This window comes from Pteronotus mesoamericanus, unplaced genomic scaffold (assembly GCF_021234165.1).
Source record: "Pteronotus mesoamericanus isolate MK-2021 breed Mesoamerican mustached bat unplaced genomic scaffold, CSHL_Meso_final contig_24, whole genome shotgun sequence".
Taxonomy (NCBI): Eukaryota; Metazoa; Chordata; class Mammalia; order Chiroptera; family Mormoopidae; genus Pteronotus; species Pteronotus mesoamericanus.
Window position 1 is genome coordinate 8,016,667 of NW_026555100.1, and position 72,089 is coordinate 8,088,755.

At 42.5% G+C, this 72,089-nt stretch overlaps 2 protein-coding genes across 5 annotated transcripts; one reads left to right on the forward strand and one right to left on the reverse strand.

Moving 5' to 3' along the window:
* Nucleotides 1-909: 909 nt before the first annotated feature.
* Nucleotides 910-6,189, forward strand: PCBD1 (pterin-4 alpha-carbinolamine dehydratase 1). Of its 2 annotated transcripts, none has more exons than XM_054572413.1 (4): nt 910-972; nt 3,853-3,984; nt 4,503-4,583; nt 5,642-6,189. In XM_054572413.1, the coding sequence occupies exons 1-4, from the start codon at nt 970-972 to the stop codon at nt 5,738-5,740; spliced, it is 315 nt and encodes a 104-aa protein (XP_054428388.1). In that variant the 5' UTR covers nt 910-969; the 3' UTR covers nt 5,741-6,189. The 2 variants fall into 2 exon arrangements, with proteins under 2 accessions (XP_054428388.1, XP_054428390.1); XM_054572415.1 differs by lacking the exon at nt 910-972 and adding an exon at nt 2,862-2,980.
* Nucleotides 6,190-6,901: 712 nt separating this feature from the next.
* On the reverse strand, nt 6,902-56,996 carry SGPL1 (sphingosine-1-phosphate lyase 1). Of its 3 annotated transcripts, none has more exons than XM_054572661.1 (15): nt 56,883-56,996; nt 55,988-56,049; nt 36,726-36,891; nt 31,092-31,159; nt 27,926-28,073; nt 25,339-25,415; nt 23,891-24,019; nt 17,609-17,697; nt 16,105-16,210; nt 14,399-14,497; nt 13,592-13,741; nt 12,352-12,590; nt 11,122-11,268; nt 10,037-10,157; nt 6,902-9,492 (listed from the first exon to the last, which is right to left on the reverse strand). In XM_054572661.1, exons 2-15 carry the CDS (start codon nt 56,012-56,014, stop codon nt 9,352-9,354), a joined length of 1,707 nt encoding a protein of 568 aa, XP_054428636.1. In that variant the 5' UTR covers nt 56,015-56,049; nt 56,883-56,996; the 3' UTR covers nt 6,902-9,351. The 3 variants fall into 3 exon arrangements, with proteins under 3 accessions (XP_054428636.1, XP_054428635.1, XP_054428634.1); XM_054572660.1 differs by having other exon boundaries at nt 56,853-56,921; XM_054572659.1 differs by lacking the exon at nt 56,883-56,996 and having other exon boundaries at nt 55,988-56,232.
* Nucleotides 56,997-72,089: the final 15,093 nt, after the last annotated feature.

The window sequence follows — 72,089 nt, forward strand, 5'->3', positions numbered from 1 at the left end:
TCCAGTAATTTTCTAGGCCTGAAGATAAAGGCTCATAAAACAATTAGAGTCAATCATGCTTTATGAGGTCCAGCCAGCTCTGAGAAGGAGGGCCTGAGAAAGGGGCTTTTGTCCTATTAGAAACTATATGTCGGTGAACCTCAAAAAGTAATTATGCCGCCCTGACTGGTGTAGCTCAGTGGATTAGGCTTCGTCCTACTAACCAAGAGGTCCCCCTATCGATCTGGTCAGCGCCGTGCCTGGGTTGCAGGCGGTCCCGTTGTGGGGGACAACCTTTCAATGTGTCTCTCAGACACCAATGTTTCTCTCCCTCTCTTAAATCCTCCCTTCCCCTCTCTCTAAAAATAAGTAAAATCTTTTTTTTTAAATTATGCTGAGTGCAAGAAACCAGACACAAAAAGAGTACTACTGTATGCTTCCCATTTACATAGAATTCTAGAAAATGCTGTCTAATCTACAGTGACGGGAAGCAGATCGACGGTTGTCTGGGGAGAGAAGAGGAAACATTTAGGGGTGATGGATATGTTCATGATCTTGACCGTGATGATGGTTCCGCGGGAGCATACATATGTCAAAACACATCAAATTGTACACTTTAAAGTGCAACTTATTGTAGATCAATACCTAAATAAAGTGTTTTTAGAAAGAGAGACTCTCCCGCCCAGGTCACACAGCTGGTTAAGTGGCAGAGCAGGGTTTGAACGCAGAGGACTGCCTTCGGAGCCCGCATGCCTGTCCCCTGGGCTCCACATAACAAAGGCACCGAGGAGAACGCTGGAAGGGAGCCGAACCCAATCGGGCCAGTCGCGGCCGGCCGGAGTTAATGATTACGGGGGGCGGCCCCTCCCCGGCCGCACTCTCCGCCCCGGGGCGGCCCCAGCACGGCTCCGCCCCACGGCTGCCGGTGCGCGCCGCGCGGCCCTCCTCGCCGCCACCTGCTGCTCGCCCGCTCCCACGCCGCGCGCAGATATGGTGAGGGGGGTCGCACACCGCCGCGCTTGGGGCAGCCCCGTTGGGAACAGGCGCGCGATAGGGTCCGAGGAGAGGAAAGGGGCCTCTCGGGGCCCTGTCCAAGCCGGCTGCGAGGGCAGGGCTGGGGAGGGTGGGGTGAGAAGGGGACCCGGGTGGGTTCTCCGGAGCCCCTCGCAGGTAGCAAGCGCCTGGTTCGAAGAGTCAGGGCCTCAGCCGCGCTCCCACCCGGTTAGTGCCCCAGAGAAAGCGGAGACCAGGAGGGGGCGGTGGTAGGTCCAGGTAATAGCCAGGCCTGCCCCGAGCTCCCAGGCCTGACCCCCTCAGCGCCACAACAGTTTGGGCGGGGCTCAGTGGCCTCGCTGGGTAAAGGGGCGGTCGGGGGGTGTGGGGGGGACTGGAGCCGGGGGCCTGGGGCCTGGGGCCTGGGTGGGGAAGGAAGCACCGTGAGACCGCAGTTCTCATCCCCATTGTGGCAAAGTTCTGTTCTGTACTGGAGGTGGGGACGGGGACACACCTATGAGTGTGAGGAGGGGACATCGATCGAATCCCTGTGTTCCTCTGCGTGCCTGTTTACTGCCCTTCTGGCTTGCACTTCTGGGCACAGGGGCCGGCTCAGCCCGCTGTGCCCCCTGTGCTTTCCCTGGCCTGGATCCAGCCTCTAGCATCTAGTTTGAGGCCTGCCCGGCCGTGGAGATATGATTGCTCACAATCACCTGTCCTCCAGGCTGAGCTCCCCCCTCGCCCCGCCCCCCACGGTAGGGTCTCGGTCCCTGTGCTTCAGCAGCCCCCGCTCTCCCTGCCCGCTAGAGAGGTGAAGGTGAGTCATGGGGACAGCGAGGAGAGAAGGGTCTAGATCTGAGAAGCTTTACTAAACAGCCCATTTCTGGCCCAAAAGCATTAGGAGCAGTGCGGACTGCGCAGACAGGTGGGTGGGCGTTTTGAAGACTATGGCTTAGAGGGAGGGGAGGTGGTGAGTGTGGCTGACTATGAGGTGCGCTGAGGCCCCCAAGATGCAGAGCGTGGGTCATCAGTAACCCCTGGGCACGCTCCCCCAGAGGCAGAGGCCACGCCAGGCCAGACTTGGGATTTACTAAGTAAACACTGCCCCTTCCTCCTCCCTGTACCCAGATCTCAGAAGGGCTTGTTGGTTCAGCTTCAGGCTGTGAGACCTGGGGGGATGCCGGAGGACTCTAAGGAGAAAGGGAGCCCTCCCAGGAGCTCACTAGTACCCACCCAGTCCTTTCAGAGCCAAGGAACTAAACAGTGAGCTCTGATGCTTTGGGTGACATCTGGTCATCCAGTTGCCTGGATACAGGGAACAGGCTTATCTGCCACTGAGAGAAGGCCAGCTCTGGAATAGAGATGGGGTTGGGCAGTGAGGCAGCTCTCTACTGCCTTCCTTAGCGTTCTGGAGCCTAGGAGAGCAGACAGACCAAGTCAGACGGTCCAGAGAGAGAGCATGTTTTCAGGAGGGAGGAAAAGATTGACTTGTCAGAGTGCTTTTCTCGTTCTACTCCAGCCTGCAAGGTCCATGTACGCCTACTTGCCCCAGGAAGTTTCCTTTTAAAAATGCAGATGACAATCCTTTAATAACTATGGCGTTTACTGTGGTGTCCCTCTTGCTGACGTGAAGTGGACGTTCTTGTCCCCTTTTACCCATCAAGCCAAGGGAGACGAGCGCCCCAGGACCACCTGGCTGCAGAACAGCAGAACTGGGCTCGAACCAGTCCTGCCAACTCCATCCATGGCTTCCGGTCTGCGGGCTGCCTCGTAAACCCTATGTTACCCTCCCCAGAACTGTTTGATTCATTTTTAATTTAGCATTTTATAGTTTCTGGCTTGGGGTAGTTCTATTTCAAAAGCCTAATTCTGGGACCCCCTTAAGCTCCTAGATCTGGATCCTCCCAAGAATAGAATTGATTTTTGCTTCCTTCTCTTACTCTGAGAGCTCCACTCCTGGCCTGGATTGTACCGATTTGGGCTGCCCAGAGGGCAGTTTGCACAATAGGTAAATATAAGGATGGGGCGCTAGGTTTGCCAATCTCTTTTGGCCAAGTTACTTTGACTCTTGACCAAGTTCTGTGGCTCACGCTGCCCAGGCTGACAGAAAAGCAGGTTGATGGAAGGCTTGAGACCCCTTGGCCTGACAGCTGGGAGCCAGTCTGCATTGGAGCGTTGCGGAGGACCCACTGGGACGTGGTGTCAGTGCTTGTCAGCTGCAGTGTGGCTGAGAGTCACCTGGAATGTGTGTTCAGTGCTGGGTCCCTTGCCAGCTCCAGGACGTAGAGGCACAGACCCCTCTGAGAACGATGCCCGTGCCCTCCCTGACTTAGGGGAGTGCAATGGTTATTTCCCCTTTCTGGGCCTGTTTCCTCTTTAATACTCCAGTGAGTACAGACAGTGAGTAACAGTAGAGATGTGGAGGTGTGGCATAAGGTCCATAATTGAAAGAGGGAGGCTGGACGGGGGGCGTGGAGGGGGGGGCGGGAGGGAATGTTCTTTCTGAAAGGTGTGTCGTAGTACATACATATCTGAGCCAGGTTTTGCTTTTCCTCCCTCATTAATGTAAGAGACATGTTCTTTGGAGGGGAGCATTTAGTTCGAGGTGGTTTGCGTGACACCTCAGGATTTCCTGTCCTTTTCAGTGGAATGTAAAATCTAAGAGCCTATCAGTGCATGAGCCAGGGCCCCACCTCCAGGGCAGGGCGCCAGCATCAATACCTGCCAGTCCATTGCCTTAGACCAGCTGTCCTTTGACTGTGTCACCTGTGTCCAGAACAGCCATCGGAGCCTGGCTCAATTCCCACACAGGCCTGGGGCCCTCTCTTTTCTCCCGTACAAAGAATTGCCCTTGGGCCTCTGTTTTTTCCCCTCTCCTAGGCTGGCAAAGCACACAGGCTAAGTGCTGAGGAGAGGGACCAGCTGCTGCCAAACCTGAGGGCTGTGGGATGGAACGAGCTGGAAGGCCGAGATGCCATCTTCAAGCAGTTCCATTTCAAAGACTTCAACAGGGTACGGTCCCAGGGCAGGGCAAAGTGTTCTGAGACTGGGACTGATGGGGTCACCCTTGTTCTCCTCCTCCAAGTCCTGTTAGCCCAGGCTGTCAGACACCACACTAATGCAGCTTACTCGCAAAGTGTCACCCTTGGGGTTCGGAGAGCATAGGCGTGGGGCTTGGGCTCTTCACAGCTGGCATTTTGAGAAACAGTCCTTAGAGGAGGTAGGTCAAGTAGGAAACAGATGTTCATCTAAAGACACTCGCGAGACAAAAGACTGGCTGAGACTAAACACCTCTCTGCTGTTTCCCCCTTGTCGGTGATCGGAATACAAGACTTTCCTTGCCCGGCATTAAGACCGCCTTGAACTCCAGCCCCAACCAGTGACAAGATGCCACGGGGATGAATAAAGCTAGAGGGGTCTCCTTATAGGAAACTTCTCCATCCTTCTGCATTGAGCCCTCACACTGGCTATAAAAAGGTGCCCAGCGGTCTCTCTCAAAACACTAACCTGGGTCTCACTTCACTAAATAGGCTTTTGGCTTCATGACGAGAGTGGCCCTGCAGGCGGAGAAACTGGACCACCATCCCGAATGGTTTAACGTGTACAACAAGGTGAGTGAGGAGTGCCCGTGGTGCCCGCCCGGTTCCAGTCCGAGAACTCAACCTCACGCTGACGGCCCCTTCCTGGGCTCCCCTGTGGGCCCTCCTCCCGCTCCATCCATCTCCTTCCTAAAAGCAACAGAAACACCCCTAGAAAATATTCTCACTACAAATTAGGGAAATGCCAATTAAAACACTGTGTCATAACCTGTGGTTCAAGTAGATATTAAGTAAACATCCAGAAGGCAAAACCCAAGGAAGGAAAGGCTGTGGGAATCACATTCATTGTTAGTAGACCTACATGGCTTAAATCTTTCTGTAGGAATGGAAGAGTGAAGTAATAAAATTGAACTAAGAATAGCCGTGCACAGCAAACAGATCAGATTTTCTGCTGAATGAATTGAAACAGTCATTAAATGCCTGCTATGTGCCAAGAGCTCTCCTGAATTCTTTTTAAAAACACCAAGGCTAGAAGGCATCTGTAAATGGATAGCGTTTAGGAGCTGGTTTTGGGTCTCCTCTTTGGTTTTTAGGTAGTTCTTAGTATTTGAATACTTCATTTTTAACTGACAGCTGAAGTTACCATTGTTTTTGGAGGTGTAAGAAGAGACAGTTCTGCACCGTGGTTATAAAAACATGTTGAGTCAGGAAGGCAGCCCGCAGAAGACTGCACTGACTGGCTACCACAGGCATACCTGAGACATTGTGGGTTCCATTCGAGGCCACCACAATACAGTGGTGTGCATATGAAACTTATGTTTACACTATATTGTGTAATCCATTAAATGTGCAACAGCATTGTCTTTAAAAAAAGAAAAAAAGAAAAACAATGTCTATACCTTAATTAAAAAATACTTCTATTGCTAAAAAAAAAAATGCTATCATCTTAGTGAGTCCTACCCTTGCTGGTAGAGGGTCATACTTTCAATTGTTAAAGTCACAGCGTCTGTGAAGTGCAGTATGAGGGTATCTGGAGCCCTCAGTGTGGCTGAGCCCAACAGCTGGCGACTCTCCTGCTCGCAGGCGAAGGCCGCAGAGTCCGCCAGTGCCGACTCTCTGGTCTGTTGCAGGTGCACATCACCCTGAGCACCCACGAGTGTGCAGGCCTGTCAGAGCGGGACATCAACCTGGCCAGCTTCATCGAACAAGTAGCAGTGTCCATGACCTAGACCCTGCCTTTCCTCTTTGAACTCTTCAGGGAAAGGGGTGACTGAACTGGAAATCCGGAGAGAGGGAACAGGGGAGCCCCAAAATGTTGCTGTAGTCAAATTGCCAAGCCCGCCCTGCTGCCTCCGTCTAGGGATGAGTCCTTGCTGCGGAAAGAAAGGCAGTGTCACTGCCAACACCAGGAACTTACAGCGCGTTTCCCCGCACCCTCGGGGCTCTACTAAATGTACACTACTTTGAATAAGGTCTCCCCATTCTTTAAAACTTCCCGGCAACATGATTTTCTTTCCCACTGTATCTTGCTCCGTTTCTAATTCATTTCCCAAGAAGCTGTGTTAGAAGCTGGGTCTAAAATACACAAAATCTCATCTCAGAAATCAGAACCCTAATGCCAACCCCCTCTTGTGTGATAAAAACACACGATACCTCAAATAAAGCTCGTTTCACTTGGCTTCAGGCTCTAGAATCTTCTTTCTGACAGGTCAATCCAAATTGGAGTCAACAGGCATTTAAAGCACTTACTTTGTACAAGGCACTGGGGGAAAAGGCCCAGCCCAGGCTGCCTTCAAGGAGTTCATCATCATTGAGGGGAATTAAACAGGACTGGGCAGGGTGAATGAAGTTAGCACTAGAGGTAAGGATAAGAAATGAGCTAAGAGAACAGGAATCAGCGATTAACAAGGGTGAATCCAGAGCTCAGTTTGAGTTGTGCCTCAAAGACCTGAATCAGATTCTTGAGGCAGAGAGGGCTGAGGGAGCATGATGGACAAAGATGAGGATGTGCAGGTCACCTGTATGACACATATGGTGAGCCCTACAACTAAAGACAGTCTGGGGCCATGTTATCTTGGTCTGTAACATCAGCTGAGATTTCTAATACCCATGGCCTTTGTGTTTAGAAACGTAGCCAAAGTCTCAAGGCTTGTCTCCTTTTTACTCTTGTGAGGGGCAGTAGCCCCCTGAGTTCCAGACCTCCTTAAAACAGGTACGACCAAGGCTCCTGGTGGGGCCATGAGAGTGCTGGGAATTTGGGCAGGGGTGCTGCTCACCCCTCCTTGGTCCGCCTTCGTGATCTCACACACACCCATTTCACCACGAGGGGGCAATCTCTCGCCAGCAGCTGGTTCAAGCGCTGCCCGCATCCCACCTGGGATGACACGTGTATCTAAGCAAACAAATGAATGCCACCATCCACAACAATTAAGATTTGGGACATTTAATTACTTAATTGCTTTTTAAGAGATTATTGCTGTAATTACAAAGGGAGCGTTGCGATAGGAAGGGGAAGGTTAAAGACAAAAGATTTAAGGAGCCAAGTACCATTTTCCAAGTATAAAACCGGGAATATTAAAAGTGACATGGCAGTATAGTCACATGACTACTGACTTCTAATGCAGAAACAACACAGCACAGTTTTTGCAGAGGCCAGCGTGACATCTGCTAACAGCATGATATCATTAGGACATCCAGCCCGCCTCTGCCAGACTAAGTGTTACTACCTGCAGATACATAGAATGGAAAGCCACAAATGTTTAGTCAAACTAAGGCTCGTAAACATAAATTAAAGTGGCTACAGTAGGTCCCTTTGAAAAATAGCTCTACCCACCCCCCCCAGCAAAGTTGTCGCAGCACAGGGGCAGGTCCTGGGGACACACTGGAAGCAACAAAACAATCTGTAGGGTACATGCTTCTCCATTTTAGCAGCTGATGAACCACAGTGGTGCCTGCTGGGTGGTTCTGGGTCCCTGGACTTCCTCCAACGTAAGGAATGCACTGGAAACCAAGAGACGATTTGTGCACAGCTCTCCTAGGAGGTACCCGCCAGTTCAGTAACTGGAGGGAATGTAACTTCCACGTCCAAAGGCCCTCAGCCCCTCCCTCTATCACACACACATACGCCGACCACTCTCGGAACCCACAACAGAGGAAACACGGAAACACAAACACACCAGCCTGCTGTGACGTGGCCAGTCACAGTTTTGTGTAGGAAGTACAGTGCTAAAGAACATTTCAGACAAACGTGGTAATTAAGGAGCTTAGGAAAAATGGTCATCTTGGCTCTCCTGGCCAGCACACCCAGGGAAGGAGGCGAGAGGATACCAGCCTGAAGAAGCTGAATATTCAGGAGTCCCTGAGAAGGGTAATGGAATAGAGGAGTGTCTCCTGACTTATCCCGAGTGCTCCCCTACCCAAATGACAGCCTCCAAGGCTGATCTCCCACCCCCAGGATCTGGGTGAGGAACAGCGCACCGCTACTCCCTGCTGAGGAAAAAGGCACATATACAATATGTCGTCGTTAGGGTCGGACAGTGGCTCAGCCTAGATCCAGGCCCCAGGCAGGGCAGAAGAAGGTAGCAAGTGGGCACAGGGTTTGGTTCTGTCCCTGCACCACCCTGAGCAACTAGTCTTAAGAAGAAATCCCAGGTCCTAGGCTACAACTGACACCACCCTATTTTCCTATTCCAAAATGTTTGTTTCATCCTAGCCAGAGCTGGGGAATGTCCAGTACCTGAGGCTAAATCGCCATAGTACCTTCGGGAGCTGAATAAAGGGGAAAGAGGACGGAGAACACACTAGTGGAGACAGAAATTCTTCCTTGCCCTGGGGGCTTCTCCCATGCCCTCCTTGCGCCACCTAGGGTAAATCAAGGCAACTTGTGAAGTACTTTGAGCTGTTCCTTCTAGCAAACATACTCTTATACATGATGGCTTATACAGTGGGGGAGGGGAGGATCACCACCAACTTGAGTGACATATATTTGACTTGGGTGCTCATCCTACCCTGATATTCAGAAAAGTACAGAAAAGGGTTTGGTTTCTGATCATGTCTAGCCCAGGAGAGGGCTCAGGTGTGCTCTGAAAACTGCCAGCGCGGAGAGGCAGCACTAAGGCCAGAAAGTCCTGGATTTTCTGGGAAATATATTCCCTGCCTCGTTCAAGAACAAACCGGTGGGAGCATAATTTCCAATAGGAATCCCCAAATATTGAATGGGACTGCACCCCAGAAGATACTATACCACTCTACACCCTGCCTTGGAAGACTGACCCTTCCAATTCTGCATAATATTAACAATGAACTGGTCAATCTGCATCCTGGAAAAATAAAACAAGTTGCCATACAAGTGACTCTAATAGAGACAACTAACCTACTCAAAGCGCCAAGGCTGAAAAAGCCTCTTGCTTAGAGTATACCTAACCAACCCAGGGAAACTTCTGTTACATGAAAGCTCCCTGTTTCTTATCCCCGGTAACAAAGAAAACCTTTTTCTATCTCATAAACTGTAACCCAGCTTCCCTAAGAAATCAGGACAGGACAGAGCTGCCACACAATGATTAAGTGAGGGTGAAAGCTAGAGAGGTTAGAGAAGGAAATGGTTAAAACAATTCCTAGTATAACATTTAAAACAATGGCAAAATAATTACATAATAGAACCCTTCAGGGTCTTCACATTAAAAACCACAAAAGGACGACAGGAGGAGGAACACGAATCCTGAGGATCGAGCTGTCCCGTGGTCCGTCTCGCTGTGCTCTGTGGAGCGAGACCAGATATTGAACCAGTGTGGGGTCTCTTCCACACCCCCAGAACCCTCTGAAGGCCAGAGCCCCTCTGGGCTCAGCGGGGTTTTGGAGAACCATTCATCTGGCTGCCCTGAGTTACAGTGTCTGTGCTGAACAGGTTGTCCAAGAAGACCGAGGAAATTTCTGCAACCTGGTTCCTGTCGACAGCAGTCTGGGCCATGCCATAGATCGCGCCCTACAAATCCAGTCAAAAACTGTCATTAGTGACAAGGGGCCCGGGAACGGTTACGATCCGATCCGCTCCCCCTACCCCCGACCTCGCCTTCAGTGTGCCCTCCTCTCCCCGCCTCCATCCCCGGCCCAGGCTCCAGGCTCTCAGAGAGCGAGCCGGCATGGTGAAATTTTCCCAGGTACTTGCCAGGCTGCCTTTCTGCCCAAAGGAGCTATACTATGGGATTTTCTGGAGAACATTCCAGAGGAAATTAGTAAATTGCCTTTCCTGTGTCAAATTTTTCTTTTCAAATGGACACTACCACCACCTGGCTTTTTATATAGCATTTTTACATTTACAAGGTGTTTTATATATAATACATCTCATTTAAGATGAAAAAACCTGGGAATGGATAAGGCAGAGATCATCAGCTACGATTCAATAAGGATACAGGTTTGTGGATTAAGGGGCAGAGGCAGCAACAGACTTGAGGTCATCAGATTCTTCCAACCCCTTTCCCCCACAACCGCAACTTCCATAGAGAAGAAAAAACTGCAAATGCCCCTACCATTCCTGTGGTCTTTGCTTTAGGATTCTTCATGATCTGAGTGACGGATTCTCGGATGTCCTTTAGGAACTGTATGGCTACTCGCTTCCGAGTGTGTACTAACGTGATGCAGAAATGAATACTATAGGAGAAGAAAGAGACAGAGATGACCCTTGGGAAAATAAGGTTCTAAAATAAAGCAGCCTCAAATACAGAAGTTATTGGTTACTCCTTTACGTTATCTGTGACAAGCACGGCCACCTATGTTGGGAACTGGGGCCCTCGAATACATGGGCTGTCAAGCATGGGCTGGCGTGAGGACTTCTCGGAATGAGCAAGCAGCATCCTGATGGAATGAATACAGCGGGCTGCTCTGACCCACCCCTCCCCTCAAACACTGTCCACTGCTAACCCTTCAGCCATGTGACCACCAACGGGGTATCTGCCTTCATCTTGAATGACAAACCCTCAAGGGGATAGCGCCATAGGCTGGGGTCTTGAAGGATGTCAAGGCTAAGAAGCAGCACTAACTCCACCCAGAGGGAGACTGGTGCACAGAGGGATTGTAAAGAGGAAAAAGCACTGTCCAAACGGGACTGGCTACAGTGCTAACACGTGAAAGGACATGGAGGAGGCTGAAGAGACCCATTCTGTTGAGGTGGAGCGTCTGTTTAAAGGCATCATGGAAGATTCCACTGGAAAGGCATATTAAAGAAGACAGCAGCAGGCCTGAATGATTAGAAGCCCTATGGAAGATTATGAGCTAAATATTACTGAGGTAACAGATCAGTTTATAAGAGCAATCTGATGACTGTGTACAAGATGGACCCAAGAGTATAGAGCCTAGAAAAAGGGTAGGGGTGGGGAATCTTATGACTGACTCCTGATCTCAAGAGGCTGCCACCTCATTCTGTCGGAGTTAAAAAATAATGGTGTTGTTTTGATACTGAATAACTCCAGGTGGCATGACAGAAATCCCAGCTGCTACAGTTGCCACTACAGCGCTGGGCTCTAGCAGCCAGTCTCTATACTTCAGGTCATCTTGCCATCCAAATTCTTCAAAAGTCATGGAGCAAAGGAACGGGAAGAGGCTTCTTTAAGTTTACCTGGACGGGAACTGCAGCTGGTTCAAGTTCCACCCCTTAGCAGTCATCAGGTTAAATAGTCGGTAGATGTCAAAATCATGGGAGCCCAGAGCAATGACTGACACTTGAGGATCCCCAAAAACAAAGATGCCTTTGATATTTTCCAGTCTTAAAACAAAAAAAAAAACCAAAAAGAAAATTCAGCCACATCTAGTCCTCTGGTAATCATCTCTTTATCCAACGTCTCCCTTATAATACAATCTAATCTTTTGGACTTTAGTTTTCTCATCTTGTAAAATAAGGTATCTAGACTGGCAACAGTGATTCCTATCCATTACAAATATTATAAGGCTCAACTCCATCTAGATCCCACGAATCAGAATCACTGGCTCCTAACCCATCTGCCCAACTCCCAAATTGTGATTATCACCCCCAGGGGTATCTAAGGCATTAAAGATATACTTTTTAAAAATTCTGGAAATACAATCCCTCTATCCCCCAATTTTAAAAAGTCATATATAATCCCTAAACCAAGAACTAGTACAGGAGTTCTCAACAGATGAGTAGTATATCAGCACTGTGTGTGGGCCTTTTTCAAATGAGATATGCCCACTGGCTGCTTTCCTTCAGCCTTAAGATTCTGTAAAAGCCTCCCCACCCTGGTGACACACAGAGAGACAGGCAGGTAATATGGGAATAGATACGCTAGACAAGGCACACGTCACTCCTTCTTTCCCATTCCTTATCCCATTCTTTTTCTCTTGTTCTAGTGATTCTCCAAGTGTGATTCCTAGACCAGCAGCATCAGTATCCACTGGGAATGCCCTAAAAATGCAAATCCCCAGACCCCCATTCCAGGTCTACTGAATCAGAATTCTAGGAGCAGGGCCAAGCAATCTGCATTTTAACAAGCCCTCCAGGTGATTAGGATGCATGCTCAAATTTCAGAACTGTCTCGCCTTAACCTTACACTGTCCCTTAGCACTTGGTCAAAGGTGCCAGTTGTTAAGACACCCGTGGAAACAAGATGGCCTATAGATAAAGCCCTGATCTGACACTCTGAGTCACAGCAGAGCAAGACAGCTTACCCTCCCAGGCCAGCACCACACTCCTAAGCTGCTGCCCTAAACCCTTGGTCTCTCAGGAGACAGCAAACGGGCTGGGGCTACACGTGCCTGGCCGGGCAGATGCCTTGAGCCCACTAGCAGACAAAGCAAGAGACAAGGCAGAACCCCAATCTTCCACACATACTCTGACTTGAGGAAGCGAGTAGTTTTGATGATCTGTTTGGTAGCTTCAACATAGCCGCTCTCACCGAAGTGCATCAAGGTGGCCCAGCAGGCTGCACTAATGCCACCGGGCCGTGAGCCCGCGATGGTTGGGGAAGCGTAGATGCCACCCTGCCAGTCCGGATCAACGAAGAACTGATAGCTCCTATACTTCTTCTCACTGTATAACACCACTGAAGAGCCTTTGGGGGCGTAGCCATACTGAGGGGGAAAGAAGTGGACATATGAATACAGTTCCTGTATGGCAGCCCTGGCCTGGAATGCTGATTATGCAAATTCCTCTCACACTCTGTATGATGTTTCTCACTCATGTTAAAAATTCAAACTCAGAATGTTGGGAGTGAGAGGGGACTGAAGGGATGAAGTTGAAATTCTCTATTTTAGGGACGAGAAATCTGAGGCCCAGAAGTAGTATCGTGTTCTGCTATTCAGCTTACTTCCCCTTTCTCGCCAGCACGTGGTTTCCTTATTTAAAACATTATTCTATGGCAGTGTGTCAGGATGAAAGCAACAATAAAGTTCCACTGGGAGCCAGAAAGGATGGAATCCAGTCATTCAGAGCAACTAAACTCACGATCTGACTCCTTTTGCATACTTTTTGCTTAGTACCACACTTTCCTTTTAGGACTATCATGGCGCTCAGAATCTATAAACTACTTAATTGAGCTTTAAGATAAACTGATCAAGATTTCGTCTCAGTCCGTGAAAGGCAGGAGGCACTGACATTTCGAACACGAGAAGCCAAACATTCCTGAGCACATTAAATTCTTCCCTTTTTCCAAAGGACCTTTCCATCAGCAGGCTCCTGTCACTCAGATGGAGGGCCCGGTGGCCAGAGAGCTGCGGCACTTACATACATCCTCTCAGGAATTCCAAATCGACTTCACCTCCACCCTCCACCCAAATAATCTTGAGGCTTCCGGGAACTATTTAGTATGGGCCACTACATTAACATGTCCCAGTGACAGAAATTCTCTCAGCCCTAAGACACAAAGATAACAGGTTACTTTCCTCTATTGCTTGTCACCTCTATCACTGTACCCCAAGACCCGAACAGCTGTCCTGATGAACAGGCAGAGAGCCTGATTTAATTTTACATTTTTTGGGAAAGCTAATGCTTTAGCCAAATTGTTTTTTGTTGACAACAGTCAAAATAATCAACTGTCTCCTCTGATTAACATTTGGTCCCTTCCCCAGCTCACCTTATGGGTATCCGCTGAAATGCTAGTCACACCCTTTACGCGGAAGTCAAATGGCTGCTTCAGTGGGTATCCTGCTTTCTCCATAAAGACGATGAGGAAGCCCCCTAGACATGCGTCTACATGAAGAGGTATTTTGTATTTGACAGCCAGCTAGTTCCAAAAACAAAGACCGTAAGAAAACTTCATTTATAGCTCTGTAACAAAAATCTTTGCAAGACATGGATGGAAAGGTGGTCGGTAACCTCAAGGCCAGTTTTGACATTCCTAATAAAAAAGCTCACCCTTCAACAGTATTTAGACTTCAAAAATACTTCATCTGAAATGTGGTATTTATTTTATATTTAAATATGTATGACCTCAAACTCATTGCAAAATCAGGCAGGAAGTGAGCAGCACTCTGATTCAGGCTGCCTTTGGAGGGGACAAAGGTCCTGCTTTAGAAACTGCCGGGTGGGGAAGGAGGGAGGGAGTGCTATAGAGCAGCACACTGAATACCACCCTCCACTAGGCATGCTCCTAAAAGCAGATTATTTCCTGACCTGAACTGAAATGTTAGTCCTACTTTCGAATATCCAATTTAAACAAAGCCTTCTTCCTTCTATTATCTCTCCCCCACAGCAGAAGCTAGTAACCTTCAGAGGCTCCAAACAGAGCTGTAGGGCTTTCCACAGAGCTGATGAGGGCTATTCATCACCACTGTGCTAAAATCTAAACTCAAAATCGCTTCTATTTGCCAAGTATTGTTATCATGACATTCTATTTTAAAATCTCAGTTTCAGTGCCTTGGAGTACATTTGCCTCACATACCTTGGCCACTTCAGGGACAGGATCCATCACACCATGAGGAAACTGTGGGGTAGAACAGACGAGCATGGCAGTGTTCCTGGAGATGGCTCTCCTCATTGCCTAGGAGTTGAAAGGAAAATGAGCATCCACACCGCAGTGACTCTCCTATCCCACTGCCAGATTAACCTAGGCCCCTAACTCTCAGTTCTTCTACTGCCCCCTCCTTCCCCTCTCCAACCTGGGAGAAGACCGCTGCCCATCACGGTAAGAGGATACAAACAAGGCCCAATGGGTCCACTTGGGGAAAAGGGTCTGAGAGCACTATATAAAACCAGCAAAATCACTCTAAGAGTGACAAGGATATTGAGCCAAGAGGCAAAATAAGTGCCAAATAGCAGTGGCCCTGGCTGGTGTGGCTCAGTGGATTGAGCACCAGCCTGCGACCCAAAGGGTTGCCACTTCCATTCCCAGTCAGGGCATGGAATGCCTGGGTTGCAAGCCAGGTGCCCAGTAGGGGGCGCACAAGAGGCAACTACACACTGATGTTTCTCTCCCTCTCTCTCACTCTGTCCAAAAATAAATAAAAAATAATCTTTTTAAAAAAAAAGCCAACTAGCAGTGAAACCTGGTATAAACCACTTCACCCCCATTTCCTCATCTGTCAACGGCAATACCACTAACGGCCTCTACACCTTCCCTGGGCTGTCATAAGGCTCAATGCAATTCCAATAGCAGTCTGAAAACTGGAAAGTTCTATACAAATGCTAGGCATAAAATTAATTACAAAAGGAATATTATTCAGCCTTAAAAAGAAAGAAATCCTGCCATTACCGACCACATGGATGAACCTGGAGGACATTATGCTAAATTAAATAAGCCAGGACAGAAAGACAAATATTGCATGATCTCACTGATATGTGGAATTTTAAAAGGTTGAACTTGTAGAAGCAGAGAGCAGAACGGTGGTTTCCAGGGGCTGGGAGTGGGGACATAGGAGGATGTTGGTCAAGAGGTACCAAGCTTCAGTTATGCAAGATGAGTTATGGAGATGTAATATATTGCCATGTGACTACTTAACAAGTTTTGTTAACACTGCATTGTATACTTGAATTTTGCTTAGAGATCTAGAGTGTAGTTTTAAGTATTCTAACCATAAGGAAAAAAAGAAAGAAAATGTTAACTATGTGAGGTGTTGTGTATGTTAAAAGCCGATTGTGTTGATTACTTCACAATGTATACTTATATCAAAACATTAAGTTGTACACCTTAAATAGAAACAATTTTTAATTTGTCAATTAACTGTCCATTAATGCCTTCATAAAGGTGAGGGGAGATAATGCTAGTGCTAATACATTACAATAGTTTACTTATGAAAAGAATCATTACTATTATAATGGCAATGGTACTAATTCAGACCAACCAACACCACAGTGAGAGTCTTGGGGCAAGTTAGTCCATGCTTACTTTGCAAACAGAGAAGAGAAAGCAATATGCTAAAAGAAAACCCAGGTCTTTAAAGTTAGGGAGTAGGTTCATCTTCCTATTAGAATTCATGAATCTGTGAAAAGACTGAAGCTGCAATCAATCACCACTGCCAGTGGTAGGCTTTGCACATTCAAAGGCATCCGGAGCTTATCTGCATGTGACTCTGGAAAAAAACCAATCAACGGGTTCACTTCCTGTTTCTAACAGTCCAAGGCAGACAGTGGCCCTTCAGACCTACTCACCCGAACATCCACCTCCATCATTTTGTTCAGTGGAACCCGTACAATCTTCATCCCAAAATAATGAGCAGCTTTGTCAAATGCAGCATGGGCACTTTGGGGGGCCACACTAAACAGGGGAGAAGAGAATAATGAAATTCAGACCAAGATGAGGTTCAAGACAGCACAGTTGGCAGCTAATCTAAACCACCAGGAGTAAACTTCTGATTGTTTTTCCTAAAAAATTTTAAAGCATTTATACTTACGTTTTATGCACAAAAGGAGGTCAAATGATATTCTAGAGAAACTTCTCCCTACCATTTAGGAAATCATTTTGGCAACAGGAAAAACTTGGAAGTAATCTCACATCAAAGGATTCAAAGCCATAAATTAGGTAAAAGAACAGGGGGTTTGGGTCAGATCAACATAGAGTGGAGCCTTCGAGTGGCTGCCCACCCAAAGCCGGGGACATCAGTGGCGAGCAAGCTTCCTGACATGACACCCATTCGAGCAGAAAACATAAGACAACTTGGCACGGATGTTCAAGTGGCAGTCCAGCATTAGATCGTAGGTCCCTTCCATCTTTGAAAGACCGTGATCCAACTAAAATCCCCATTTGCACTATACACATAGAAGCCACATTTCAAATGGTACTGCAAAAAAAAACCAAACTGAGTCATAGAAGCATTTGTTTTCAGACTGCCCTCAACTGCTCCACTCTTACAATTAACCTGTTCCCTTTAAGGGAGAAAAATCTCTATTACTGAGTAACTACCAAGCAATGAAGATTTACGTTTGAAGAAAGATGGCAGCCCGATTTATTCTCTTAGGCAAAGTATGAACCTTAGCATGAGATCATGTGCAACAAAACCCTTAGTCCCTGACACCTGTGGGAAAAAATATTAACCCAAACAATGCAGTGCAAACACACTGTGCAAGGAAAGGATGTAGAGTAAGAAAATGCAACCAAATATCAAAATTATGTCCATGGGATGGCAAGATGGGTAAATCTCAAAAAGATTTAAAATTTTTTCATACCAGAAAACTATCCTCAGGTTGAATTTTCTTAGAGAGAACCCCACCAAGGCAGCCTATTATATTTAACTAAGTTTCACTGAACTTAAATAGAGAGCTTTCCTTAAGCCCCAGATAATTTGTAATGTCAGAGAATTCAAGGGGTAGTCCTGTCACTCTGTCACTTTTAGAAAAAAAGATCTCATTCTTGCTTGGGGTGTATACGAGTATATCATGTGTAAACTGGGAGGCTTTTGGCAGGGGATGATTTTGAAAATTAACTGGCTGATCCACTTAGGATTCTGGTGACTGAAGGGGTAACAGTCAAGGACACAAGACAGGAGGAAAGAGGACTAGAATTCCCAGAGGAAAAGCAGCAGCAAATAAACAGATTGTCACGGTGTTTCATACAGCAGAATTTCAAACAGACAAATCTAAAGGCGGGGGGCGGGGGGCACGGTGCGGGGAGGGGTAGAAGGTGGGGGGGTGGCACAACACAACCACATATACATACATTTCTGGAGTTCTGATCCCATTCTCTAAGGCCATGTCCCGATATGCTTTGCAGGCCATCAGTATGCTTTCTGTCCCGCCAGAGGTCACCTGTAAAAAAGAAGAGATACCATCTGCAGAGGGAAGTTAGGGATAGCGTCAGCATATAATTCTTGCCCTGCTCTTGATGGTGTCTGATACACAAAGAGATAAGGTCTTGCATGCCACAGAAGAGGCACTGCTATGTCTTCCAGAAGGAAAATTTGGCTTTGTTGGCTAAGTCCAAGCTTGGTTCAGAAGAGTAAAAACTACTAAATAAGAATGAGCAGAAGCTCTTCACTGTCTGGACAAATGCACGTCTGTCCAGATCTGTGCACAGTCCATTTCCACATTAATTCCTGCAACCACAGATAGGATAGGGCATTTCACATGATTCAAAGGCATCAGGATTACTGACTTTGATTTAAAGTTTTGATGCCCATTGAAGAACGTCAAATTGTGAAGTTACAATTCTAGTAACCTATGTAATATGTTAGAAGACCAAGAAAAGATACTTAAGCATTCCAAAGTGAATTTGTGGTTTCTGACAAGTTTGAAAGAGAAAAGCAGAAGGTTCTAGTTAGAGTTTATCATACCTGAAATCAAAACAAGAATCCTCATGTTTTTATATGGAAAAAAGGTTTTCCTGAAACTAGGTATAGCAACTTTGATATCAGCAAATTTCTTTACCTAAGTTGAAACAAAAGGATTCCCTTCATTCATCCTATTGTCCTCCGTGGATTACAAACTCATAAAGGTGGGATCAATCTGTTCATGACAATACTCCTAGCACCAAGCCTACTGACTGGCAGACACCTAACAGCCTCTCAATTAACATTTCATAATGCCCGATCTGACTCTCAGTAAATCACGACACAGCCATGTCATACCCATCTGGCTATCTTCTGATAACATCTAAGAATAATAGTTTTAAAACAAACAGAAAAGAAAAGCCACAGCACTGAGCTAGGTGGGTATCTCTTAAGATTCATATAATCTTACAGGGCTTTTTCATTATACAGGTGAGAAAACTGAGCTGCTGAGAGGTTAAAGTGATCTGCCCAATGTCACCCATTAGTATCTGTTGATAGGAAGCAAAACTTTCTATGTTTTCATATTTAGTGTTGCTTAATATGAGATGGAATGAGAGGGTGATGACTGAAATTTCCTAAAATAATATCCACATAATTTTGTCCTGTTCAGGGCAAACACAACATTAGATACAAGAGCTCAGCAGTCAGGAGTTACGTGGAAGAAAGCCATTTTCTGACGCAGGAAGTCTTCATGAAACATGTGACCATCATTCACAAAGTAATGCACTGAACTTAGGAACAGGGCATTTGTTTGTAGGCCTCTGCACTTCAATGCTGGAGAAAACAAAATCGCTTACAGTTGAGACCAGCTCTGTGAATCAGCAGCATGTCCTATGGTCTAACATAAAACCTCAAAGTGTCACATGAGTCGGGAAAGGACGAGCAAAGTCAGGCTCCAGGAAGTCCATCTCTTACCAAGGTCAAATATGACATAAGCAAAAATATTTCCAAAACCCTGGTTTATTCACTTCATGTCCTATTTTCAGTCCAATAATTAATCAAACCAACATGGTTATTTGTTAACCAAACACCAGTATATTTTTTACTGTAAAAGCAGGGATATCTCACTTCTAATTCTTATTTCTGATGCCCAAATTCTGTGTTTAAATATGCTGCTAGTCTCCCATTTCCCTACTGCCCCTTCACCCAAAGGAAAACAAAAATTTAGTTATGAAGTAAGAAGGCAGAAGACTCAATAACTGCTTGTTATGTCAGTCAACTTTTTAAAAGATTTTTATTTATTTATTTCTAGAGACAGGGGAAAGGGGGAGAAAGGGAGGGAGAGACACAGCAATGTGTGAGAGATACATCGATCAGCTGCCTCTAACATGCCCCCAACCGGGGAACTGGCCAGCAACCCAGGCATGTGCCCTAACAAGGAATCAAACCAGCAACCTTTTGGTTCTCAGGCTGACAATCCACTGAGCCACTCCAGCCAGGGCTCAACTTCTTTTAACATTTATAAAAGCTCTTGCTCTAATATATGGTACGTATGTCAGAAAACAAGAGCACAACGTGAACTGTTCGGAAAAATTTCTTTTAGATAATGTTTGGTCCTAATGGCACTTGTATAAGCCAAGACCATTTTCTTGGGCAGCCTAGGTTCTTTTGGTATTTGAAGTCACCTCTCAGCCATTCTGAGGCAAAAAGAAGTTAATAAAAGGGAAGAAAAGTTGAAGGCTGAAGATCAATGAAAAAGAAGAGTTTAATACCTTCAATGGGAATAGTCTAAAAACAGCCCAGCCACTAGGCTTTGTCTTCCTGTCTCCCACCTCTGAACTTTGAACTTTCTTTACCATAAGCAGTTAGCTCATCAAGAGACACAAAGACTTGTACAGAGATAGAGCCAAAGGCTGAGGAGAAACTAAAATAATCCCAGAGATAGTTAGTTATCTTATCAAAGTCTAAGAGTTAGAAGAGACTGGGGATCTTAGACCCTGTCCTCCTGATCCCTGACACATCCACCAAAAAAGATCATAATGGGAGCGACAGGGCTTAGTTGTCCCTACGCAAAAACAAAACACCGACACCCCAGCCTCGGACTTCTGGACTAAGATGGAAGACTAAAACTAATTCACGGATTTTCTCTCTCCCAATACCTGTAAGAATACAGGGAAAAAGTAGTGAAAACATGCAATAACCACCAAACAAGGAAAGATAGATAACTGGATGCAATCAACTTCAAATACTGGCAATGAAAAAAAGAAACAGAAGTTTTCAATCTGTAGCAGATAGCAAAACACAGTTGCTAATCCCTCTCCCAAACCCTGGAAATTATCAGGGTGAGTCAGCAAAATCCTGAGAATTCTCACCAACATCCCCCACGTCTTCAGAGAAGCAAATGGAGGGGGTTCCCTTATCTTCTCTCCTGATCTTCAGATCAGTGAGTAATGGAAGGGGAGGCAAGGGAAAAAACAGGGAGTGATGTTTGGACTGATTCTTTAAAGTGAACACTTCAGGAATACAGAATGGGTTAAAGAAATAAATCAAAGTCCAAAGGGTATTCTTCTCTTCCAGCTAGGCGAAATGAACTCTGGTAGGTAACTTTTCAACAAACTCTCAGAAAATGAGTCCTAGCTATATTCTAATACAGGTGAAACACAGCTTTTTAGCTGAGCCCTGCCCTCAACCAAATACTCTCAGACAACAAATCACCCAGCATGCATCAAAACAGAATGTCTAGAGAGAGCCAAGATGAAAGACAATGGTATGGTAATGATGCAGCATATACAAAGAGAAGAAATACCATGCAAAATAAAAGCCCAACTCTGAAGGTAACCACCTAAGGAACAGAAAGAAGTTTCTCATAGTTGTTTCTCATTATGGGACAAAATATCATAAAAACATGAATTCAAGGAAACAAGAGTTAAAAGGTTGAACACAAACCACAAAATGAGACTGCAGACCTTAAAAACCCAAAGTACCAAACAACATCAATATAGAACTAATAAATATACAGAAACACCAAGAAACAGAATAAACACTGCTGAGAATAAAAAGAATGACTTAGAAGAAAGATTTAAGAAAAGTTTAGTGAACCCAGATAAATCAGACAGAGACTGAAAGATCAATGTCACTCCACACTTGGAGAACTGTGTCCATCTGGCCAGGCAAGTAACAAAAAACGTTCAGAGGAGAATGGCAGGGGCGGTCAGCAATCTGTCTGGAAATCATATTCTCTAATGAACAGCTGAGTAACCTAGGAAAAACACAGGGAAAAGAAGATTCTGAGGTAAAGAGGCTTTCAAGAATACAAAGGTCTCTCACATGGGGGAAAAATAACAATTATGGAACATCTAGTTCCAGCAATTCAGATTCTATACCCTGGGTAACCCTCCCACCTAAAACAACTAAAAAGCTTGATAAAACATTAAAAAAAAATTTTTTTTAATGGCTAACCACTGAGCAGACAAAGAAATATACTGGAACTGCAAACAAAGCAAAATAAAATATCCTACAAGATAAGTGAGTAACAAAGCTGGCTTGAACTCTGAGGGTTGCCACCAACCCCTAAGGACCTAAACTCTCACTCTGCCTCAGGAACAGGAGATAAATTTAGGGCCTGCCCACAGTAAGGAGGCTAATGAGAGATGGCTTGGGGGGGGGGGGGGGCACAAACAAACAAACACAAAAACAGAATTATACCCACAGTCAGAGGGGAACAAGAAATAAATCCCACTGGTACAAAAGAGGACATCAAGAAAAACCGCTTTTCTCAACTGCGTTTTTCAGGTAAAGAAATATAAGGATCTCTAAAGAATGTATAACAAGACAGCTTTTATGTGAGTTTGTGGTCTGAATTCATACCACCTCTGTAGTGCAAAACTGTAAGCTAAGAATTGGACTAGAATTGGTTCCAATGTGGCAGCACTTCCCAGCAACTCCCCAGCAACTCCCCAGCAACTGGCAGAATTACAAACCTTTTCTGGAAGAACTGAACTTCTATCTAGGCCTCAAAGTTAATTCCCAGGAAAATGAGTGGTTTCCAGTTACAAGAAGAAAATCACAACTACAAGGATACAAGATAACATGATTGAAACCAGCAGAAACAGAATGTTAAGGGTCATGAATAATGAAATTGTCAGAAGAGAATATAAAATAATTATGTGCAGTATATTTAAACAAACTATAAGCCAATGGCCAATAAAGAACAACCAAGATTTTTTTTTTTAAAAAAAGACCAAATAGAATTCTCAAGAATGAAAAATACAGTAAACAGAATTTAAAAAACCAGTGGAAGACCGAAGTGTAAATTAGACACCAATGAAGAGGGAATTAATAAAATCCTTGTACTGATCACACGGCTCCAACAACTGTCAGCTCACAGCCAGTCTTTCCACCAACCCCAACTACCCCAACCACTATTGCTACCGAGAATTTCAGTTCTGATGGTTACTGACACCTTTATAGGTAGGTATTTTCTAGCTGCACAAATGGCTGACTCTGGGTCTGCAGCAGAAATGTACAAGATGAACATGGAATATTTCATCAAATAAAAATGAGGAGGAGAAGCAGAAGCAGAAGCAGGGAGGGGAAGGAAGAGGAGGAAGAGGGTCATAAGGCATGCATCTTGTCTTCATCTCCACTGGGTAAGGCCAAACTGTTTCGTGATTTTTAACATCTGATCTTTTAACAGTTCATCGTCCAGTGGCACAGGGGAATACCTGCATACTGTTAGGGACGTCGTCGCCCTTCCATGTCAGATGCATTCATCCAGATGCCATAAGGGAACCTGTTGCTAGATTATGACTGGGCCCGTTTTTAACAGTTTTGGAATTGTTTTTGGGAAATGAAAGCCAGGAACAGTAGTTTTGTTAAAGCTACTGAATATCTGAATGTGTTGTTTCACCCTGGTGCAAAAACAGCAAAGCTCACTGGTAAAATACAGAAAAGTAAGTATTAAATGTTACTGTCTTTGGCAGGCCTTTCAATAATTAAATTTGCAAATTTTATAATGAGTACTTTTATGTATCTGATAGGGTTAGGACCTCTAGGTTCCCATTAGAGCATATGGGGTTAAATCAAACTCTCTACTCTGCATAAACTGAGATTTCATTTTTTAGACGATATCAGTTTGTACCAACAAATCTAAAAAGAAGTTTATCAATTGCAATTTAGGAAAACTAACAAATGTCTAATAGAAAGAATAGATAAAACGTGTGTTTTTAAATATAATGATACCTCTTCCTTTATTCCTAAACCAACTAAGATTCAATTTATAGCAAATCATAAAATAAACTTCCAGCTCAAGTAAAAGAGAAAGTATCTAAAAAATAACTATAAGATGTTTCAACAAAATTATATAAGTAAATGGGTAGGAAGGTGGGGGGATGGGTTGGTGGATAAACAAAATGAAGGAAGAAAAAGAAAGGAGCAGAGAGCAGACAGGGCAAATATATTTAGTGAATGTAGGGTGTTCTTTATTTTAGCAGCTTTATATAGCTTTTTCAAAGCAAAAAACTGAAGAGAAAAAATATCTAGAAGACTATATGCTAAAATGTTGATACTTTATGAATTACTAAACTACAAGCAGTATCTTTAAATTGGTTAATCTGGATCTTTCTACAATAATCACACATTAGTTGCATAATAAAAGGAAAAAATTTTAAATAAAGTCTTCTATTTTAAGCTAAAAAAAAAAAGATTGTTATATGACACTTGCAAATACTTACACATCCACAGGAATCTGGGCCGCCATTGAACAAAGAACAAGTTATCCTTACGATCTCTGCCTCCATCTTCCGCAGTCCTGGGAAAATATCTGGATGCAGGGGGTTACTCCATGCGAAATCTCCATAAGCCTACAAAGAAATGCAAGCAGATATGAAGTAAGACAATTATAATGTACAGGACAAACAATCACACACTAAACAAAAGTTTCTAAGTATTAGGCACAACATTAGAAACTGGAAAAATGGTAAGATATGTTCAAAATATAGTGGAGGAGACAGACATGCAATAAATTATCTTACAACGTGGTATGAGAAGTATAAATGTGGTGAAAAGCAGACTAGAATACCAAGCAGACTTAGTTTGAAGGTTTAGCTTTGCCAGTTACATCTAGATGTTTAATATCTCATATGCTAAAAGGGATCATTAAGGTACTGATCTGACAGTGTTCCAACAATAAGCAAATAACATAATGCATGCAAAGCACTTAAGTATCTGGCACAAAGCAGCTATTGTTCCAAGCGCAATACTAGATGTGTGTGCAAGAAGTTAAGGGGCCTTAAAGAGGGAATAATGAATATCCTGAGTGGTCTGGAGACGTCTGTTGAGTGGAGCCTTGAGAGGTAAATAGGAATTCATCCTTCAGAACACGTGGAGTAAAGGAGAAAGGAAGAAAACGTAACAACAAGGTGTACTCTGTAAAAAGAAAAGGCAGGAGTAACAGGAGTGGTTGCAAAAACTAGGTAGGAGCTCGTTCTGAAGGGACCTGTATTTTCTGCCTCATAAACAGCTTGTATTTTATCCTGTAGATGATAGGAAGCCTCTGAAAGATTTTTACACACAGAAATTGAAGAATTTTATCAAGATATCGCTGTAAAACCTACAATATTTAGTAAGGTATAAGCAGTTTCATGAGTATAATAATCAAACACAAAGACTTAGAAGGCATCAGTCAATGCCAATTTTATATGGGATTTCAAAAATAAATCTGACTAGAAACGGAAGATGCTAAAGCTAACAAAAAATGAGAATTATTTTAATTTTAAGTGAAACCACGGCTCATCCTCAGATCATCTGATTTGAGAGTTAGGTAGTATAGGAAATTATGACCAAGTTTCCATCCCTTGTCTCTTCTTATCAAACAAAATACGGCTTATTATTAGTAATCTCAAATGCTGGGACTATCCTGGTAATCTGCCTTCTATGCAGGGTGTCTGTAAAGCCTGGAAACGTAAGTAACATTTTACTTTCTTAGAGATTGGAGATGTCTTTGACAATGTTATACATATTCACCTGTTTGGGAGAAGAGAAACTTTCTAAACTTCTTTAGTTTTATTTTAACAAACTTTCCTTAAGTAATTTTTAAATTACAAAATTAAAGAGACAAAAATGAGGTAATATAAACTTGCATAGCCCACACACACACTCCCTTTGAGTGCCGGGCATTCACCTTCACCAGGAGCTCGGTGAGCCTCTCCTCCCCATTGTACACGGCTCCGGAGGCTCTCCCTTCTTGCCACGAAACATCTGCAGAGAAAGTTAAGACCACGGGGTCAGTAAGGAGAAAGCTTTTGGGAAGACAGGCAGGTTCTAAAAAGAATACAAAGAATCCCCTCTGAGTACAAAAGAAAGAAAAAAGTTTTGTGTAGAAATCCAAAGATGTCTTTATATTACATCAAGAAAGGAAAAATTCCAATAGAGCTATCACAGCAAAATAAAGGTCATCCATCAGTTACCAACAACAGTCTGAAAAAGAGACCCACAGCACCTAGGTACCAAGCAGTCCAACGATGATAATAATGCTGTCCTCTTCCCCAACTGCCAGCTGCCTTCTAACAGCAGAAAATTTTTCCTCTAGCTATATATTCATTTTCTGTTCTCTGTACGGCTCAGCTTGCCCTTTGTTCAGCAATTGTGTCCTTCTTTCTTCCCTCCCGTCCTATCTAGTCATAGGAAGTGTGGGAACTCTTATGAGCAGAGCTGGCAGAAAAAGAGCAACACAAAAGTAAAATTTCAGTCTACAATCACCAGGGTTGGTGCCAGGGAACTGAACTGAATCCAAGATGAGACACGCCACAATGAGACGGCCTAGTCTCAGGGGCCCCTCCTTCAGACGAGCCTGGTAAGCCACACAGAATCAGGTGCCTGCTTCCAGCAACATCCGCTGCGACATTCAGGATCAGGAACAGTCCACACTGGGATAAAGCTCCCAGGAAAGGTTTCTGACCAGAATATTAGGGCCAACTGTCCACTTCCTGTCTGAGGTTCCACATTATGCTCTCTAGGTTAGACCCACAAATCTGTCCATGTGGGTGTCTCAAATCTTTTTGCTACAATATGGCTGTGCCCTACTGAAAGTGGGCAGTGAAAAAGCTATGACAGAAACACACTCATTAAAGACAATAGCCATGGGCTCTACAAAGAAAAGATCTTCAGCTCCAACAAGAGAGCAGAGAACTGAGTGGTGAATTTCCAGACTAATTCCTCAATCTCAGGCTGTCTGCCAACGCTGGCCTGCTGCCAGCTGGACTTCCCCTCTTTCCTGAGAGGACACTGCTCTGTACCAGGTGTGCCTTCAGACCAGAGGTCACCATACTTTCAAAAATAGGCTACATGGTTTCATTTCCTGTTCTTTTACTGGTGCTAGGAGTATGGCAATGGATAGTGACTTAAAAATAGAAGAGAAGGAAATACAGTGGCAGCAACCAGCCCTCACTATCCCAGAAATCTTTCACTTGTACAGATTTCTGCAGAGTGCTAATCCCTGCTTTGTATCACCTATAAATCCAACTGTACCAGCCAATGTCCAAAGCTCAACACATTTTAATTAGACGTTTTAAAATGTCCACAATGACAGCTTTATCCCAGTGCTGACTGTCCCTGATCCCAATGTTGTAGCGCTGTTGCTAGAAGCAGGTTCCTAATTCTGTATGGCTTTCGAGGTTCATCTGAAGGAGGGCCCCCCAAGACTAAGATGTCTCATGTGGCTTGTATTTTTTGAAATGCAATGTGCTAGCCTGAATTGGGTCTAAGAACATAAAAAGAGACATTAGTGGAAAAAAGTGGTGAAATCGGAATAGAATTTGTAGTTCACTGAACAGTCCTGTACTGATGTTAATATTTTAATTTTGACAATGTTATTTTAAATGTTAAAATCAAGGAAAAGCTGGATAAGGGTATAGGGGAAATCTGTATTATCTTTGCAAATTTTCTATAAATCTGAAATTATATCTAACTAAAAAGCTGACTTTTTAAAAGTATTCACAATATGACTTTAATCTATAATGAACATGTATATGTGTTCATAATAGCTAACATTTACTGAGCACTTTCTACATGCCAGGTATTCTACATTTACATGTATAATCTCATTTAATCTCTATAACCATCCTTTCAAGTAAGTGTAATTATTCCCATTGAAAAGAGACAGAAATTGAAGCATAGAGAAGTTAACTAACTCACTTGAGGTAATACCTGAAGTGGCCAAACCAGGACGTGAATCCAGGCTGATTCCATGGGCTGTACTCTTAAACATTAAGTTTCTTGTACTTGGCATATTTGTCCATCCTCAGGTACATACGTGTGTGTGTGTGTGTGTGTGTGTTTATTACATAAAAATACTATTAACATTCTGATATACACACATATATACAAAATCTGCGTTCATCTTTTGATGAGGGGATTACAGTCAGTTTTTTAAAAAATTTTTGCATTTATAAAGATTTCACAATTTCTATAATGGACCTCTATTTCATTTTTATTACACATATTCTCTTTTTAAAAGACAATTGTATCTATTTTATTGGTTTACAAAAGGAAAGGGACAAAGTTCCATTGTCTCTGAGTTCTGTTTTGTTTTATGGATGAAGGGTGAAACCTAAATATAATTTTTAAAATATAAAAGCCAACGTTTGAGACAGGGGTTGGGCCTGAGCATATAAGTACCAGGGAGGAACTCTTCTTAACCTTCACAAACACATCTGACAGCCCTAGCCAGGTTAATGAAGTAGGCAGCACGCGTTTGCCGAGAATCATACCCATAGAGCTGTATTCCTTGAGCTTCTCCAGAACTGCAGCTGAGCTCAGGCCTTGCGCGGGCAGAACTTTCACATACTCTTTGTCCACTTTCATAAATGACATGTTCTTGCTAATATCATCCTTGGCCTTGTTCAACTCATCTTGGATCTCCAAAGGTAAGGAAAACAAAGTTAACAAGGTTGGGCACCACACTAATACTATAGAAAAAGGAAGATGTTTTTTTCTTAAGGAGATATAGTGACAGCCTGACTATGTAACACTTTCTTATCAGTCTGAAAAGTCAATTTTCTCTCTAAAGGTCAAAGATGCACTCAATCCCCCCCTCGCCTGGCATGTCAATATCACCACTACTTTACTTGGTTTGCATTTGCTAATGTCAGCACTTCCATGAGGGCAATATTTGGACCTTGTTCCTGCCCTGGCAGCAGCTAGTGTATCTGCTAAAGCAACAAAGATAGAGTCATAAACAGTCACCAAGCAGCAGGGAAAGGGATTCTGGTGCTTGTGCAAGCGTTGAGCTCCTTCACAAGACAAGTGCAGAGCACGGGAAAAATCTGGAAGCCTATACAACTCCCGCCAGAGAAGCTCCGGCCATCCCAGGCAGTGCCGGGAAGATTGCATTCTATCTCCTGGGGTTGTCTACAGCTTGCACTGTTTGACCCTTAAGTGCTAGGAGGAGCTGAAAGTCCTTTCTGCTACATAATTTATCACAAAGAAAAAAACTACAGTTATTTCTTTTCCATCCTCATACCAACAGTTTCTGGGACATTTTCTTTTATTCATTCACTCACTTACACAGTAAGTATTTGTTGCACTACTACTATGTGCCAGGAATACACAGTGAACAAAACAAACTGAGGCGATACACAATGGGGAAAAATCCTGTTTTCATTAAGCTTATTTTTAGCAGCAGAAACAGAATAAAAGGTAATGAAAAGTGCTGGGGGCAGCGTGGGGAGGGGAGCAGAGTAAAGAGGTAGAAAGGCAGGGGCTGCTATTTGTGGTAAGAGATGCTTGGGTAGTAGGTTTAGGGATGAGTGGCTACAATCTGTGTGTGTTACAGCGATACAGTTTCAACAAGATGCCCAAATTCTCAATCCAAACATTCAAATTTTCTCATCTCTAGCTCTGAATGATTAGAATATAAGTGGATCTTCTTAGAGGAGGTCCTCAATGAATCCACAGGGAAAGCCACTCCTTTACAATGTATCTACAACAGTCTTAACAGACAGGCACTGGCAGGGAGCAGAGGCCACATTCTCGGCCAATGCTGCGGCATGTGATTAACATGAAGATAATTTTTAAGTTCTAGATAAAGAATTATGCTGCGGTGGGCATGCAATAGCAACAAGATAAGAAAGATGAACTTCCATGCACAAACTACACCGTTGTAATAAAATAAAACAGACACGAAATGATAATGAGCGTTATCTTAGAAAGGACAGCAAGTACTTCCCATCCTTAGTTCTTGCCTCAGATCCTCTATCACATTTTAATTTCTTCACAGCATTTATTTCAAAATGAAATTCTTATATACTTGTATACTTATTTATTTTTCCTTTCCTACTAAAATGCAAGTTCCACAGAGGAAGGATTGGTCTTACTCACCACTGCACCCAGCATAATACCTGGCACTGAGCACAGGCTCAATAAACATGTGCTGAGTGAGTGAATGTAAGTGAATGAACGAGAGACGGGCACATACACGCTCACTCAAACGACTCTGTCTCTGACCATCAAAATCTGCTTCTAAAAAAATAGAAGGTGATTAATTATACAGTTTCTAAGTCCCTTCAAATTCTGTTGGTTTATACATTCAAGAGTGGGTTCTGAAACCCTAGAATTGTCTCAAAATCTGAAATTGAAAGAGAAAACCAGGAAGATTAAGGGCAGAAAAAAATACAGGGACTGAGAAGAGGCAATGCTATGATCCTTTGTGAGCCAGTCCATCCATTATATATCTTCCTTCTTCCCCCACCCTTTATTCTATAATGACCAAAGGAGATTTAATTTGGGGCCTTAAAATACTTTGAGGTGAAATAAAAGCCTATCTACTCTCATGCCCCATCTCCACCCCATTTATTACTTCTACTTCCCCACAAGAAATGAACCTGAAAGTACATAATTTGGGAGAGTGAGTACAGTGGTCTGAATGGACTTCAGTCAAAGGCTAAAGATACCTGGGTATCTGTTTTGGTCTGGCCAGAAAAGCAAACTGAGTCAAGAGTAAAGGAAAGACTGAAGTGAAGGGCCGGTACGCCGTGAGATGAAGACATCAAAAACTCCCATGCCTGCCTTAAAGCTTACAATGGGGCCCACCCTCGTTATCCGCATCTGTGATAAAGAGAGCTGCGGGAAAGGGACAGAGGTGATTATCTTATCCTCAGGGTGGATGAAGGTAGAGAAGATATAGCAAAGGGTACTTACTAGACGGGGACAGGTACAAAGAGCAGGAGAATAGCTCTGTTATCTAAGTTTCTAAATCTGGGATTGGCAAACCACAAACCAGATCTGGCCTACGCCTATTTTGTAAAGAAGATTCCCCAGAACATAGCCAGGCTCATTCTTTAACCTAAGATCCTATCACTGCATTCCCTCCACTAGGGCAGAGTTGAGGAGTTGGTGAAAGACATGGCATGGCCTGCAAAGCCTAAAATGTTTCATATCTAGCCCTTTACAGAGACAGTTGGCCAACCCTGATCTAAACCATGTAAGCACCCAACCCCCACATACAAAAACATCTAAAATCAGCCCAGCCAAATATTGCTCCATAGCATCATGTCACTTCCGTCAAATTTCCTAATTTCAAATTCTTAGCAGACATCTCATTTCTCCTTTGGTCACATATGTTGGAGAAAAGGTTAAGTCAGGTTGCTCAATCCTGGGGCTGTTGACTTGTTGAGCCAGATAATTCTCTGTTGTGGGGGAGCTGTCCTGTGCATTGTAGGGTGTTCAGCAGCATCCCTGGCCACCATCTACTATATGCCAACAGCATCCCCCTCCAGTTCTGATAACCAAAATGTCTTCAAACATTGTCAAATATTACTTAGAGGTGGAGGGCAAAATCACATCCCCCACTTGAGAATACTAGGTTCAGTAAATAGAAGGAGAGGTATAACCATGGCGGGGGTGGTAGAGCAGAAGATCTATATAGATTCCACTTACCTTGCGACCAATAATAGGCATCTTCCTGATGAGCTTAAAGCATCTCTTTTTAAACCTTGACCATAAACCTGTAAGAAACAAATGGTTCTATTATCCCAATAAACTTCCATGGGTATAACATGCTCATCATAATGCATGAACTATTCCAATTACATCCTCTGCCATCTCACTTACTTGCCTTCAAATCACAAAGGTAGAGTATCTTTTCTTTAAAATAAAAAACTCTTTAATTTTTTAAACAAGTAATATATTTACATAGTTCAAAAAGTAAAAAATAAACACACACTAGAGTTAAAAGTTTCTCATCTACCCCCAGACCTTCATCCTACCCCCAAGTAAACACTACTATTAGTTTTTAGAATACCCTTCTAGAATTTCTTACGTATATATAAGCAAAAATAAAGATCTATTCTTATTCGTCTCTATTTTTACAAAAAAGGTAGCATATTCGAGCACTGTATTAGAATTTCTTTTTCTACTTAGGAATATTCTCTTAAAGATCAGTGCTTCCTTGTTCATTTTTTTATAGCCATAGACTTGCAGGGGTGTTCAACATTTTGGCGTCTCTGTGTCACACTGGAAGAGGAAGAGTTGTCTTGGGCCACACAATAAATACATTACAACATGTAATCACAAAAAAAAAAATCTCATAGTGTTTTAAGTACATTTATGATTTTTGTTTCGGTCCACATTCACAGCCATCCGGGGCTGCACAAGGCCTGCAGGCCGCAGGTTGAACACCCCTTCTAGAGTATTTCATTATATTGATGCACCATAGTTTATTTAACCTGCCCCTTCTGAATGGACACTTAGGCTATTTCTAATATTTGCTATTACAAATCATACTGAAATAACCTTGTAACACACACTGTACTGTATACGTAAGAGAATATCTACAGGATAAACCCCAGAAACAAAATTACAGGGTCAAATGACATGTATTCTAGAGGTTTTTACCATCTCACGTTTACAGAGGCCAACACTTCTCTTCACTCCCACAAAACAAATGGCCAAAACATGTTTTTTTCAAGGACCTGGGCTCTGCTCTCTCACTCAATACACATCCTAACAACATTTTCTGGACCTAAAAAGGCCTTCAATATCATGACACCAATCAGACTACATTCTGTCAGGCAGTACATAGGACAAATATGGAATTCGGATCCTGTTAAGAATTAGAAATACATGGCACTGAAATAAGACTATTCTACTTTAATGAATTTACATTTATATCTCAACTGACTCTGATGAGATTTTGAGGCATAGAAGGCAATACCTACTATCCAAAGGCAACAATGGATCAAATAATTAGTATCTTGCTCAAGGCCATGGATCAAATCAGTGATGGAGACGGGATTTAAGTGAAGTCTTTGTTTTTCCGGTCTTAGACTCCCAGGATTCTACATTGCTTCAAATGCACAATAGGAATTTTCCAATGTGTATAAGGAATCTAGACCTAACTTTTATGCAAGGCATGAACTGAACGTGAACTTTTACTGCATTCCTAGGCTATCTGGGCATTCCAATTTCTCTGGCCACCAGGAGGACATACACCCTTAACAACAATAACAACAGCATGAACGCATACGTTCTTTTGATGTTTACATACAAAGTCTTGCATCTTTTTGTTTTTACTTAGGTTGCATCCCTGTCTTTCTACCTCACTCTATAGTGCCTAGAACTGTGATCAATACTCTGTAAATGTCTGGAACAAAACCAGGTAACTAAGACAACGCTGAATAAAAAGACAAAGTGATTGAAACCACTTGTCTGTAGTTACTTTTTTGTTTAAATTCTGAAGTATTTCCTTTCAGTACCATGTTCTACATACTGTGATATGTAAATGAGATCTTACTGTATGTACAATATTGTATACTCTGCACTTTAAGTATTTTCTACATTATTAAAAATTCTTCTTAAACATTTTTAAATGTTATTATAGTAGTCCATCAAATGAGTATAACTTAGTATTGGATACTTAACTTGTTTGTTTTTTGACTATAGTTGACCCCTGAACAACTTAGGTTTGAACTGTGTGGATCTTTTTATACACAGATATTTTAAAACATACAGCCCTCCATATCCCCCGGTTTTGCATCTGTGGATTCAACCAACTGTGGATCAGAAACAGTACTTTCAATCCGCAGCTGGCAATCTGCAGATGTGGAGGACCAACTGTATGCATTGTTCTGTGCTATTTGATATCAGAGACTTGAGCGTCCACTGCTTTTGGTCTCCGCAAGGGGTCCTGGAACCAATTCCCCAGACAGCAAAGGACTGTGCTTTTTGGGGAATCAAAACTTGCACACGGATTTTCAGCTGTGCAGGGGTCAGCCCCCCTAACCCTAGGGTCAACTGTATCTCTAATGATACTAAAGCTGTAAAGACTCAGAACCACTTCCTTAATTAAGATGTGAAATAATTAATTAATGAGGTGGAAAGATGTCCAAAAATCAGCAAACTGAGTCAGGTATCCAAAAGTACAGTAATGTGACGAGGTAGAGGAGAAAAGAATAAACTAATCTGGTGAAAGAGGTGAGATGAAATGGTACAGGATAAAAAAACCACAACACAGAATCAGAGATGGAGAAATTAAAAATTAAAAGACTATGTGGTCATGACCTAAAAAGATGGTCTCAAAAGTAGAAGTTCCCAGAGGTACAGAAAGAAAAGTAATCAGAATATGTTAAGGTAATAAAATAGGAAATGTCAGTGTAAGAACAACAATGCACGGCTCTTCACAGTTCACAAATGCCTTTCACACAAATTTTGCCGCTCAATCCTGTAATACCCCATGACTAGGTAAGGCAGGTACGATAGTGCCCATTTTATTGTGAGGAAGAGAATTTACGGGTGTGTCACAGCTAGAACCTGGAAGAGTGTTATCACACCCTCCTACCCCATAACTGATTGTGTTGATGAACTATGGACGATCTCAGTTAAAAATCAACACCAAATTGTAAGGATGTGAGCTGATTATCACAGGGCAGGAATAAGGAAGAGAGAACACAGAGAGCTGCTAACCCCCGCACATCCTCCCACCCCATTCCTCCTGCTGCTTCTAGTTTTTATCCACCCTAGCATCTATTCTGTGTTCTAAAATTACCCTTTCCTCCTCAGAAAAGAATTCCATTTCAAGATTAGCAAAGTTTACCTCTAGTCCAGATTTTAGACTCTCCTGAGGCAATATACTAAAAATAACTTGATTGTTCAGTGATACATAGAATAAACACTTCTACATGAGCAAGGCCGTGGGGGAAAAAACGACACTGCTATGAAAACGGTGTCCAGTGCCTGGAGGGAAGACATCTTTATGCGTCTAAAACTCAGGTTGGAAGTTACAAAACAGTAAGTGTGTTGTGTGTGTACATGTGTGAAACTATATGAAATTGCCAATATTCAACCATTTTTAACCTACAAAAACCACATTTTGTATGCACGCATAATACAGACACATAAACAGTGATTAGATCTAGGTAGCAAGATTTTCTCTAATGTGCACATACTATTTCCATAATAAAAAAAATACATTATTAAAAATAAAACAACTGAAATGGCTTGAGTTCAGCACACAAAGATTTAGGTGACACATATCATTTACACCCTGCTACTATTAATTTTCTCATGGAATGCTCTGAAGCCAGCATATTCTTTTTTTGAAGGCTAAAGGCAGTAAGTCCCAGCACCTAAGATAGCTATGCTTCTACTACCAATTAAGCAAAGTGTACATGGGCACCATGGGCCGCAGAACTAGAAACAGAAGTAAACGCCTAAAGCTAATGCTAATCAGAGCAAAGAAATACACATCTCTAACTTTAGCCTGGTTTTACAAATGCAGCACCTTAACAGGAAGAGTGCACAGAATAGTGGCTGTCAGGAGCTGGGGAGAGAAGGGAACAGGGAGTAGCTGTTCAAAGGGCACAGAGTTTCAGTTTAGGATGATGCAAAAGCTCTCAGGAGGGATGGTGGTGACGGCTGCACAACAATGTGAATGCACTTCATGTCACTCAACTGCACACTTAAAAATGGGAAAAATGGTAAATTTTATCTTATGTTTGTATACCTTATCACAATAAAAAAAGAAATAAAGAAAAGCACATTTATTGGTGCTCCTTAGAGTCTTCTGGAATAGGTCAGTTCACCTGAAGGACAGGATGGTGGGCTCCACTGAATCAAATGCTCCCCAGGAAAGGAAGAGGCCTGAGCAGAAAGACAAGGGTTTGTCCATTTCCAAACCACAGAGCAGACGCTGCAGGAGGGTCAGTCAGTCTAATTTCTCAAGAGTTTATGACAAAATCTCACAAGGGGCCCTGGCTGGTAGCTCAGTTTTTTAGTGTTGTCCCGATATGCCAAGGTTGTGGGTTCGATTTCCAGTCAGGGCACATACAAGAATCAACCAATGAATGCATAGATGGGTAGAACAACAAACTAATGGTCTCTCTCTCTCTCTCTCTCTCTCTCTCTCTCTCTCTCTCTCTCTCAAAGGGAGGGAGGGAGGGAGGGAGGGAGGGAGGGAGGGAGAGAGAAACCCTTGCAAGGACTAGGAGCAGAAACTGAGGACTGGGTTTTTAAAGCCAGAGTGAACTAATTTTCCTCCACAAGATTACCAGAATGGTTCAATGGCTATCCAATGATAGAGATAAAACAGATTTTAGTTTCTAATTTGACTTTCCTGGGGGAAAGGAAAAAAGCAGAAAAATAGTTACAGAGCCCTTTCAAACAGATGTTTTCAGGAAAAAAACAGTTGTGGAAATTTTAAACAAATGAGAAATGACAAGCAAATCTCTTCAATGTTACTGGTTTCTTGTCCCAGGGAAGTTAACTGGATACCCTATCAAGAGTGAAGGAGGAGCACAGGGAGCACCACAGAACCCCCGCTGCCACGCTGGCCACCCACTTACCGAGCACGGCGTACAGAGAAAATAATTCGGGGGGAGGAAACATGCGACCAGGTGTTTTGGTTTCTTTTTGAGGGGGGGAGTGGGCAGGACCTTAGGGAGGACGGAGAATTTACAAACTGATTGCTAACAGACTTCTCCTCTTCTACACTCAGAGAAGTGGCTTCCTCTCCCCCATGTCGATTAGCTTCCTGAGGCACGACCCAGAGAGCTCAAAGTGCACTGTCCCGACATCTGAAGTTCGACGGCCAGAAGACAGGGACCCTCTATTGTATAGCCATCCCCACAGCTTAGCACAGAGCCCGGCAGACACTGAAATGACCACAGCATGAGTTCTGTTCCAGTTTCACCTAATCTTGAAAGGATGGCCTAAAACGAAAGCAAGAAGTTCCTGCTTTGGAAGGTCCAGGTGGCACAACTACATTCTAGACAAGAAGCTATAAAACTGAAGAAGGTTTAAGCCACACTCTGAGATACGTGTGAATCCTTATGATGACTGATTTCTTAAAAGCTTTTACATAAGCTGCCAAGTCCAAAAAACTCTGCATAAGCAGTACAAGTTACATGAGTCCTATTATAACTTTATCAGTCAGAAGACAATGTCCCACTCCCCATTTAAACGAATTTTAAAAATCAGAACCAAACCGAAAGACAAGAAATTAGTCTAATCCATCATCAAGAGTTCCAAAGCTAGTGAACCTCCATTATATCTTTACAGACAGGGCAGTATACTTACTCTCTGGTTGGAAGACAAACTCATACACCCAGACTATCAGCAGGGTCCCCACGACACTCCATGCAATTAGCTGCCAGGGTTCGTATTTGGTGCAATGCCCATTTACATAATTCTTGGCCTTTGTGGAATATACTTCCAAAATCTCGAAGTAGGGCTCAAAGGCCTTCTGGAAACACAAGAAAAGAAAGAAATATTACATTCAGAGAGAGAAAGGAAATCTGTTCTTAAGTTTGTTCTTCAACTCTCATTTTTCAAGGGCAAGGCCAGTCGTGACAAGGCCCTACTCCAGCCATAATCTTATCACCCGCTACGGTCCTCAAAGCTCCTGCCCCAGCACTCCGCTATACACTGCCCCTTACAAATCACATGGACTTTGACAAGATTTCTGATCTTCTGACTACTCTGTAAAATAAAAGGTTAAGCTACATCATCATTTCAGCTCTAAAGCTTCAGTCTCACTCTCTGGACTCAAACTAATCCTCTCAATATGAATATCTTTCCCTTCTTCTCAACTCTGAATCTGTCCCACCCTCTAATCCAAGATCGCAGGCTGTTTCTATAAAAGGCCAGAGTCAATACTTCAGGCATCGCAGGCCAAACAGTGTCTGTGGCAACTACTCAGCTCTGCTGCTGCAGCACAAATGCAGTCACAGACGGGGGGTACACAAAATAACGCAGCTGTGTTCCAACAGCATTGCTAAAATTTGGATTCATATAATTTCACATATCACTACATACTCTTTTTATAAAAAACAATTTTTAAAATGCAAAATAGCATTCTTAGCTCATGGGGTGCCCAACAGTGGGCAGCAGATGTGATCTGGCCCATAAACCATAGACTGCCAATCTCTGCTCTAGGGCCCTATTTGACTAAAAAGGCTTAAGTTATCATTATGTGCCTGTATCTCCCACAATACCTGGCACAAACAAGAAAAAAGTCCTCTCATCTGAAAGCTTACAAAGAGTTTATCACAAATTACCTCACAGCCCACTCATCTGTTTCTTATCTCCCTGACTACACAGTCCCTGATGATAGATCTTAGTCATTTTTACAAGGCCCATAGTGCCCTGTACAAAATAAGTTCATCTGATAGTTTGTTATTTATTCACTTACTCAACATTTACTACGCATCTCCAGTGTTTAAGGCATTAAGCTGGGGGAGCATTAAAGTAAAATATGATAGGTGCTAGCCCTTACTGATGGGAGAGATCTATGTGTGTATGTGTGCGTACATATACACATACATGCATACACAGGCACATACATATATAAACAAATAATTCAAACTCTTCAGCATAGCCCTGGCTGGTGTGGCTCAGAGGACTGAGCCCCAGCCTGTGAATCAAAAGGTCACCAGTTTGATTCCCAGTCAGGGCATATGCACAGGTTGTGATCCAGGTTCCCCAGTTAGGGGCATGAGAGAGGCAACCCACACATTGATGTTTCTCTCTCTCCCTCCCTTCCCCTCTCTCTGAGAAGCAAATAAATTAAATCTCAAAAAAAAAAAAAAGAAAAACACTTCAGCATAAACACTATAAAAAGGATGTGAGGTGCTAAGAGAGACCACTGAGAAAGGCCTATCTAACTCTATCTAAGAGGAAATGAGGATAATATGACAGAATAAAATCTTAGCTGGTTAAAAAGGTAAAAGAAGGATCAAAGAAACTTCTCTAGGCAGATACGGTTAAAGGGGGAAAAGGCCATATCAAGAAGGGAGAAAAGTAGCTGTAAATGCATAAAAAAGAATCTGGGAATAGCAAAAAGTTTGTGTGGCGGGAGGAAAGGCTAGATGAGGGCAGGGTCCCCATCTGTTTTATCCAGGACTAAATCCCCAACATACAGGAGAGTGCCTGGCACGTAATTTTTACTGAATAAAAACTAGGACATTGGATAACAATAAATGAGTAAATATGTTGATCAGTGCACAGAGGCCGGGAGAAGGATACTAAGTCCAGATTCCAACTGAAAAAAAATGCATGAAAAATGGAAGCACAAATCAAAAGGCACTATTTGTAAAGTGATTTAGTACTGGTGTCAGTCAACATTTTAAATGTATATTCATTTTGACCCAAAAAGTCTTCTTTTTGGCACCTTGCATGTGTATAGACACTCACTTCTCTGTAACAACAGAAAAAATATAAATAATAAAAATGTCCACTCATAGAGGAATGGTTAAATAAACTAATACATGCATTTTAATGTAGCATATAAAAAAGATAAATCTGAATGAACTACATGGAAAAATTTCCAGAATATAGCATTGAGTGAAGGAAAAAATAAAAGCAAACTGTAAAACAACAACAAAGCAAAAGGTTAATGAGGAGAGTAATTTTTAAAAAAAGACAGACGACTTGGTGGGAGATAAATAGGAGGACAGAGATTAGAAACAAAAATTTTAGTTAGGATTACTGAAACTGTCCAGGGGAAAAATAAACTGGGTTTGACCTTAAACAACATTAGGGACAAAAAGCAGTATGGATTTGAAAACATTTTTGGTGGTGGAACAAACAGGGTTTGATAACTCATTAGACATAAAAAGTATGGAGTGGGAAGAGTACAGCTAATTCCAAATTTTTAAGTTCAAGTTTGAGAGACTGAGTAAGGGCCGTCCCCATTAACCATGGTAGACCTGAACGGGAAGTGAAGCAGAAAAAAAGGTAGAAGAGATTTTGAGAAAAAGATCATGGTGATTATCTTTCCAGTTATGTTCCTGTTGGAAATCTACACGTAATGTTCTAATAGGTACATGGAAAGCTTAGGAGGAGGACAGGCACTCAACAAATGTTTGTTGGAAATATTTACACCCTTAGCAATTAGGCTGTGGTATAAGGTAATTAACATTAGGCAAGTACTGGGTTCCCCAGAGGGCTATCCATGAAAACATGGCTCATCTACAACCTCCTCCTCGTTCTTGGTGACCATTTCCCAGGGCCCACTGTTGCTATCAACAACCTCAATCCTGCACACCAGGGGCAGGGGCAGGGGCAGGGGCAGTCAAGACCTGAAGAAAGACCAGAGGAGTCCGACATCGTCAAACATAGGTCATGATTTCCGTCACTATAAAGAATCCTGTAGTGTTAAAACTGTGATCAAACCAAATCGTTAAATAGTGTGTATGAACGGCATGACAAAAGAACAATCATTCAAACCAGCTTTTCCTCTGGTGATACAGTTCCTAAATTCACCCAGAAAACAGAGGTTACTACCAATGTCAAAAGATGGCTAGATATTATCAACTCTTTATAGCACTGAACAATAAAGCAATATAACTAGCATTAGGGAAAGGGTGAAGAATTAGCAAATGCAAACTAATTTTTTTAAAGCTTATTAAGCTAGGACGGCATTCCTTGCTAACATCTATAGAATTATACTCAGCAAGAATGTATTTTCTTGGTAATTGCTATAAGAAGATAATGGGAGTCCTTGAATTCAAAGTCCTTAACAGGAGATACAGTTCTATATTCTCTTACTCCCAAGACAGAAGACACCACTTTTGGATGGATCCTAGCAAGCTTTTTGAGTTAGACAACTGGTTGGTCACAGAAATTACCTCTCCTGGCCTCATTCAAGATGCTTCCTGGTTACTACAAAGAGCCTGGGCTCAGTCTCCAGTGAGGAAGCACCTCACAGTACTAACAGGTCGTTGCATTATAGGGCCCAGTGGGGTAATGTGTATTATCTCCTTGGAAAAAAAAAGAATGAGGCGGGTCCTTGGGGCCCTGCAAACAGCACAAACCCCAGGATGGGTCCTGATGCAACACTCCAGCCCTTTGGGAAGCAACAGCTAACTGCTAAAGCGGCCTTTGGCAATCTAGCCCACATTTTCACTTTACAGACAAAGCCCCCTCCCCGCCCCCGTGAAACAGTGTGCCTGCACTTACACAGACAGGCTAAAGCAGAGTGCAGACTAGGAACCCAAGCCTTCTAACTCATTACTTAGAACTCTTCCAACTCTTTATTTTCAGTTTTCATAGGCAAAGGACAGCGTAACACATTATGATCCAGTGCCATCCCAAGAGTTTTCTCATCACAATTTATGTTCTTGTGTAACCCTGGCAAATTATTTCACCAATCTGTGCCTCCAATTCTTTATCTAGAAGGGACACAAAATAATCTTCACCAAATAAGTAAATTATATCAGTGTATATGTCTGTGAGTGTGTGTGGTATGTCCAATCCTTGCTTAACAATTTGGTAAAAGTTTCCCCAAATAAAGCATTCCTTCCTTCCCACTTTGTTATAAAATTGGAAATGTATTCCTCTAGAGAAAAAAAAAATACTTTGTCCAGTGAGTGTATATAAAATGATGGTAAATAATACCATAAATCTTTTGAAAGTATATTATTAAGGGGAAAAAACAAAATAAACCTTAGTAGTATGCCCTTCAAAATATTAACCATTTTAAGAAGCTATCTTATTCTAATGATTTAGGTGTTAGCTGATACCTAAAAAGACATCAAAATAGTACTCAATAATCGAAATCATTATTAGACAGCTGCTAGAATTTACGGGAATTTAGTACCTACTATTCCCAAACATAATGAACTCTTTCAGCACCCAAATTACTTCAAGGGAGCAAGGCATTTTTTATGAATTTAACATGATATTGAAAGTCCACAAGTTCTGTAAATTTGGGGCATGTTACTTGTTAGATCCATGAGTTTCAAATTTTTCTGATACAGTCCCACAGAGACATATTTTATAACACATAGCAACAAAAAGACATAAAACAAAAACAACAGGTGTTTTTTCCAAAATAACACCTAACACCTTATTATTTTTGATGCACTCACATTTCTATTTCTTCCTTCCTTTTTTAACTGCTTAACCCCACTAAATCGATTCTGCACCTAAAGGGATCATGACCTTCAGATTTGCAACCAGTGCCCTAGAGTGATTTTACTACTGGCTTCCTTAAATTTAGAATGTGGCTGTGCGATGCAGTGAATGGAGTTAATACTAAGGTTATTTTCTACTCTATGCAGTCTTGGTGTTTTTTTTTATACTTGTGATTTATTCTCTTAACATTTTTGTGAGGCCAGGATTATGATGTGATAAACTAAGTCAATGGAGATTCAGAATTCTTCAGTCACAAGTTATTTTCCTGTGGGTATTAGCCTACAGCTATCCCCAGTGATGTTACTTAATCTCTTTCAGTTCCTAAATTACTCCAAAAGAACAAGATTCTATATGCAAACTTCTCATACTGGCACTATCCACACCCTGTCCCCACAAGAAAAACTTCTTTGAGAACTAGTACTATATTAACTAACTGCCAATTAGGCAGTGATCTTTCCCCATTAAATTCCATAATTACCAATTTATACGAGAAGCAGCATTCTGAAAATGAGTATCACTAAAAGATGAAGCCACCAACAGATGTTTCCAGACTCACTGTGAATGGTGCTTCTCCCCTTGGAGCTAATATAAACCCTAACTTCATTTAGAGGGGCTCGCCGTCTACATTGGTCTTACTGAAAAACAATGGCATCTCCGCTCAGGCAGCCCCTAGAACTGCCCGCCACACCGCACGAAGGAGAAATCTGCCCTGCAGGGGCGCCCCTGCTACAGACCCCCTAACCGCTGTCAGGGGCCCCCACCATCCGACAATGATTCCGGAGTGTCCCCCGTGTGCGTGGCGCTATCTCACAGAAATGAGAGCTCACCAGACTGCTTCACTTAAAACTTTCTCTTCCCTTTCAAACTCGAAAATACTGACCACCTGATTACAGAGGGGAGAGAACTAACTGAAAGAGAGAAGGCCACAAGGACCATGACAAACAAGCACAGGAAACAGTGAAGTACTTAAAAGCATTATTTATTTATAAAGGAAACATGGTAATATTTATACAACTTAAAAATTTTAAACATCTTTCGTATTATTTTATTTGTACTTTATAACCTCATGAGGCTCTTAGGTTAAGAATGAACAGTTTCACTTTATGAGTGGGAAAAATAAGTTAAGAAAAGTTAAGGAGCAAACTCTGTGGCAATAGCAGAGTCAGGACTAAAACCCAGGACTTCACACTCCAAGTTGAATCCAAAACTTCTGGAACCATCGTTCAGGGCTTCAAAACATTATAAACATCTAAAACTAACGGGAGGAATATGACCTAAAAGACGAGTATTAAAGAGCTGTGAAGCCAAGCAGAGGAACCAACAAGATATTCCAATGTAATTTTCCTTCTTGTTTCTTACATTAAAAAAGAAATTAGGCTAAACATCAAAGCAAAACATTTCCGCTCTCACTGATCCACCCTAATAATTTCTGAACTGCTACAGAGACACAGATTTCTTGCCAAATAAAAGGCAGCAATTTCCCTCAGCTGAATATTACACAGAACAAAGTCTTCTAATGACGTATGGTCAAAACTAAAGTACACACAAACTTTTCTTTTGGCTCCAGTAACGTGTACCTCTCCAACTTCCTGCTTTGTCCAAATGCGGACTGCTGGCCACAACACAGACCTGAGTTCCAAGTATAAGCCTGTCACTCACTAGAGGATAAATTCAAAACAATAATACCTAATAATATCACTGTAGAGTCATTGTAAAATCAGGATTCTGGGAGAGCTACTTCCTTACAGAAGGTTCATCTTCTTATCATAGCACAATGCCTTCTCTGCATTTCTAATATGCCAACTACCCGTAGGTGGCAATTCAGGTTATTTCTTAAGAGTGAGCCTGGGCCAGACGGCATTAGCCATCTACATTGAGTTTATTTGTCCTGGAGGGAAAGCACTCTACCCTGATCTGGGAAAATAACCAAACAATTATTTTAATATCTGAACTCTCTTATGGTACCAGGTGCTGATAAGAATATAAACAAGGAAGAGGACATAAATTTTATATCTCCTACACTCCCTGGAATGGCATCTTCAACATAGTAGGAGCATTTATTCAACTAAAGTGAATTACTGCATATACTTATGTCAGTTTGTTTCATTAGATCCTAGGAAGACTCTGCCTCCCCCTCTCCCACATCTCTCCCAGTGGCAGTGGCTTCAACCTGCAGAGAACGGCTGGCTATTTGTAACCAGACTGCACACACCGGCACCCTTCTGATGAGCACACAAGATACATCAGGTCATAGGCCACCAGAGTAGAAAGGAGATTAAAGATCAGTTCATGCGCACTCTCCACCCTTCACAGATGGAGACACTGAGGCCCAAAGGTCACACGGCTCAGAAACAGCAGAACCAGGACTCAAACCTTCCGGCTCAAAATGCATTGTTTTTTCCACCACATTTTCCATACCCCAGGTTTCCAGAGCCAAACTATCAGTGACACAAACTTTCAGAAGCCAGTCCTCATAGTCACATCATCTAAATTATTCCAGGAGCCAAATTAAGGGTCACAGGTTCACTACTCTCCCAACAAAGAAAGCCAATATTGCCAAACGATCTGAACACTGCCCTACAAACAGTGAGTGCTTTCAGAGTGCTTTCTCAAACTTCAAACCTCATTCTTCTCTCAGCCAGAGGCTTACACTACTGACTGCTTCCAAAAGAAAGACCAAAAGAAATTAGTTTGAAAAGTACATCAGGAGAGTTGTCTTCAAAAATCAGATAATGTTGCTGTTCCAAGGAACCTTAGATACCACCCAACCCAATCCTTTTCATTGATGAAGAAACTGAGGATCAAAGACTACTGCTAAAACGTGCCTTCCCTGGGGTCAAATTAGACACAGAGGCGCTATCAGAACCTAACTTCCTCTCAGTATGCTTTCCAGTAAACCAGTGGAGGGCATCAAAATCATCCAATGAGCTTTTCTGAGAATACCCCACCCAATGCTTCAGTGAGTGTGGAGTGGAGCCCAGAATGATGTATTTTGGAAAAACCTCCCCCAGGTGATTCTGACAGGCATTCTTAGTAAAGAACAGTTTAATCTCTACATTATAATGGCCCCCCTTCTCTCCCCATCCACTTCTTTTGTAAAATAATTGCCTAATACTTGACTTAACATTATTACTGAGACCCAATCACCAAACTTAGTGGCTACCCATCTCTTTGACAGGGGGCAAAAAGATATCACTACGTTTTCCTGGAAGTGTTAAAGTGAGGGCCTAGCCACGTGAATAAATGAGATCAAATCACTGTTCCTGGATAAAGTTTATTCTTTGGCCAGATAGTACTGAAAATCAAAACCTTCCACCCTGTGATGCTACAGAGAAAAAAGGATTTGTTTCCTTCCTCCCTCCACTTTCTTCACCTCTAACACATCTGCACAACTCAACCCTCAAGAGCTTTTCCGGAAGAGCCAGAAATCCGAGCTTTAAAGCAGGAATGGGCTGTTGAGGAAAAGAAAAACCTGTTTTACCCAGTTCACCCACTACCTTAATGTTTTAAGATCAAATGATAACCTGAAGACTGACACTTAGGTTAGGGAGTGAAGTTAAAATACAGAAGATACTCAAAGAGTTAATTATTTATTCTTTACTTCTGCCCTAAAAACATAGAAAACAAAGCTAATTGAACCTGATTCTCTTTCACATCACATTCTGCAGAACTTCAAAGTACAAAGTAAACAGGTAAGAAAACACTACTGTCTTGAGAGCCCCAAAAGGCACTAAAGTTCATCAGCAAAAACAGATCACAAGCCCAAAGTCACTGAAGGAGTGAAGATCACAAGTCCCTTGAGTCACTGAAGGAGTAAGAATTGAGCAACAAAACCAGGCAGCCTTCCAACCAACCACTAGTGACTATGACACAGAAATGTTTAAAGGGGCTGAATCAGCACTTCTGAGGCAGTGAAGAGCCAATTATATACTTCCCCTCCAAAATTCCACTACATGAGTCAAGAGATCCAGTATCTGAGAAGTTCACATCAAAAAGCTTAATGGTCCATGGGTTCCCTTTCAGCCATGCTTCAAGACTCAGACATACATGCTCAGTACTATTCCACATGCTTGTACATGTAAGTCTAATTGCTCTATAGTTGGCACTGGAGTACTCAGGCAAAGCACCTTACCATCACTGTGATACAATCCTGGCTTCAGAGAGGAGACAGACATGAAATATTCTTTAGTCATTAGGGTGCACTCATGGAAAATCAAAGCTTCTGAGCTCAAAAAAGCAGATGGCCCTAAATACTGCTCAATGAGCATTTAAAATTTTGTATTTATTTACCTGTGGTGAAGACAAGGCATTAAGTAAAGACAGATGCTGATTTTGTCAACTAATGATTATGAGCACCTCTCTTCTGAAATGCATAAAGAAAGGCATTACAGGGAGCTTAAACTAGTAGGGAAGAATAAAAATGCATAAAATTAAGTTCAATAAACACAGGAGGAGGCTAAGGGATGTAGAGGTAAGAGCAATTACAGGTTTTCTTGGTAAATACTTTCTCAGCATAAGGCAAGTAGGTAAGGTGCAGGGGTAGTACTATACACACAAACTTAAACATCTAATGTTGCCAGATTTGCTACAAATTCCTAGTCTCTCCCAGTAAGTAGCTAAATGACTTTACTGTGTATAGGCACAGATGTTACCTTTAAAAGTACAAAAGTAGCTCATTATCCTCTGAAGACTAGAAATGAGAACTCCTTGGATAACAAGCAAGGTTCAGTGGAAATAAGCCCATGTTCTTCGCACATAGAGAAGTCTTGACTTCCCTGAGCTACAATGGTAGAAGTAGTCATGGAACTTTTCCCTTCCCAAACTTACCTTAGGATTATCTGTCTTTGTCACTGAGTTAGGATACCTAGACTTTTCAAATTATAAGTTATAGAAATCTCCTCCTCCATAGTCATTCTGCTTTTAGAGAGGAGAAATACTGAATACATGCCAAGAAGTGCAACCTAAGTAAGCTGCAAAGGCTACTTCTGGGAAATTTCTAACACGTAATCCTGTCCAAAAGAATAAACTTCAAACCTATCCCTGGGTTTCAGACTGACCCTCAAATGATATAAACACCCTTTGGGAAGTCTGCTTTTTAAAACTGAAGACTGAATTTAAAATTAACAATTAGAAGAGTTTTAAACTTCTTGATATCCTGTAGAAAGTGTAGGAAAAAATGTGCACTTTCAATGGAAAACAATGCTTTGCTAGGGACATCCCTCTGGTTTATCTGATTATGATTATATGAAAGTTATTTTCTAATGTAGATATACTGATAATGTAGATAATTAATAGCAATGCAAACTCTTCATCTATAAACAGGCAACCTGCCATGTCTGGCAAATGTTCAAATGACTCCCCTCTCCACAATGGGAGAAACTAATTTTGCCTCCATTTCATGTTCATTTTAATATTCTTGATCTATGAATGTGTCTGTTCTTTGGGCATCTCCTTTGAACCAGTTATAACATCTCCCTGGATTCCTCATTCTAAGTAAAATAAAATCTTTAATGTGTGTTTATTTTGTATCTGTATGAGTGTCACGATTTTACCTTTTTTAAAATTCTCAGTCCCCTAAACTCCCCCACCAAAAACATGTTTGGGAACCACAAAACCTTGCAAATAATTACAGAGTTCAAGATATCCTGAAGGCCAGTCATTTGGGTCCGTATTTCCCATAACAACCCATCTCTAAAATGAATCCTGGAAGCAGCCTTAAGATGACAAACTATTCTATTATATGTAAAGGAAATTCAAGGTGAGTCTCTTTATACTCCCTATGAGAACAAAACAGAAACACTACTGGATATACCCATTACTTGAAATTCTCCAGGAAAAGCCTTATGACTATTAATAGAAAAGAAATGAAGTTCTGATCCATGTTACAACACAGATGAACCTTGAAAACATTGTAAGTGAAAAAAAGCCAATCACAAAAACCACATATTCTATGATTCTCTTTAAATGAAATGTTCTGCATAAGGAAATCTATAGATAAAAAGTCATTTGATGTCTGCCTAAGGCTAGGGATTCAGAGGACATAAAGCAGATAGTGCCAGTAAGTATGGGGTTCCTTCTGAAAATGTTTTTAAATTGATTGTGGTGACAATAGCTGTACGACTCCATAAATACACTAAAAACCACTCATTTTATACCTTTTTTTTTTAAAAAAAAAGCATGTTGATGGAGCAATTCCATTATGTTCACCAAATACTTAGAGGATTGTTTGAATTCACAGGGCTTTACAATTAAAAAGAAAAAAAAGCCTCCAAAAATCTATGCATTTTGCTCATCTAGATTTTGCTCACCTGCAAAAAAAGATGCCATTGTTCAACAAAAAGTTCGTAAGAAAAAAGACACAACCATACCGTCCACTCACAAGGTTGTTGTGAATGCTAAATGAGGTAAAAGTAATAAGAAAATGACTGCAGATAAGAAACACTAAATATTTAATGAATCTGAATTTTCTAATGATAAACATTGTCTTTTCCTCTTCAGTAAGCAGCAAGGGAAACAACCTTCATGGTGTCCCAAAGTCACAAAAGTAGAATTGGTAGAGGTTTTCAGTAGTTTGATTTATGCCTATGTTATATTTTCTTACAAATGATGGTAATAAAATGCACATTAATCATGAGCTGCTCCTGAGTTTGGTTAGACAGATGTTCCGTCAACTCTTTGCCTTCATCGATCTATTCAATCGAAAAGTTGCAAGTGACCCTTTACCTACCTACAAAACGGGATTACATCAGTTACCTACTTAGGTCTACAGATTGTAAATCTGATTTCATTCATCCAGATAGACTGCTGTTTACTGCTATAGCCATGATGCTTGGGAAAGCATTTAAAATCTTAAATCCATTAAAAAGGGCTACAGATTTCTAACATACAATCCTAGGCTTTCTTCCATCCTTGCTGCAGCACAGCTAGACAAGGAGTAGGCCTACCATGGCATTCTCATATGCCATGAGGTTCCTTCCTATTAGGATGCTCTTCCTATTCTCAATGCTCTCTCTAAGGTTCAGTGTGCAGATATTGAAGATGTGCTACCCAAATCTAAATCCAAAACTTATATATTAAGAAAACCCTATAGGAACAGAAATTGGTACAACCACTTTGGAAAGCTGTTTAGCAGTATACTTTATGACCTACCTACTCTATTTGTTTACCAAAAGACATGTTCAAGAATACATCAGTGTCGCGCATGGTAGCCAAACATTAGAAATATAAATGCTCATAAACTATAGAATAAAGAAATTGAGGTATTTTATACATTGAAACTACTGTCATAATTTAAAAAACTACTGCTGCACAAGAACATGGCTGAATCTCAGACAAAATATTGAGCAAAAAGTACATTCACAAAAATATACCTACTGTAGGTTTCCATTTATATTAAGTCCAAAAATCAGCAAAATTAACCATAGTGAGAATCGTAACACTTGGAGGGTTTTCAGTTGGGAGGGATGTGAGGAGCTTCCTGGGATACTAGATGTTTTTCAGTCTTGATGGGCAGTGAGAACAATATATCCATGCGCAAATATTTCCTGACCCATACGATTAAGATTTGGGCCACTAACTGGGTGAAAGTTATACCTCAAAAAAGAAAATACTATACTTTTTTATTCAAAAATGATATATTCAATTCATGGGATAGTAGGGCACAAATAACAGTGCGCCAAAGAACAGACTAGAACTGTCCTTCAGTTTCTGCCTATACAAAAGGCACGTCATTTATTGATCAAACATTTAGTTTCCCTATTTCATGATAAAAAGCTCATGTAGCTATATTATATTAAATCAAAAAGCATTATTATATTAAAAGTGCAACTTGCAAGGTAAAATGTAATTTAAATCTGTATGAAGCTAGTAACATAATTGCAAAATACATACAACAAAATTTAATAGAATTACAAGGAGAAATAGATAATTGATAAGGCATAAAATGTGAAGGGTACCCCACATACCTGCAAATCCAAATAGTCAATAAACATTTAAAAGGACACATTAGTAATCAAGGAAATGCATATGGAAATCAATTAGATTCACTGAATTGGCAAAAAATAAAAAACCTTATAAATGTCAGGTTTGTCAAGCTGTGTAGAAACAAGACCTCTTGACATACTGTTGCTAGAAGGATAAACTGTACCCACCTCTTTAGAGAAGTTTAGCATTATCTAGTGAGGTTAAGGGTGTACATCCTTTACAATTCAACCATTCCACTCTTAGGAATAAATCCCAGAAAAACTGCTACGCTTGTGATCCCCTGCCATACACAAGGAAGTTCATAATGGTAATGTTCAAACAAACCCCAAATTAGAAGAACCCAAATGTCCATCATCAATGGAACTAAGAAATAACTTGTGGTAGCCATACAATGAAATACTACACAGTAATGAAAATGAATGAACTAAACAACAAGCAAGAACATGTATCTCACAAGTATCTGAGCAACATAGGAAAATTTAAAAATTTTTGAAATACATATAAATACATTTATATCAAGTTAAAAAATAAAACTAAATTTAGGATTGCATACATAGGTGGTAACACATTTTTGAAAACACAGCAAGGGAGCCTCGCCCAGGTAGCTCAGTTGGTCAGAACATCATCCAGATACACCAAGGTTGCGGGTTCAATCACCAGTCAAGGCACATAAAATTGATGTTTCTCTTCTCTCTCCCCCCTTTCCTCTCTCACTAAAATCAATAAATAATCATAAAAACAGCATGGGAATAATTATTCCAAAAACCAGGAGAGTATTTATCCCTAGAGGGGAAGGAAGGAAATGTAACCAGGGTGGGGCACATGGGGTCGAAGCTAAATATTCTATTTCTTAACCTTGGTGGCAGACAGATGATTATTTTAACGAACTACAGAAATGATCGCTTAAAGTACAGTCTTGACAGATGATCACTTTGTTATTATTCTTTAAAATGTAGCTATGCGCTTCATGCACTTTCTGTACATATGATAAATTTCACAGGAAAACTTTTTTTCAAGATTTATTTATTCTTAGAGAAAGGGAAAGGAAGAGAGAAAAAGAGGGAGAGAAACATCGATGTGAGAGAGAAACACTGACTGTCTCTTGCAGGCCTTCAACCCAGGCATGTGCCCTGACTGGGAATCAAACTGGCAAACTTTTGGTTTGGAACCGAACCCACTGAGCCACACTAGCCAGGGTAACACATGAAAATATTTTTAGTTAAGAAGTGAGATAAGCCCTTCTCATTTCCTTTCCTCTTTCTGCTGAATGAAACATAAACCTGAGAGCTCAAGCTCAAAGCAGCTAGCCTGGATGCACAATGCGTGGCAGAACTTCCTCAAAGACCTGGGAATGGTCACATCCATCAGGAACTGATCACTCTGGATTTCTCTTACTTTAGAAAAATATATTTCCAACTTTTAAAGATCTCTATTACTTTAGATTTTTCTGTTATACACAGCCAAACCTTATCCAAACTGATATATTCAGTGATCTAGACAAATTATAACTTTCTACCAGTTAAAGCTGTCAACAATGGAAAGAACTCCCTGAGAAAGTATGCCGCACCCACTCCTGGCAGGGTACTGTGGAAGGGATTCCTACAGAGCAAGGGAAGCTAGGCTGCAGGGTTTCTGAAGGAAATTAGGGTTCTAGAGTGAAAAAAGCAACTCTGGGCTTGCCAAAGCTGTGGCAACACTTTGTCTCTGAATCTCTTCTCCTGTTATTGGTGAAAACATTCCTTTTCTGTAATATTCCAGTCTCTGCTTAGATAGCATCTTCTGGCTGTACCTTTCAGAACTAACCTGACTTTGACTTCAGCATGCTGGGTACCCTCCCTTTGCTCTTCCAGATCCTCCATTCAACCTCCTCCAGCTCTGGTATGTATGTGCCTCACGGGGCTCCCTTATTTTCTGGTTTCCAGATGGGTTTGACCAACAAGAGGCTTTGGCAGGAGATCACAGGGTGGGAAAGAGAGTTTAAGGTATTTATTCCTCTTGATTCCCTTCCTGCTAAGCCACTGGCTGGCAGTGGTTACACTCCAACAGGTAACCCTCTCCTACAGCTAAGCTCTTCCAAGGTTCCGGAAACTACTCCCCCTCCTGGCTGGCTCCTTCAGGTCTAAGAGCCACAATGGCTCCACTCCTGAGTTGTTTTATCATCCCCTGTTGGTCTTCCTTAACTCTACCCAGCTCTGAAAAAGTACCTTCATCTGCTCAATCATACTGTTGGAGTGTGTCAAGAGATAACTGATATACCCAACGAACTACTTTCTGCCTTCCCAGATGGTTCCTATCGCCCCTTACCCTATTGCATGGTTTCTCTCTCAGTAATTGAGTTCTGTATGTTTCCACACCTGGACTGATTCACTACAAATCAATTCCCTATAGGATATTCTTAATCCCAAGCTGATTCCCAATTCTGCCACCACTGTGTATAAACTGTATGTAATGTTAGGTTGGACAAAGCCTAATTAAGAAGGTAACTGTCACTAAAAAGTCCTGACACACAAACTGCAAAGCTAAACCAAATATTGGGATTTGAGGTTATTTATTTATAATTCCCCTTCCTTTAGATGAAAGGCTGCATAAATTATCATACTTGTTAATATAGTTTTGCTTTATTTAATAAAGATTGAAACAATGCCAAATAGAGTGCTCATCCTCCAATGGCCACCCAAACTGCTAACAGAATTTTAAACAGCCTACCAGTCCCAATCAATTTTCTCTTTCTTCCAGACAATCCTACAAATAGGACACCAGATTAGATGAGAGCTTTTCGTGTTGATCTTTCAATTTATTGCTTAAATCCTAATTGAGATTCAGAAAGAAAGCATCTCTGAAAAAGAGTCAAAGGTTAATAAAGATATAAAGCTTTAAGACCTGGAAAGATTCAGTTTTTGAACCTGAAAAACAAAACTGAGACAGGCTTACTGTTTCCAAATGAAGAAAAAGAGTGCTGCAGAGATGTTGCAAAGGAAAACGCTGCCTAAGAACGTTGCTATTGCAGAAGACCAGGTTGTACATTCTCCAATATATATTCCAAAGCAGCAGCGTTTGATCCATGGGCAAAATAACCCCAAGAAACACTATCACAGACCCAAGAAAAGCCTCATTCTGCCTGGGGTGATCCATAGAAATGCCTGGGCTACAGACACTGCTCTCTACTTTAAGAACCCTAGGCCTGGGCACTATTGACATTTTAGGCCAGATAATTCTTGGTTGTGGGAAACTATGCAGTGCAGGATTTTTAGTCAGCATCCCTGACCTCTAGCACTCCTCAAGTATGAGAGTCAAAAATGCCTCCAGACACTGACCAATGTTCCTGGAGGGCAAAATCACCCTGGGCTGAGAACCTTGGCCTTGGATAAACAATTTTCAGTGAAACCCCACCCAGCACTACTATAGAACAAGCAGTAATCTTGATTTACTCATCTGGGTGGGGAAAGGGAAATGCCACTTAAGGAGGAGACTGAGCTTTTAAAACAAACTGAGCTATTTCTTAAAAGCTACGAGCATTTGGCGACTTGCAACCCTAGCTTAGCGAAGGAGGAGAACATGGTTAAAAAGAATGACTGCCAGGGTAAAGAAAAATTGCTCACACACTGCCTGACTTGAATTCCCTCTGAAAGCATCACAATTCTCAGATGAATACACTCGCTCATTTTATTCTCTGAGACAGAGAGCCTGTGAGATACCATGTAGGAGCAAATGGAAAAAGGCAGGCGAACCACCCTAATCAAATGGGGGCAAAATTAAGGACAGTAATGCACTAAAGGCTGACAGGCCAAGCTCCTTATTCTGGAACAAGGTTTGACATACATGGACTCCAGCTGATCTTCAAGTTTTATTACCATAGTATACTGACCACACATGTGGTCTGCAACCTTGTGAAACCCAATGCCCTCTTTTCATAACAAATATTTCATAATGCCTCTTTATTATTCTAAAATGAAATTCAAAGATTAAAACATTATACTTAGAAGCATAACTTTAAATGCCCTAACTACAATGGAAAAGTAAACAGGAATATTTGTATAATAAAACAGGTATATTCAGACAAGACTATACTAGAAGACAAACACACACAAGGGCAGACACATACACGTTTCCAAACTGCCCCCTAGAAGATGGAGCTATCCCACCCCTGCTGCTCTGCACAAACCTGCTCCCATCAGTCACAAAGTTCAACAACCTCCGTCCCTACGGAGAATATGATCCAGAGGCAGCATCACAAAGTGATAGGGAGGGATTTCAAATCAGATCAACTGTGGTTAAAATGTGGCTCCATCACTTCCCTGCTGTGATAGCCTACCTACGTCTGGGTTTTCACCATAAAAGGAAGATGCCAGTATACTTTCCAAAGGGTTTTTGTGAACATTAAATAAATATGTAGAGCATCTATTTCTCTACCTAACATGTAATACGTGCTCAATAAATATTAGCTGCTGGACTACATTATTCTTCCTGAATCCACCCTGTACTGTGTCTTAGCTTATGCCCATCCTATTCCCCCAGCACAAAAAAATGGATGACTGGATACCCATTTATCAGAGATTCTACAATGGATCCACGCAAAAAATAAGAAGCTGCATCATATGACTTCTACGACTGTTTCTGAGTTCCTTCAATCTGCTGCCCTGCACTGAGGTTATTTTTATTAACTGGAGTCCTTTCTTCCCCAGTTAGAGGGCAAAGAGTATGTCTTACACATTTGTATGAGTACCTGGAGAAATACCTTGAACTCAGTTCATAACAGTTTAGCACCCCCACTGAAAACCCACCCCTGGTTATTGGTTCTGTACATTTGAAGCTACTGAAGTAGATTCAAATAGCACAGTACAGACAAGGAAGGAAAGACAATTTTTCCAGTGAAAGCACCTCAACCACTGTTATGTAGTATCTTAGGAGTGATGATCCTCAAGGGCCAGTCCTTATCCATGTGAATGCCTTCACCATCAAGCAAAGCAACACCCCTAAAAATTTTACATTATCACATGAGAAAGTAAAAAGTAGTGGCAGAAGCTACAGAAATACTTCAAAAGAAAACAAATGCCAAAGTTAATATTCAGAATAAAAGCGCTCACTGTTCTGGCTTTTTAAGGGAACACAAAGGCCCAAAAAGTAACACACACACCTCTGGGCAAGGGAATATATCCTACTTATACACAGGAAGCTTAATTTATACAAACACACTGAGGAAAAATGGAAACTGTCAATTGTTACAGATCATTCTCCATTAACCCCCCAAGGTGTTACCAGTGGCTCTCTCTGAGCAGTGGAATTTGGGGGGGTTTCTTCCGTTTGCTTATTTCTAATTTCCATTATTTCCTAACATATTGTTCTTACAGTAGGCATTTAGAATTGCATAAGGCTATTTATTATCTATTGACAAGTCATGAAACTTGAGGCAAGAAACTATTTTTGGTGAAATCTTCAGAATCTGTGGCTAAAGCAAGTATGTATGTCTCTGAAATCATCCTGGCTCCCAACCTCAAACCAGAACTAATCACAACTTAGTTTCCCTCATTATCTCCCACAGACCTTACAGGTTTTGCCACTATAGGAAGTCAGCACCGGTTACAAAAAAAACTCACTACTAGTTTTTGCCAATTTCCCAATGGACGGCTACCAACCCTCTGGAATAGTTAGATGAAGAAAGGGAAAGGAATTGTTTCTAAATACATGTTTTTGTACAGAGACCCTGGATTCAGTCAAGTGACTTACAAAAATTAAACGCAGACACACTTTTTCTGTACAGCTACTTTAAAATCCTGGGTTCCCCACAAATCTCCCTCTAAAGAGGCTCTATGGAATCATAAATGTCCCAAGAATATAATGTCATTTTGGTAAACACTCACATGGCAATGCTATTCTCTCTGCTCGGTGAGAAAGCAGCACAGAAAGATCTCAGGAAGAAAGGAAAATGCTGCCTCTCCCAAAGCAGGTACATTCCTCAGCCCAACAAAACACTCAAATTCAAGCTAATTCAATTCAACAAGCATCTGTTAAGTACTTACTATTACAGAGCACCACAATAAGTGTTTATAAGTGTATATATATATAAGTGTATATATATATGACATGTCTGCCTTCCCAGGAATCATAACTATTCTGGGAGACAAACACTTCTAAACTCTAATATATGGCAGACCCCAACAAAATATAATAGAAGTTGTAAAACTGCCATGGTAATATGGGAAGGGAGAGACTAAAACCAACTGCAAGAATTTTGAAAAAGATTCTTTTTCATTATTAGTTACATATTTAATTCAGTTAGTTCTCCATCTTAATCGTTAAACCCAAAATAAAGGTGGCAGAAATGCTCAGCTACCAAGAGCAAGCATCAGAGGTGAAATCTACACACTAAGATCCCGTGGACTAAAAATAAAACTTAAGGGACAAGTGCCTTACGACAAGGAGGACGTTGGCAAAAGACTCACCAACATCAGAAGGTCCATACTCGGCATCTTCCTCCTGCAGCCGCACCTTTAGGGCCTCCCCTCTGCGAAAGGGAACCAAGTTTGTTTACTTCTAAAGCTTTTAACTATCGCGTCGACCCGCCTCGCTTAGCCAGATCAGTCAAGAAATGGTTCTCTCCCTCCTTTGAGAGCTCGGGTTTCACTCCCAGATATCACACTCCACCCCCAGCACCCCAAAGCAGCGAATCAGAACCCTGCTGGCACTAGGCTTCCCTCAGACAGCTGACCAAACGAATCCAGACCTAGCTTCTCACAAAGCAATGCCCCCAGGTAGGTACCAGGGGCACCGCCCAGCCCGTCCTCGACCAAGGGCCTGGAAACCCCGAACCCAGCCCATTCAACCTAACCCCGCGGAGAATCGGACGTTAAAGGCAGCCCAGTCCCAGGGTCCAGCCTCCACTGGACTCTCTTTATTAACAGCTGGCCTGGCTCTCTTCATCCCTCCCTCCTCAGAACCCTTTCCTCTCTCGGGAAGATTAGCAAATCATCCAGCCCCAGTCCGCGGGGAGTGGAATTTCAGATCCCGCCCCCTCCCGGCCCTAGCGCCCTCTCCCACCTACTCGCAAACCTTGCACTCACCCAGACCTCGGCGGTCGGCGCGCCCCCTCCTGCCCGAAGCCAAGCCCGCCCTCAGGGGCTAGTCCCTTAATCCCCGCGGGCCCTTCCTCCTCTCCTTACTCCTCCTATCCAAGTCCCGTATCCCCCCGAGTCCGGACCCTACTCTCCTCTCCCAAGCCAAGACCCGCCTCCCCTTCGGTCCCGACCGAAGCCCTCCTCCCCAAACCGGACTACGCTCCCTCCTCCAGAGCCGGGCGCCCCCTTCTACCTCCTCAACCCGGAACCAGCTTCCCCGCACCTTCCCTCGGACACCCTCTCCTGCCACGGTCCCCTTCTCCGCGCCACCGACTCGTGAGTGGCGAGGCACGGGCTCCCCCTGCCGCCACCGCCGCCACGGCCGCCGAGATTAGAGGCTCGGCCGCGGGCGGCCCCGCCCCTCCCCGCCCGGAAATGGCTCCTCTGCCGGCGTGCGCGGCCCCGCTGCTCGCCGGGCGCACGCTTCCCCGGGATTCACGGTGCGTGCGCGTCGCCTGGGGGCCATCCGGGCTGGCACCCTAGCCCTCCTTCTTCGGCCCGTCACCAGCTTTTGCCTAGCTTTTGCATCAGGCTGCCTTTTTAAAAACCAATAGTGGCCACGTGTGGTAACTTGTAACCCGTGAAAGAGTTGGCCTGCCGAGCACTACAAACTGATGTAAATGAACGACCCAAAATGGGACTCTAGAGGGGGCCTTTGAATTTGTCCCTTGTTTTACCTAGACACTAACACAGAGGTCAGTGAAAAGGGCTATGAAAACTCCCTTAATGGAAATACTATCCCCAGCCTCTCCTCCCCCTACAGAAATGGAGATCAGAGACTCCAGATCCTGGGGGAGGAAGAAACTTTCCCTTACCCTCAAGGTTCTTTCCACTGCTCTAATCAAAGAGACTGGGAACGGCCCTGGCCGGGGAGCTCAGTTGGTTAAAGCGTGTCTCCATAGGTGAAGGTGTGTGTCCTATCCCCAGAAAGGGCACATATAAGAATCAGCTAATGAACACATACATAAGTCAAACAATGCAATCAATATTTCTCTCTCTCCCTCTAAAATCAATCAATAAAATAAAATAGACATGAGACAGATTAGCAAAAGAAAATGACCAAATTTAATTACATGCATATGGATGGGAGCCCCACATGAGACCACCACATACCTGAAAGGTTCAGGGACAGAAAGGGAAAATGAGGTATTATATGACATTCTGAACTACAAAGTAAGGCATCTTGGGCCTTCAGAAGGTAATTGCAGGGAGAGCACTTGTTCAGTAATTAGTTGTTTGCCCTGCCACATAGATAGGGCATGAAATGTTATTTGTAGTGATAACTCTTATCATGGGCCAAGCCCCTAATTTAAATTCTTCTATGTATTTAGAGGAATATCTAAAGGGGAGAAGGGGGAAGGAACAGGTATTTCTCCTGAGCCCGCAGGGTCTCAGTTGCTTTTAACTCAAAATAATCCTCATACCACAGAGGCACATCTCGAGGTGTTCTGAACCCTACAAGGCATCAGGCAAAAATGCTACCAATACCACTTTATTTTTGTGAGCAATGTTGGGAGTCATCTAATATTTAAGTGAACATGCCCACCAGGATCACAAAGGTCATCCTTCATTTCCAGATGAAATAACTACATCTCAAATAAGGTTTTCAGGATTTGCCCATGTTATCATGACAGTAACTCAACAGAAGCAGAAGGCAGCATGGTCACATATCACTGACCAGTCACCTGTGTACTGTATTTTTTTCAACAGATTTTTCTTAAATGACACCAAGAAGGAATCTTGAAATCTTAACAAAAATGATACTAACAAAGGCACCGATTCCATCCCCTTGCAAAATGTCCTGACACTAATTTAAGGGGTCATCATCACTATTATTGTTCTTATCTAGGATGAAATTCCTTGTCATCATAGCTTCCCTCCTCTGCACAACCCCTCAGTACTTTCCAATTTCCCAGCCAGAATGATTAAGACATTGAAGGAGTCAAGTAGTTTATCTCTGGGGTTCCTGGTGCTCACCCCGAAACCATCAAAAGTCTCAAACATCTCTATTATCTGGAGGCCCTGAGTCAGGCACTGACATTCCATATTCTTATCCCTCTTGCTTCTCTTTCTCCACAGACATGCATTCTCAGTGTGGAAGGGTCAGAGAATGTTTTGGGGCCTCCTGCCAATGCCTACTTATCAAGAGTTGCTTTGAGATTCCATGCATGTCCTCCCCACTCACCATCTCCCACCCCTCTGCTTTATTTATTTTTCAGATCCTAGGATCTGCTCTCCCTGGTCTCCTTCTTGGCTGCTACCTTGCACCCTCTAACCTAGAACCTCTGTGCCAGCTGACTTGGAGGGGGCAGGGTCCACATCTGATTTCTCCCTACACCTCGGCAGTACAACTTCACTGCTCCTAACACATGGTAGGCAGTCTGTTGAATCTTCCCAGACAAACAAACCAATTCAACTATATTGACTAATCCTGACTGTTATGGACAGAATATTTGTCTCCCCCCAAAATTTAGAAGTTGAAGCTCTAACCTCCAATGTGACAGTAGGGCTTTTGAAAAATAATTTGGGTTAGATGAGGTCATGAAGATAGTGCCCCCATTGTGGAATTAGTATCTCACAGAAAAAGGAAGAGATACCAGAGTGTCCTCGCTCCCTCTGTTTCTCTCCCTCTCTCCACACACATGTACAAAGAGGAGGTCATGTGAGCATATAATAAAATAGTTGCCCTTTGTAAGCCAGGAGGAGGGTCCTTACAAAAAACAAATCTTCCAGCATCTTGATCTGGGACTTCCCAGCCTACAGAATTGTGATAAATAAAGGCCTGTTGTTTAAGCCACTCAGTCGATGGTATTTTGTTATAGCAACCCAAGCTGACTAAGATACTTACTTTGCCAAGAACTATGCTAGACCCCTTTACATCTAAGGCCCTATTTATGTCCTAATTTGCCCAGATGAGGTGACTCTCATCATCACTCAACATGTAAACATGGCACTAAGGCCTAGAGAAGGTAAATTATCATCCCAAAGACACACAGGAAGGGATAGAGTTATGTTTAAAAATTATCTTCAGATTCTGTTCAGAGGACCTAAAATATGCTCGTTGATTAATTAGAATCAAAGAATGTTAAAAACAGAGGAGCCTTCAGCTATTTACCAGCTCAGCCACATAGTATAGACATAAAGAAACCAAGACCCAGAAAGTAACATGACTCCTGACAGTTCCTGGCAGAGCCCAGAGGCCGTGTGAGTGCGTGTGTGTGTGTGTGTGTGTGTGTGTGTGTGTGTTTGTGTTGGTTGGTAGGCCACTCTGCCCCTCAAGCCCACACTCCCTCTGACCAAAGAGTACATCAGGAATTACAAGAGAAGCAGCCAGAAACAGAGGATGCATGAGGGGAAAACACTCAGCCTTCACAGGGGAATCACATTGTACCAGAATGGAACAAAATCCCCAATGACTGTGTCTTACATGGCCTAGCTGTATTGGCGAGCCCGTGGGAGAAAGCAAGAGAGAAGAGAGCAAAGGGGGTATAAATAAAAGAGAGAATTATAATTCAGAGAGAAGAGAATATGAAAAAGCAAGAAATGCTGGCTAAGGAGCCATGTTGAGACGCCCTTTCCCTCTCCCCTCAGACCCTCACACAGTGGGGCTTCAGGAGTCCTTGAAGAAGGGGCTTAGCTGGCTGAAGGGAGGCAGAGGTGGGGCTGCCCGCGGCTTCCATGCACTGGTTTCCCAGTGAGCAGCACCTAGGAGCTTCTTAGAACTGCAGGGGCTTGGAGCCCCACTCCAGACCTACTGAACCTGACTCTACGTTTTAACAAGATCCAGAGGTAATATATATGCACAGTAAAGTCTAAGTAGTACTTCCCCGGACAGCCTGCTTACAGAGAAAGCACTGTTTTTTTTATTAAGACTGCATGTTTATTTGAGATGTTTTAAACTGGTTAGCAATGAAAAAGTATGGGGGTGGAGGAGGAGCACTAAAGCCCTCCAAATTGGCCTTTGCTGCCATCATAGTGCCTCTCAGGATAATAAAAGACTGTGAGGGGTTGGACATGCTTATGGGGAACCAGTGAGGGACTGTACTCCCTACTGAAGACAGAGGGTTTGGGGGGAGGAGGGAAGTGAGGAAGAAGGTCTGGGATTTTTTTCCCCCCCATGTGGTTTCTTTAATTTAGCCTGAAGCATCTCACTGCAGTAGTTGTATCTACCTATCTACCAATTGGTAAAACAATTTGTGCCAGCAATTCTGGTTCTGCTTAAAATGGTGGTTTGCCAGGGCCAAGTTAGCAACCACCCTTCCTGGCACCCCCTCCCCTTGCCCCATACACAAGAGCACGCACCCCCACTCTAAGAAGCCAGAGCACATTACCCATGCTTCCATCCCTGTTCCTGACATCCCCACTCAACTGGGAATCTTCCTGAAAGTTCCGCTCAAGGCAGGGCTATGGACACATCTTAATGGGTTTGCAGCTTCTAAATCCCTTCTAGAAAGGAATGGCTCACAGGAAAGCCCCCTGCAGGACTCCTAGAGACTATAATGCCCTGCTTGCCCCAACGGGGCAGGAAACCAGCCAACAGAAGGAGGCTGGGTTGAGCACAACAGAACTGGCCACGAGGTAAAGAAGCAAAAGGCCAGCCAGATGTGGGAGTACCTACCGCAGGCAGTGTGTGCCCTGACATTGCCACCTGGGATGAACAGCAAGGAGCAGTGGGTCACAGAGGTGAGTGCTCCAGGTGCCAATATAGCCAAAAGTCAGAAAAGCCAAGAACTCAGGGAGCCAAGAGTTATTTGTCAAGGAAACCCCACCTTTCCCGAGGAAGCCCCCCTGTTGCTATCCAGGCTGCACAATCACTGCCAGCAAAAGCATCAAAAACAGAGCCACTGCTTATCAAAAACCAAATAAATACAAATGTTCTCAGGCAGAAGGAAACTCGCTGGGGCCTGCAATGACAAAGCAGCTTTGAAGGCAGGTGAACAGACTTCCACCCTGAAAACACCATGTGTCCACTTGCAAGTTAGTTTAATTCTCAGAGCCTGGGCTTCCTCTGTAGTAAAATCAGGGCTAATAGCATATACCCTAGGACTGTGGGGGCACTTGCAGGATGTGGATACAGGTATACAACACAGGTCCTGACCCACAGCAGGCATTCAAGAACTACTAGTCTAACCCCTCTCCTCACATGTCTAAGGTTAGTTTAGAGATGATACCACACTGGGCTCTGTGACCTGCTCACCCAAGCCTAGCCTTCTCACCTTATTGCCCTAGTGCTAGCTTCATTTTCCATCGGGACCTGATTATGACAAGTTGATTCATCCTTCCAACCAGTCCCCTGCCCAATCTAAGGCACCTTAGGCCTTTTTGAAGCTTGTCTGAAAGCTATAGGTCTACTGTTTTCCTGGAGGGTTTGCTGTTTGTAGATCAGTAAGGCCCAAACCAATCAGACTCAACACCTTGCTATGGGGCTACAAAATATATCTCTTATAACAGGGTATGTCATACTTGCACATATGATTCTTTACAATGTAATAGAATCTTAACTTTAAAAGTAAAAGCCATGTTAATAACATCATACATGAAATTGGCAGATGCATGAACTTACAATGGATAAGAAATCTATTTCTTATATACAAACTGAAATGGAGTTTTTCACTCATGTAACTGTAGACTGACCTTTCACCCACATGAATGTTCTGGCAGGACATTCAAAAGATGAGCAGGATTCAAGACAATTCTTCATTGTGAGGGCCTGTCCTTGTGAATGCCTGCATTACAAGAATGCCAAAGGAAGTACCCCTTTCACTGACAACTAAAACTTAAAAAGTTTTCAGGATGCCTCCTAGGGAGCTGAACTGTCCCGCTGAGACATGCTATTGTGGACCGATAATAGGAATGCACTCTAGCACAGGACTCATTTTACTGACTTTAGCTGAATATCTGCCAAGCTAGAAAGAACTTAAGCCTCACCCAGGCCCATGAACATCAGAATCTCCAAGGAGCTTTTCAAAATCCCCCCCGTCAGGGCTCTCCTGCAGACATAATCAATGAGGAGTGAGGCCCACACATCTGTATTTTGAGGACCCCAAGAAAAGAGCTGTCAAATTCCGTATCCATTCCCATCATCTTCTGTGCTTCGGTCCCGCAACTAGTGCAGACTGAACCAAGAATTCCTGACATTCCAGCCCGAGAAGCCCAGGCCCAGGAAAAGTAGTGAAACCTATGGGTTCTTGCGCTGGCTTTGGGATTCATGTGCTCTCTGGCTTTGGATGCACCCTTTGCCCCACCTGGGTCTCAATTTCCTCGCATCAAAATTGGAGAGAGAGGTGAAGCTGCTCTTTACCGCTCTGTCAGTTTAGAATTCTCTATGCCCCGCTTAGGTTATACTTCCCAGAAGCCTCTGTTTGGAAACTCCACATCTTTGCCCCCAGGTTCTCAGGAAGGGCCCTCAATTACGTGGTTATTTGGTTGAAGAGGGTGTTGTCCTGGTTCTGTCTGGAGGATGAGAGATGTTGCCAGAATGCCCCTAGCTCCCTCCCCCACCAGTGTTGACACAGGCAGGATGCAATAAAGAGACCTAGCATAATGTAAGTCCTGAGTAAACAGAGGACTAAGGGAGTAATTACAAACCTTGGCCCACAGCTGCTCCTGCTCCTGCTCCATGCCTGGCTCTGCAGAACTGGTTTCCAGGGCTGACTCACTCAGAGGAGCTGAGCTGTGCACAGCTGAGTGCACCTGCATCCCAAGCTCAGAGGTCAGGGTAGGAGGAGAGGGCATCCATCTCTACAGGCAGATGAATACCTTTTATTACTTTTTAAAAATGTAATTAAAGGAATTTTCTCTGGTAGGTTTTGGAAGAACTAACTCCATGCCTGGGGGATTGACCTAGACAGAGGAATCAAGGACAGTTTACACTGAGAGCGCAGGATAAGCAGGAGTTAACCAGGAAGAGTGGGGCAAGAAGAGTATTCTGGCTGAGGGAACCAAATATGTCAAGGCCCACGGGAAGCCAGTGGGGCCTGAAGGATGAGAATAAGGGGAAGGGGAGGGAGAGGCTGGTGTGCTGCTCAGTAGGGACAAATAAATAGGGCAGTTGTGCAAATGCACATGCCTTCTGGGTCCCAGGCAAGTCAAGTGACTGCTACCACTTGGGAATGTAAGCCCCAGGCTCATTCATTCATTCAACTATTATATGCTAGGTTGCAATATCCTAGAAGGGGATGTATGTAACATTGTGCAAACAAGATCCCCGTTCCCATACAACCTACATTCTAGTGGAAGGAGACAGATAAATAAACATATTAAACTATATGGTAAGTTAGAAGGTGCCAAGGGCTAAGAAAGAAGAAGCAAAGGTGAGTATGCGAAATAGAAAGTGTGGGGCCTGGGGCAGAATGTCATGGGCGCTGCAATTGTAAATAGAATTTAAATGAAAATGTAGGCTCCACATTTCAGTTTTCCAAACAAAGTCAGAAATCCAGACTATTTGGTAGAAGTCTCTCAGTTTAAAAATTGTGATGGAGCCTTTGCTAGGACTACTTGAGTTCTTTATGTTAAACAACGGGAACAGTCAAGAGGCAGAGCCCAGTGAAAGAGTTCGTCACTGCCCCAAAGAAGTAGCCTTCAGATGTTAACAAGGCTTATGGCCCTCTGCAGAGAGCTCTTTTTTGCTTTTATATGCCCAAGCTGGTCAGAATTCCTATTATTTTAGGGCAGACCCAGAGGGGTTCCCCGCAGCCCCATTTGTTCAAGCTCTGTTGGGAGGACAGGACCGTTGCTTCAGAAAGGAAAGACGCTCTCCCTGGAGCAGAAATGATGCAGAACGCTGACTCCCGTCACACCCGACCTCCTCTGGGCACTGGGAGTTGGAGGCAACATGCAGATCGCTCTTTATTCTTAATTAGCAGAAAGAAAGGGCAAGCCAGTGAGACGGGATAGTAAGAAGCTAGGAAAATTCCTTGGCAAAAGAATAGGGAAACTGAGACATTTGTAACCAGGAACAGATGGTCACCAGGTCTGAGGGCCTAGTGAGGGGACAAAGTTGGAAAAACAAGGACCTCACCCCAGGGTAACCTCTCCTCCCCCTGGCCTTTCCTCCCTGGAGATAACATCTAGGAGATAACATCTAGGCTTCAGACATATTTCAAATGCTTACTCTTACTATCCACTTTCCAAATATTTAAACCATTTCCTCTGGCTGCCCATTCAAATATCTAATTCAGTACTCCCTGGTTATTGTATTACCTTAGAGTCAATTAAACTCATTTCATTTGAATATTCCTACAGATCCCTCCAATACACCAGGAGTCATCCCAGTCCAGTAGAGCAAGTTGTTTATAGCTAATATAGGCCTACTCCTGACCCCAGCTATCCCCCTCCAGGGAAGGCTTACAAAGCTTCTAGCTGCATGCTATCCCAGGACACAACCTCACAACCATAAAAACAAGTCAAATTCGAGGCCTTGTGGCAGACAATCAGTTACAGAACACACATGAATAAAGGTCAGCAGAGATTGCCTGGGCCATACTCCTAGCTATGTGGAAAGCACTTACCTGGGAAGTCTTCCATAAATGATAACCCATAGAACCAATCATTTATCAATAGATGCACTGATCTATGAATTAGGTTATATAGGGAGAAGGGAAGAGACCGTACAAAACTCAGTTAACTGTTCTTGAACTTGGCCCAAAAGGCCTTTTACAATCAGCCAGCCCCTGCCTCTCTCCACCTTCATCTCATCCATTTTCACCTCACCCTAAACTTTAGGTCCCAGGCATACTTAGAGTGGTCAGAGAATTTATTATCCAATCTGGGACACTTTTGAGACTTGAGGACATAAGTTTTCTGGGACAATAGGCATAAACTGGACTGTTCTGAGCAACCTGGGACTTCTGGTCTCCCAAGCCATATGGAACTACTTAAAGTCCCATAACATGCTGTGGACTCTTATATTCCCAGAATTTTGCATATGTTTTCCCTTCTTCTTGGACCGTCCTGTCCTACCAGGTCTACTTAGAACACATTCTATAGCCCACTCCTTTGTGGATCCTTCCCCAAGACTCCTAGGTGGGCCAGGGTTCTCCTTTCCCCATGTCTCCACTGTCCCTAGCACTGATGACATTCTACCTTAGTTTCTCTGGCTCCCCACAAGACCAGAAACCTCTTGGGGACAAATACATTTTTTCATCTTTGCATTCATGTTGCACATACTCAACAAGCATGTGTCTAATCAGTGATTTTGTGATTAGCTTGGAGAAGAGGTGGGTATGAGAACTACCTTCAAATATCTAAAGGGTTGTCATCACAAAGAGGCCTAGGCTTGATTTATGTTACCATACGTATGGAACAAGAATGCTCACTGGAAGCCTCAAGGAAATATATTTCAGCTTTATATTAAGAAGAGCTTTCTAGCCAATGAGACTATACAGAGAACATACAGGCAGTGGAGAGCTCTTTGCCACTAGAACTGTTTTGTTGACTAGCAGACATTTAGTATGAATTTTGAGACAACAATTCAGGCATGTAGTGGGTGAATGGCCTAACTACCTAAGACTCTGATTCAGTCATTCATTCATTCATTCAATGAGTATTTCCTGGGCAGTAGTCATTGCATTAAGAGCTCCATGAATTAGCAGAAAGCAAACACACCCATGTAACCACCATGCAGAGCACAGCCTTACGCTTAGTAATGGGCAAGACAAATGTAGACTCTGACCTCTTGGAGCTTACAGGCTTGCAGGAGAGATACATGTAATTGTAAGAATTATTAGGTATTAAAAGTGAGTGTGAGGGGAGAAATTGGGGTGGGGTTTAGAAAAGACACATTTAGGTTGAAAAGGCATGAATGTAGGAGGCTTGTTTGGTTCCACGCCCTGAGACCTTTCTGGAGAGCTCAGGCTTCTTCTGTCTTACCTCATGCCTGCTCTACCCATTAGACAACCTCCCCGAATGATATCTTAGGCCAGTCCATACATGTCCAGACTCCATAGCTGTGAGTCTGTCTCAGATGACAGATAACTAGGTAACTTGGATCATCCCAGGGGAGGCAGGTGGGTGACCACATGGGGTCTTTAGTCACACCCCTTTCTTTCTTCCCCTCTTCTCTGAAAGACCACCAGAAGGCTAATCACACACCTTAGGACAATAGAAGCACGAGGAATGCCATGGTAGGTGTACCCAGGAGCTTGGCAAAGACTCGAACTCTCAGAGCGCCAACCCTTATCAAAGCACCCAACAGTACTGGCCACAATTCAGAACTCCATGTAAAAAGCACAAAAAACAGCAGGTGAGCCAAGGGGCATGTGATCACAAGATTTTCTCCTCTATATGGATGGCGAATAGTGCCAGGAAAATATACCAGCCATTCAAGAAATGTTTGCTTGATTTTGATAAACAAATTTTTAAAATACTATGCAACAAGTTTTCACTATGGGTTAGGCACTGTGCTAGATGATTGTATAAACATCTTACTTAATCATCAAACAACCCCTTAAGGTCAGCAGAATTGTCATTCTTCTTTTACAGATGAGAAAACTGAACCTTAAAAGTTATCATTACTTACCAAGGATCATATACCTAAAGGATGGCAGGCCTGAGTGTCTTCAGAGCCTGTGCTCTGGTCTCTTTTCTACAGAACCTTCCATGGGGTTAAATGAAATCCCTACAAAGTAAAGTGGGTCAAAGTGAGCACCCTCCTGAACAACAAAGGTAGGCAACGAAGCTCTCAGCATTTTAGTAGGAGAGAAGTCTAAAACCTGAGTTTACAGCATAGGCAAAGTCAAAAGAAAAACAATAAAGTAGGAAAAAACTTTCTACTACTCATATTACCAAAGGGTAGCCTAATAAGTAATTCATATGTCCGTATAAGAAGGACTAACAAACAGGAAAATGGGCAAAAGTTACGAACAGAGATCACAAGACATATATATAAACAGCAATTGAACATGTGAAAAGGTGTTCAACCTCACTCATAAAAGAAATGCAAATTGAAACTAAACAAAGGTAGCCCTGGCTGGTGTGACTCAGTAGACTGAGCGCCAGCCTGTGAACCAAAGGGTCTCCAGTTCGATTCCCAGTCAGGGTACATGCCTGGGTTGCAGGCCAGGTCCCCAGTAGGGGGCCCGTGAGAGGCAACCACACATTGATGTTTCTCTCCCTCCTTTTCTCCCTCCTTTCCCCTCTCTCTAAAAATAAATATCTTTTTTAAAAAACTAAGCAAAGGTAGCATTTATTTCCTATTAACTTGAAAAACTTGTGGGATGCAGCTATTATGGCCTTAAATGTATAATACATTTGAAAATAAGGAAACGAAGTGAATGACTTTAGTATTTATTTCAAGAAATTATAAAAAGAGCAGCAAACTAAACCCAAAGAAAGGGGAAGAAAGAAAATAAGGGCAATAAAAACCTAAAAATCAGTTCTTTAAAAAAAAAAACTAATAAAAATAATAACTCTTGGCAGGATTGATCAAGGGAGGAGAGAGAGAATGACAAATTTTAGTGCAATATCAAGAATGAAAAAAAAGATATCACTATAGTCTCTAGACACAAGCAAAGATAAGGCTTAGGCTATAAACTTGTAAATGTAAATAATATGGAAAATTTTCTAGAAAAATACAATAGATGCAAACACCAAAATGACAAAGATGTTAGAATTATCTGACAAAGATGTTATAGCAGCCATGATATGTTTTTTGCAATTTTTAAAAAGACTTTATTTATTTATGTTCAGAGAGAGGAGAAGAGAAGGAGTCAGAGGGGGAGAGAAACATCGAAGTGCGAGAGAAATATTCATGGGCTGCCTCTCACACACCCCAACTGGGGACCTGGCCTGCAGCCCAGGCACGTGCCCTGACTGGGAACGGAAATGGCAACTTTTCGTTTCACAGACTGGCACTCAATCCACTGAGCCACATAAGCAAGGGTGCAGCCATGATTTTTTTTTTCTTTAAATGCTTTAATGAGCAATTACGGATACATTTGAAATAAATAGGGAAAAATTCTACACACATAAGTTTGAATTTAGAAAAAAATACCAATTTTTTGAAAAACACAAACCACTACAATTCACCCACTATGAAATGGATCAGCTGAATTGTCCTGTAAATATTAAGGAAATTGTCTTCATAATTTAGAAACTCCAAAAAAATAAATCTTGAGGTCCAGATGATTTCACTGGAAAAGTCTAGCAAACAATGAAAGAAAAATTACTTACATTTTATATACTCTCTTCTGAAAAAATAGGAGAGAACGCTTCCCAACTCATTTTATGAAGTTAACATCAACCTGACACCAAAACCAAACAATGACAGTGCAAAAATGAAAACTACAGATCAATAGCCCTCATCAACATAGAAGTAATATAGAAGTAATAATCCATGACAAATTATTAGAATTCAGCAGCACATAAAAAGAATTGTACACTATGTCTAACTGAAGGTTATTTTAGAAATGCAATGTTGCTTCAATATCAAAAAATCAATCAGTGTAATCCACCATGTTAGCAAGCTAAAGAAAAAATTACACTCATATCAGTTGATGCAAAAAAGAATCACTTGACAAAATTTAGCTCCCATTTATGATTTAAAAAATCAGAAAAATAATAATAAAGGGGAAGTTCCTCAACTTGGTAAAGAACACCTACAAAAACCATACAACTAATATTATATTTAATGGTTAAAGACTGAATGCTTACCCCCTAAGATGAGAATCAAGGTAAGGATGTCTGCTCTCTCTGCTCTTTATTCAACACAGTATTAGAAGTTTTAGGTATTGTAATAAGACAAGAAAAGGAAATAAAAAGCACACAGACTAGAAAGAAAGTACCAAAACTCTCCCTATTTGCAGATGATATTATTTTCTACATAGAAAACCCCAAGAAATCTACAGCATATCTTCTAAACTGATTAGTGAGTTCAGCAAGGTAATAGGATACAAAACTAACTACAAAAATCTATAGACTAACAATGCATATATCAACATTGAAATTTAAAATCCAATACCATTTACGATTGCTCAAAAATACTTAATAAAATATGTACAGGGTTTGCATGCTAAAAATTACACAATGCCAATGAAAGAAATCAAAGATTTAAATATATGGAAAGACATACCATACTCAGGGACTGGAAGACTCAATATAGTAAAAATGTCAATTCTCTTCAAATAGATACCCAGGTTTAACTTGATTCCTATTAAAATCCCAACAAAAATATTTGAAGATATATCAATAGATAAAGATTATTCTAAAAATTATATGGAAAGGCACAAGGAACTAGAATAGCAAAGGTAGTCTGAAAAAAATAAAGCTGGATGTATATCATATTGTGATTTATAATATGAAATGTATATCTGAGCACCTATCCCCATTCCTTTCACAGAGCTCCTAAGTCATTAAAGAAAGAAAGATCTCTTTTGCTATTCATAATGAGCTCCTTTTAACCACACCTGAGTTTATGTCAATGAGATGATTTTGGTTTTCAGGGGAAACTGTAACAGGGCACAGCCATGCCCCTCCCCCAAAGTATATTTGTAACGGGGTCCAGAGATTGGAGTGTCCAAGAAAAATATATTCTCCCCACTCCAGGGCGGGCCGCCATGGGGGATGGGAGTCTTGAGCAGGGCCATTGAGAAGTCAGTTTGCATGTCAATAACAGGAGAGCTTCGTTCCTCCTTTGCAAAGAGGATTATTTGGCTAATCACCATAGCTGATCAGGAAGGTTTAAAAGACTTAATACAGAATGTGAGAAAGAAAAGAGGAGAGACACGGGCCTGCCTGAGAGGCAAAGGGACACAGACTCTGGCGAACCGTGTGAAGACCAGGCGGGAAGAAAGAGGGGAGAAAGGACTCTTGCTAGTGGGCCAGGAGAAGGTGCCACATGGTTATGGATTAAGAGCTGGAGATCGCGGCGACGCGGTAGATGGTGCTGAGGCCCCCGAGAGGCCTGCCTAGCCGAGCCCCGGAGTTCCGTTCTTTTTCTCCTGAAGGACGGTACCCCTGACTGGCTTGACTGGGCAAAGGGGGGAAGGCAGGATGGTGTGTGTGCTGGTGGTTGTTTCGAAGGGATTTTGAGGTTTAAGGGTGACATTTAGCTATTAATCAAACCTGTATAACTTTTGAATAAATAGTTCCTTTCCTTTTCACCAAACTCTGCCATTCAGAGCCATAATTCCAAGGGCGGGGGGCAAAGGACTCACAACCGAGGGACCCTGGGGAAGGAGGGTGTCGTTGTTTCAGTAATAGCATCTGGGCACCCCCCCCCCATGGGTCCTTTTGTTCGATAAAAAAACTTTCAGCCTCTCCCCCACATCTGGGGAGGGGAAAGGGGCTGGAGATTGAATCAGTCACCAATGGCCAATGATTTAGTCCATCATCCATGAAATAAAGCTTCCATAAAACCCCAAAAGGATGGGATTTGGAGAGACCCTTGAGGGGTGAATGCATCCACATGCTGGGAGCGGGGGGCACCTCAGTTCCACAGGGACAGAAGTTCCTGCGCTCACGACCTTCCTGGGCCTTTCCCTATGAACCTCTTCATCTGGTTATTCCTCTGTATCCTTAATAAAAGCCTTTATAATAAACTGGCACCCATAAGCAAATGTTTCCTTAATCTTTGTGAGCCATCCTAGCAAATTATATAACCCAAAGAGGGAATCATGGGAACCCAATTTATAACTGGCCAGTTGGAAGAACAGGTGACAACCTGAACTTGCAACTGGTGTTTGAAGTGGGGGCACTTTTGGGACTGGGCCCTTGACCTCTGGGGTCACTAGGTAGGTAGAATCAGAACTGAGTTAAACTTGTGGAGCACCCACTTGGTGTCTGCTGAAATGCAGAATAGCTGGGTGTGGGAAAACTGCTCTATATTTGGTGCCAGAAATATTGAGAGTGGAGAAGAAAATGAGTTTTTCCTGACAAAGTCTTACACCACTGGATATCAAGATGTATTTAAAGTGATAGTTATTAAGAGACTGTAGTATTGGTGGGCTGGTAAACAAAGGCCACTGGGAAACGCAGAGTCCAGAGACAGGCCCACATGTATGTGGCCACTTGAACTTTGAAAAAGATGATACTGCAGAGAAACAGGGCATAAACAATGTTTTAAATAATGGTGCTGGATCAAAAGGATATTTTTATGAAAAAAAAATGGGTTTGAGCTCTATCTTACACCATGCATAAAAATCAAACCCAGGTTGATATCTAAATGTGAAAGGTAAAACAGTACATCTTCTAGAACAGCAATCCCCAACCTTTTTGGAACCAGGGACTGATTTTGTAAAGAGAACTTTTCCATTGCCTGGGGTGGGGTGGGAGGAGATAGGAGGCAGAGCTCAGGCAGTCATGTGAGTGGAGTCTATGGAAGCAGAGGAGGGAGGTTGGGGACCCATGTTCTAGAAAACAAGACAAGAGATAACCTTGGGTAGGACACAAATACCACTGATCTTTAAGGATGAGATTAATAAATCGGGCTATG

Bases quoted from the DNA above. Each gene is read 5' to 3' on its own strand.
- PCBD1 (XM_054572413.1), top strand. The intron at 3,985-4,502 runs GTACGGTCCCAG...TTCACTAAATAG, and splicing joins ATTTCAAAGACTTCAACAGG to GCTTTTGGCTTCATGACGAG. The intron at 4,584-5,641 runs GTGAGTGAGGAG...GGTCTGTTGCAG, and splicing joins GGTTTAACGTGTACAACAAG to GTGCACATCACCCTGAGCAC.
- SGPL1 (XM_054572661.1), bottom strand. From the start codon at position 56,014: ATGCCGAGTATGGACCTTCTGATGTTG. The intron at 36,892-55,987 runs GTGAGTCTTTTG...TTGTGTTTCCAG, and splicing joins GTATGGACCTTCTGATGTTG to AAGGCCTTTGAGCCCTACTT. The intron at 13,742-14,398 runs GTATGTGAGGCA...TTTTGGAACTAG, and splicing joins CTGTCCCTGAAGTGGCCAAG to CTGGCTGTCAAATACAAAAT.